This window comes from Malus domestica, chromosome 07 (genome assembly GCF_042453785.1).
Source record: "Malus domestica chromosome 07, GDT2T_hap1".
NCBI lineage: Eukaryota > Viridiplantae > Streptophyta > Magnoliopsida > Rosales > Rosaceae > Malus > Malus domestica.
This window is the reverse complement of record NC_091667.1, coordinates 29,085,236-29,155,044: the sequence shown is the minus strand read 5'-3', so window position 1 is coordinate 29,155,044 and position 69,809 is coordinate 29,085,236. Positions and strand designations below refer to the sequence as shown.

The window sequence follows — 69,809 nt, the reverse complement described above, 5'->3', positions numbered from 1 at the left end:
AAAAAAGATTTGGGATTGTGGGTCTTCTGTGGATTTGTTGATAAAGTTGCCAAATTCTGTAACTTTACTGTTTTACGTTATCTGGGTCAATGAATCACTGTGCTTTTACATTTCCTTTCTTCTACTTTCTCGGGAGCCAAACAGAAATTTTGATTGCCATTTCCTTTTGTTTAACTGTTCATTACAGGCGGGAGGTTGAGTGGTGGTGATCTTGGTTGAGAGAGAAGAGTCAGATCTAGAAGGAGAAAGAATTATGTCTTTCATTGGCACCCAGCAGAAATGCAAGGCTTGTGAAAAGACAGTTTACCCAGTGGAGGAGCTTTCTGCTGATGGGATTTCCTACCACAAGTCTTGCTTCAAATGCACCCACTGCAAAGGGACTTTGAAGGTACTAAACCAACCTTCAATTCTGCCTCATTTCATGCTTTGTTGTCGATTTTTGGTCATTTTTGTTTGATTCAAAGCAAATTATGAAGATTACTGCTTTATCGATACTTCAGACCAAATTAGATAAGGATTTCTGTTTTCTGTGAGGATTGTTAGTATCATGCCAATGGGTGTAATGACATAGAATATCTAATTTGTAATATTGTCGGCGTGTGAATGCATATGTTTGAAAGAGAACTCGAATAGTGAGATTTGTTCATGCCATTGACCCGAATTCTGTTCAACTAAGATATGTAACTTATGGAGTTGTTTATGGAAGTTTCTTCTTGTTTCTAAGGCTTTTGTGATATATATCTTTACAGCTGAGCAATTATTCCTCAATGGAAGGTGTCCTGTACTGTAAGCCTCACTTTGAGCAACTGTTCAAGGAGACTGGCAATTTCAACAAGAACTTTCAGTCGCGTATGTCTTTCTCTTTTTCCTGGTGAAACCGTTTTTGTTTTTATTGTTACCGTTTTAATCTTCTGTAAATTTAATTTGCAGCAGCTGCAAAGTCAGCTGAGAAGTTAACTCCAGAGCTGGTAAACTTTTCTACATCGCTGTTATAAACTCAGTTTTTGAGTGAACAAAGTACTCTTACTATCGGGTCGTGTTAACACTGATTCTCAAATGTTTGTGTTTGGTTCAGACTAGGTCACCTAGCAAAGCTGCTAGCATGTTTTCTGGAACACAAGACAAATGTGCTACTTGTGGTAAAACAGCTTACCCACTGGAGAAGGTAGGATCCCAAGATATGTCTTTTCTTGATAATTTTTCTTTCGACTATTCTCTTTTCCCCCTTTACCAAAAGAGAATTGGCTGGAACTGGGACTTCGTTGCATTGATATAAGTTGAGCACATGTTCTGTAATTTCCTAATTATAACCAGAGGTGTTCGAGGTTACATGAATTTCACATGACCTCTATAGAAACAAATGAGTTCCTCTGCAATGGTTATTTTAAGAAAATGAACATTTTTCGTATAATGCACAAAGATATGAATCACGGGTATCGCGTGCTTGTTCTTTGGCTAGATGTTCAGTATGTCCTGGAGTAGTATTCCATTTTAGAAGTCAATCTCCAATGCGAAAATTGGACAGTTGTGTAAATCATGTCTGCTCGCATTATAGTCTTTCCAACCTCCATTCACCCCAAATTTGAGAAATAAAAAATAAAAAATCCCACGAAACTAATTCGAGTTTATTGAACCAAAATTTTGCAGGTGACAGTGGAGAGCCAGGCTTACCACAAGTCGTGTTTCAAGTGTTCTCACGGCGGCTGTCCTATTACTCCCTCAAACTACGCTGCCCTGGAGGGCATTTTATACTGCAAGCACCATTTCTCCCAGCTTTTCAAGGAGAAGGGGAGCTACAACCATCTTATTAAGTCTGCATCAATCAAGCGCACAGCAGCTGCAGCAGCAGCGGCAGCAGCAACAGTAGCCTCCATTCCAGAAGCATAAATTCCGTATTTAAATGTTCGATTACATGGCTTTCGTTTGTTTAAGAGTGTTGCATCCCTCTTTAACCTCACGCTTTTCCATGGCGGAGTGAGAAAACTTGGTTCTTCTCTTTTGTATTCGGCTCATCAATCTTGGGCACATTGTTGTGTTTTGCTTCATGTATGTGATTCTGGGTCCGGCAGTTAGTAAAATGACCTTCTTCGGGACTTTGTGTGCAGTAAAGTTCATGTTGTCACCATTTTTATCGGCATTTTGCAAATATATGAAGATTCTATCATCTTCGTCTTATTTTCCCTCCCCAACCCCACAAAAGAAAGAAACTCTTGAGTGTGATGGTCTTATAACTCCGAGAGCTTGTTTAGAAATGCTTTTTCAAAAAGCACTCATGCTGAAAGCAATCGAAGCACATTGAAATTTTTAATAAAAAAATGCAAGTGATTCATAAAAACCACTTTTATTGAAAGCACATAGCAAGTGTGTCTTTCATAAAGCACTTAAAGTGCTTCTTTTAAACCCATAAACACTTTTAACTTTTTTTTTGCGAAACATTATGAGAAGAATTTTTTATTATTTTAAAAGCACTTTCAAAACAAGTCTCGAAAATGGTAATTATACAGTTATACTAATGACTCCAAACAGTTATTATTTGAGGACAGCCAAGTTGATAATAGTCAGTTGAAGCGGTTAGCGCTAGTTTGTTAAAGTTAGTTATAATTGGCGGGAAAGAAAAAATACAGAATAACCGCATTCAAGAAATTTCAGGGAGAAAAATTACAGGCATTCATTCAGATTCAGGCTTAAAGATTTTTCCGTCCAAGAACAGTAACAAATTTCTGATCTCTTCGGCGCAGAACAACTGCTTTCAATTCGCGCATTGCATTTTATTGGTATGTCTATGGAAACCTCAACTTATATATATTCTGCATTTTCTTTCAGTTTCTTGAATCGCTTTCCTTCTGTTTCTTTTCTTATTTTCTGGGATTTGCTGGTATCGTAATACAAACTCGGTTTTCGGGCAGGGCTGGTTCTCGGAGATTGGCTTAGTTTAGTTTGTGTGAAAGAATTGGACTTGATTTCTTTACGGAAAAGCAGAGGTGATGACACTTGCAATTCATTCCTTGCAACTCGGCTTGGTTCTTCTAAAAATTTGCTGATTTCTTGTTCAAAATTTACTGTCATGAAGATCAAGACGCGGGATACGAATTCCCGTTTCAAGATGAAGCTAACGCAGACTGTAGGCGAATATCTTGGGATTCCAGAAGAAGAGTACCACGCCACTGTCAGGATGCCGCCGGAGAGGCTTGCTACGATTTGCAAGGATCTTAGCAGCATTGGCGATACTGGTATTCTACTTTTTCACATACCAAAACGTTTACTGATTGAAAAATAATAATTACTTATGCAATGATGTGGTAAATAAATAAGTGCAGTTAAACTTAAGATATCTGTGAGCAATGAAGTTGTCAAGTTCTCCGCCGTAGCTGAATCGGGGACTGCTCAAATCACTTGCAGGCACAACATCCCCGTCGACAAGGTTCTTCTTTTTCTTCAGAAATATGATTTCTTCCGTAAAAATGTCAGATAAATGGTTAGTTTTTGTTTAGACGTGGGAGTTTTTACATCAGTTAATATGCTGCAATTATATGTTACATGCAGCCTGAAGATCAACCTGGCTCATTTCAGACGAGAGAGCGAGAGACTTCTACCGTGGTTTGGGAGAGAATAACTAGTCAGGTGTTTACCGTATAAATAGGTGGAGTCGGATTATTTAATCTGGTGACTGTTTAATACAAACGGACACGAAACATCCGGTTCTGTATATTCGGTGTTTTATACGGCGTGCCAAACGAGTCCGTGTCTCAAATGCAAGTCTGTAAATGATTTGTTTTTCATTGATTCAATATACGAAATGTTAATAACAGACTACAACCATTTTAATGAAAAGAATAAAATGATAAAAACATTGAATTTCTGCCGTAACCCCAAAATCTGGGAATAATAGAAGACCATAATACTAGTCACTTATTAAGTTTCCTACTGTTTCGACTTATCCTGCGTTGTTTGCTGATACAAATGGAAGCCACGCACGTACTCAGGCTTCCGGGGGGAAAATAGAATTTTGTAGAGGCGAGATCCCGGCACCAACTGGTAGGCATGTACCCCCCAACTTTGCCTCCAGGACAGCCGAAGCTGTTCTAGCAGTACAGAATATAAAACGTAGGACATTTCACTTGATGCTTTCCCGGAACTATGATTTGCTTCGTTTCTTGGCTTCACTGTATAGGATCACTCCAAAGACTGTAAGAGTGTAACCCATCATTCCTGTCACGGAAACTGGATTTCTAAAAATCAATATCGAGACCACCACAGCTACAGCTCCTTTAGCGTTCCCTAGCACCTGGATAACCAAAGGTTCCTTTAGTTACTTGCAACAAGACTAGGAAAAGAAACGTTAAACATAATGATGACAATGCACATACTACTCAACCTTTCACATTAAGGTGGAGGAAACCATGAAGTGATGTAGAAAAATATGGTAAACATAGGATTTAAGCATGATCCATTTCATTTTTATACGTATCAAACAAAGGCATAAGCCAACATAGACATGCGAACAGCATAGCTACAAATAATGTTCTTGCAGCCTCGACCAACATACTAATGGCCCACCTCTTGTCCTACTAGTGCCTTCAATCTTACGCATCATGATCCTAGATTATAAATTCAGCCATTCTATAAAATATGGCTATATTTGAGCAGGTTCTATCCTTCAATAGGCACCGATGAACCATTATTTCTCAACCCTATAAACAGAACTAGTCCCTAAAATATTAAGATTTTTTTTATGACAAATGAGATAGTGGATTAAATTGCTAGTTGTTGGGGGGGGAGGGGGATTGGTGGGGATTGAACCCGCACCAGGGTGCATAGGCACCATTGCTTTTCGCCGCTGCGGTAAACCGTCATCTACCCCTATAATATTAGGATGATTCATATCCTATTAGCAACAAAATCCACTAAATTTTCACCAACTTAAACCCTGACGACAGAACTCCTGCAATTTCAGTACCTCCCCAAACCGTAACTGTTATTCGTGAAATCTTCTAGATGCTAGAACCTAACAAGTGTTAACAGCATTTAAAGTACATATTGATTGACAACTATTAAGATGCCACATCAAGAAGGGAGACAAACCTGAAGAGTCAGAGCACTGGTGTGCTTTGTGACCAAAAAGTTGGTCAGATTTACAAAATATGCCAGCGCCGAATTGAATAGTAGGTACCATATGATCTTAACATCGTCTCTTGCAAGAGCTAGTGTTATACCGACAACATTTTCTTCCATGATAAGTGTTGCCGGAAGTAAGAAAACGACGGCTATCGGAGCCATATACAGAAGGAGGTTCATGGAATTCAGCTTCTCCCTGGAATATAACGGCAAGCCATTAAGTACCCATTTAACCAAAAAGAGAAGATAACCAGTGGCATCAGCTTCAACAAAATAAAGAATAGCAAATACATAATTCCTTACCCTTCAGAAGAAAGCAAAATCCCTTGTAGCACCGATTTAAGCGCCCTGGCAGCGGTTGCTGCTACGCATATTAAGAAACCAAATAAATGGAAACTTGGTTCACCCTGCGCCATGTAAAAAGAACAAACTATGAGATGCATTGGTCAAATCAAGTTGAAGGCCCCACATACGTCTGCACAATCTCACAACTTTACCGGCTATATCAACTAGGTAAATTGGAAAAAGCCACCCACTTTCATAAACCCAAAGTACTTTGCATTGACCCCAATTCAGCTAAACTCTTGTATTAAGCTCAGCTTAACAGGAGTTTATCAGATCTCAGGCCCTACCCTACTAAAATCTCTGGTTCAAAAATTTATCTTTCCTTTTTGTTTTCATAGATCTTCTCACAACTATCAGGTTTTACTTCCCATTGAACTATAGGGGATAACTGGAATTATATAACAAAAAACAACCGAATTGGCGAAAAATGCCACCAATTCATCCCAACCCATATCCCACAATTCAGACCTGTCTAAGTAAAGTTGCTCGATTCCTATCCCATCGCATTTCCAGAATTCACAGTAATTCTCAATAAACAGTTGAATTTGCATTAAACAAAACAAAATTTAACAGCAAAGGAAGAGAGCTCATACCCCACTTGCAATGATGACTCCTGTAACAACAGGAACGAGGGTGAGATACGTGAGCCAAGCCTCCCTTTTGAGAGTCATAAAGTAGGCGAAAACCGCAGTGAAGAATGGCGTGGTGGCGCCAATAGCCTGGTTAAACGACACCGGCAAATACCGCAGCGAAATGTTCCCAAACACGACGGAGACACAAAACACCAGGCTGAGCGCCGTGATCTTCAAGAATTGAACCCGGGATCGAATAGTCTGCATCGGAACCATCTTCATCCAAGCAATTGCGATGTAACTGAGCAGAGAGCAAGCCGTCATGTGGCACATGGTGAGGAAGATCGGGTATTTGAAGCCATAGTTGCTTAACAAGTACTTGTTCAGCAGCAAAACCCCAATGTTGGACGAGTACCAGGCGGTAACGAGCCCGATCGTGAACAAGCGGCTTTTCCCCTTCATCTTCTGAGGTGGGTCACGACCGGACGGCGGAGATTTGGGGAAAAAACCCAGAAGGCGTTAGATTTCAGGTGGGTGTGGGATCTTCTAGGGCAGGGGCATTGGTGAAAACCCAGGTGCAGAATGAAAAAATGGGTTATGTAGAAACATGGGTTGGCCTCCCATGGATCTGAGAATCGAGGTACATCGAAAAGACTGCGAATTTTTGGAGAAAATTTAAAACGAAAACAGCAAGAAAAATAGGGGTTGGTTTTAGATGGCGACGGAGATAGGGAGAGGGAGGGAGGTGGGGAATTAGGTCTGCGTTGGAATTTAGAGAGGGGCTGCGTCGTTGGGTCAGAGTTTTCAGGACGACCGACGCGGAATGTGCCTCTTCTGCAAATAGGGGAGGAGAGAGAAAGAGTGGTGTGAGAGAGAGAGTGTGTGTTTTAAAGCAGAGAGGAAAAACGCGTATTCATTTCGTTTCTTTTTCTCTCTTATTTATTAGTAGTTTAATTAGTTTTTTTTATTTTGTTTTAAATTTTTTTTCTATTTTTCTTTTGCTGTGAACTGTAAGGAAAGTGGACTTTGACTATATTAAGTTTTTAAATAATTGCATGGATTTAAATTTAATGTATCTTAGTAACGAATTGAACAATGATCCAACAAAAATACTAAAATTAACATTAAGCTGTAAAAGGGTAGTTCATGGAGAGTTCCTTTATCATATTTAATATTTCGAAAAACACATGTTTTTACATTTAGACAACAATTTCCACATGAAATTACACATTTTATGAGATGGTAAAAAGAAAATCAACTTTGTATACATATATTTTAAAAAGATATACTTCAAAAAAGTAAACTTTTTAAGTAATAACTCACCCAATCCAAATTTTTACCTTGAATGTGAGGTTTTTATTTTTATTTTTTTACAAACAATAATTTTTCATTAAATTAATAGAGAGGAATTGAACACAGGACTTCGAGTGCTAAACCTTTTTTTTTTCTTCAAAACAATAAAATTAACATATTTATATTGATTCTCAATTCTCTTTTTCCTTTTGGAATTGTAAATACCAAATATGAAATTTCTTTATTCACAGGTGGAACATAGTAAACTTGTAAATGGATCGGGTTTTGATCTGGATCCGATTCAAATCCAATGCAAATTAATAAAGGATGAATCTAGTGGCACAATCCGATCATCTGATTAAGATATGAATCCGTTATGTTGCAGGTCTAGACCCAAGCCAACCATTATTAATTTTTCAAATAATTAATTTTCATATAAGAAATGGAAGGTTTCACTTTCAAGCAAGTAGGCTAAAAGCGTTGTATATGGAAATATTGGATTAATACGTATAGATTTGGAAGTATCTGCCGTAAAAGCTGGCGCGCAAAAATGAGAAATTCTCAACGGCCGACACTTTTTCTTTTGTTTGGTTGAATACAAAATTGGAAGATTATGTAATTAGGCCGCATCGCAGAATCAAAATGCCGGTCCAAATGGGTATTAAATTAACTTTTTCAAGGTGCCCCATGCAAGCGATTAAGTAGTAGAACGTTATTATTTTCAGGACAGTGCAACCACGCACTCATTTTTATTCGCATATTTTTCTTAATTTTTGATTGTCGGATCGAATGAATTGAAGAATATTAATAGCTAAAAAGTAATAAGGTTGTGTGAGAGGTAAAATTAAGTATGAATAGCACTATCTTTATATCATTGGTTTAAGACCCTTCAAACCACTTGACTAGATCCTTAATCGAATTCCTGTTTGTATGTGTTGTTTTCTCGAATTGATTCTTTATTGTATCGTTTAAAAGGGTCACGTTTGCCGCTATAAGAAACTTTTTAATATACGAAAGATATATTTATAGCCAGTAGCCAATCCAGGATTTTAAGATCAGGGGTCCCAACATAAAAGTTCCAAAAAAAAAATTAGACTAATTTGGTTTCATATCACTATTTTCTATTGAATTTGGTTCATTGAATAAATCAAGATTAATCTCAAGGTAATAAAACTAACAAATTCTCCTCAACAACATAATACAATTAGTGACTCTACAAAGATAAAATTTGTTAATGTAACGTATGTATTATTACTTGGGAGTTGGGACTAGAGTCTAGGATTAAAAAAACTTATATGAATTTGGAAGAAATAAAATCAAGCAACTAAAGGCGGTGGAACGGCAAATGGTGGTGGAGAATAGGGTAATTTGGGTTTAAAGTTGGAAGGTTGCGACGATTGGGGCTGGGATTTCTTAAATATAATTTGGGGATACTGAAAAAGACTAAGGTTCTCGGACTCTCTAGAGAAAACAGAGATACTTTAGTTTTTAAATTTTTTATAATGACCTGGTTTAAAAATGCTGTCGTTTTGGCTAGGTCTTTTAAAACAAAAATTAAAAACCTCTTCTTCTTTGTTATAAGCATTGTTGCTTGCACATCCAAGGAGGCAACAAGCCTCTTCACCGCACCCACCCAAATTGTTGGAGGATCCTGAAGGTCGATCACAAGTGTTTCTTCGAGCTTCCGAAAGGTCCCAGGTCTCTATATGGATCCGTTAGTGTTTACAGCTAAGAGGGTGGGATATGCGAATTCCCCTTCACGAGATTCGAACTGAAGATTTCTCACTTACAAGTAAAAAGAAGAATATTACTAAACTGTAGTACTATGTGACAAGAAATATTTTTGTTTTAAGGTGTGTGAATTTTTTTTACGGATAATACTAGTGAGTGCCCAATTTATTGACCATCCTATGTGGACCACTAGATTTAAAACACCCATCAAGTGAAAACCTCACCCTAAACTCCTACTATCTTGCCAGCCAAACACACAAATTCTTCTCCTTACTAGGCCAAACATCCATCTTTTCTCCCACTAAAAACACTAACAACATATGAGACACACAGGTGGACCAGCCACCTCCATCCCTTTCATCCCGAAACGTCGATCCATGAGAGTTTGAATGAAGCTACACAAAACAAACGGAGAATTTGGGGAATGGGCTTAGATTGTACCTAGAAAACTCATTTTCTTTCTAAAATTTGGAGATGAATGAGGAAGAGGAGAGGCGGAGGCGGAGCGGCCATGGCTTCGGGGAGAAACAATAGGTGGCGGAGCTGCGATAGCTTCGTTAAGAGTGGGTGGTGGTTTTCATGGCTTTGGTGAGTAAGGGGAAAAGGCGGAGCTATCGTTGATTCGGGAGGAAGAGGATGGGGTAGAGCTGCCATGGCTTTAGGAGGAATTGGTGTCTTTGGTTTGCAAGACAATAAAAATTTGAGAGTGAGTGAGGATCCTCACCGGATCCTCTTTGTAAGGATTCCAGAGATTTTCAAATCATATTCATTCATCCTACATCGTGTGGTCAGAAATCATGGTAATTTTTTATATTTAAAATTAAATATAAGCAATACCTCATGAAAACTGACCCTACAATGCACGATGAACATATGTGATTTGAGAATTCTCGGGATTCTCACAAAGAGAATCATGTGAGAATCCAAGTGGTTTGGGAGCGGCTTTCATTTTATAGGTGTTTTAAATCTAGTGATCCACGTAAGATAGTAAGTAAATTTGGTACTCACTAGTACCCCAACTGTTTTTTTTTTTTTTAACTAGACTAATATAAATGCAAAGACGATACATTTATCACTTGAATAAATGATGTGTACCTTCATTCCTTCTTTTTTGTATTTTGATTTTTAATAGGTTTACATTGCTTCAGTGGAATGCATGTACCAAAATAGCAAACCCCATTTGTGTACAATTAGAATTTGAGCGTACAACTGAGATAAATACTCGTCTTTATGCTTAACACAAAAGATTATCGTTGTTAATTATGTATATTATTGACAAATTATCAACAATATACCATTAGTTTTATCAACACACTTCGTCAGCTAACGAAGAGTGAAAGTCATTTACAAAGTATAACTTGTGTTTAAATGGAAGGGATTGTTATGTATGATAAAAAGAGGCCATATTTGACTAATATGACGTGTTTAAGAATTTAATCATAGTTAAAGCATCACGCACAACGCAAGTGGTCCTTTAGAGCAACTCTACCTCATTGGGGTAGGCCGACACAAAGCCTAAAAAACAGCCCAGCCTGCCTAAAAAATGCTCCAGCCGATCCAAATAGGCTGACACCCAGCCCAAGCTAGCTTATAAGCCAACCCAAAACATGTTGGGCTATGTGACGTCACATGCCACTCCTGTTTTTTTTTTTTTTTTTGTGTCAGGCGCATGGGAAACACACACGAGTGGCCGCGCGTTCCTAACAGGAAAAATAGGGCGGGGCCCGCCTATGCAGAACCAACATAGGGGAGCATCGAGATGCCATGTGGCTCGTTCTAGGCCATTGGATTTCCAACGACTAGTTTTATGGACCGTTGGATGTCCAACAGTTAAAAAAATTTGAAAATCAAATCTAACGGCTAATGACGTGGCGCGTTCTGGGCCGTCCAATCTCGATATCAACGGTCCATAATTTTCACCCAAAAATGGGTCAGAATGATGACCGTTGGCCATGTGTCCACATTTGGGCTGTTGGATTTTAATCTTTTTCAAATCCAACGGTCCAGATTAATAAACTTAATAAAAATTATTAAAAATTGTTTAAAAATACAGAAAAAAATTAAAAAAAAAGTTTATTATTATTTTTTCTATAAATACCTAATCATCATCTTCCACCTTGCACTACATTTCAATATTTTCAACACTTTCAACCAAAACTTTCATATATTGTTTTGTAGGAAAAAAAATGGCAACGTGGAAGCTCATCAAAGATGTTACGTTGTGTCAATGCTATATTCAAATTACTCATGGCCCGATTATGGGTAATGAGATGGAGTTGCGAGAAATGTGGAGTATAATTACTACAATGTTTTGCGATAGACTTGGAAAAGACACAAGAAGTAGTCAAGGTCTTCAAGGTCGTTAGAAAAATTCAACAACTCACTTACTTGTTGGAAAAACACACTCTCTCATGCTTCCACTAATTTGAGTAGTGGGAGAAGTTTAGCGGATCATGTGACAATATTTTTATTTATTTATATGTATTCTACATGCATCAATATTTTAATTTATTTATTTGTGTTACACTCGCATTTTATAGTATTGTCTTATCGCATGTTTTATAGACACTACAAGCACAAGCATTCTACAATGCAAAGAACAACAACAAATCATTCACAAAATGGGAATGTTGGGAAGTTGTCAAAGATTGTCCTAGATACAAACTTGCGCCAATGGGTCCAGAAGTTGTCATGCACGGCATCCTTCTACACAGTTCGCCAGAAGCAGACCCGACCGAATAGGAAGATGACACATTTGAAGAGCGGGAAGGGATGCCTAAAGAAATTCCAGAGACCCAACCGACTCGTCGGTCTCTAAGGCCTCAAGGTAAAAAGGTAGCAAAGAAAAAAAAGGAGTTCTTCCAAGAATGACTACACAAAATATATGGATGAACTTGCTCGCTAAGGTGAACTGAACATGGCACATGAAACGGCTAGAGATGATGCAAAAGCTGTGACTATGGAAGCAATCTTAGCAGCTACTGAGAGACATGATGCGGCTGATAAGAGACAAAGAGAAATACTTAATCAAGAAAGTCAAATGCTTAGAAAAGAAAGGATGGCTCAAGCAGATCGTGACACTATGAACAAGCCTCTAGTAGGAATGTCTCCGAATTCTAAATATTTTTGGACATCGGAAAAAAGAAACGTGATGCGAATGAGGCGTGCAAGAGACGAGGAAACAAGCCGAGGGGTTCTAGCTACACAAATCCTAGCAATGAAGATCCTAGCACCACATATCCTAGCTCCTCAGACTTTGTATAATTTCTTATTTATTTCTAGTACTTTATTTAATTTTGTCTTTGTTTTTAGTACTTTATGTAATTTCTTATTTATTTTTAGTTCTTTATGTAATTTCTTATTTATTTGTAGTGCTTTATGTAGATTCTTATTTATTTGTAGTACTTTATTTAAACACACCAAATAAAATTACATATACTCACCAAATAAAATAAGAACTTTATTCTTCCACCACAAGCTCCTTTTAATTTTCTTCACCTTGTTGCAACCCCCACTGGTGCTCAATCAAGTCACTTTGATGGGATAAGTGCATGTATGGTCGTTGCATTGCAGTGTACCAATCAATGATTAATTGATTGTAACGTCCATTTCGTTCCAATGGCTTTGTGTTGCACCGGATCTTCGGTGCAGTCATGAGCATAATAGATACATGTTCTGGAGTTGCTCGTCGTGTCCGACTCGTATTCATTAATGGCATCATAATCATACTCATTTTCCACAATCATGTTGTGGAGAATGATACACATCAATATGATGGATCGAAGAGACTCGACATCAAATATTTTGGCAGCAACTCTGACAATCACCCAACTAGCTTGTAGGATACTAAAACAACGCTCCACATCCTTCCTACACCCATCTTGACATTTGGCAAATTGTTTTTCTTTTTCACTTTGTGGATGTTGTTTTGACAAACGTTGTCCACTTTGGGTAAATGTCATCTGCTAGGTAGTATGCTCCTTCGTATTTATGGCCATTGACCCAATATGTGACTCTCGGTGCTTTTCCTTGCAGCACCTCGTCGAACATTGGAGATGGAGTAAGGACATTGAGGTCATTTTGAGCTCATGGAACACCAAAAAAAACATGCCAAATCCATGTATCAAATGAAGCCATCGCTTCCAAAATGATATTTTTGGCTCATTTTCTGTCACCATAAGCTCGTTGCCACACACTTGGACAGTTTTTCCAGGTCCAGTGCATGCAATCGATGTTTCCAATCATGTCAGGAAAGCCTCGCATCTCACCCTTTTTCAGAAGCCTTCACATGTCCATTGGCTGGGTTTTCGGAGGTACTCATTGGTGTAGAGTGCTTTGATTGTAGAACAAAATTGCATCATGGACTCCAAAACAGTTGATTTTCCCATCCTCGCTATCTCATCCACTTAATCTGAGATGCTCCATATGCAAGCATCTGCAAGGCATCAATAATTTTTTGCTTTGAAAGAAGACCTAGAACATGAAAAACATCTTTTTTTTTGCACAAAGTATGGATCATGGTTGCAAATAGCAATCATGATTTTGTCAAACAAACTTGGTTGCATTCTAAAACAACGTCTAAAAATATGATCAGGGAATAAACTGTTGGGGATAAAATAATCTTCCAAGAGATCTTTACCTCGTCTTTCCCTCTTTCTATCCAAGTTTGTGGCACGTCTGGGTTTGGATATATGACCCACAACTTCCATGACACGACGGGAATGTGAGGCCCTCTGCCTTCTATGTTCATCATCCTCATCCTCTTCCATTGCGAAAGCCTCATCTCCACCTTATTTGAGATTGAACAATTCTTGTTGTTGTGCCAACAATTTTTTCTATTGCTCATCGATTTTATACAATCTCCTTGAAGAAGACATTGTAAGAACTCAAAGATTTAAAAACGATGAAGAAGGATTTTGAGCTAAAAAAGAAGGATTGAGTTTGGTGTATGAATTAGGATGGATGTAGGGTTTATATGGACAAAAAAAAAGGATGAGGTTCTGGACAATGCCACGTGGCATTACGTGATTGGTTGAAAATCGTATCGAAATCTTAGCTAAACTATTGTAAACAGATAGTGACAAGTGGCACGTCGGGATTGGTTAAAAAATTTATTAGAAATCTATTCACAAAATAATACGTTCGGATAATAACACGTGGCGTGACAAGATTGGTTGAAAATCTGATCGAAATCTTGGCTAAATTATTGTAAACAGATAATGACATGTGGGCGTTATGATTGATTGAAAATCTCATCGGAAATCTATCCACAAAATAATACGTTTGGATAATGACACGTGGTATGAGAAGATTGGTTAAAAATCCTATCATAAATTAAAACTATTTTTTTTAAATTTTATAAAAAAATTAATAATATTTAAATGGGCTGGGTGTCAACGCATTTTTTTAGGGTGGAGATGCATTTGTGCCAACGCATTTTTTAAGGATGAAAATACATTTCGCCAATTACCGTTCACTGGGGTCAATAACTATTCATTTGAGTGGATTAAATGGGCTAGATGCTAGCATATTTTTAGGAATGGACTTCGTCAGCTAACAAAGAGTGAAAGTCATTTACAAAGTATAACTTTTGTTTAAATCGAAGGGATTGTTATGTATGATGAAAAGATGCCATATTTGACTAATATGACATGTATAGAAATTTAATCACAGTCAAAGCATCACACACAACGCAAGTGACCATTTACTACAGTGGTAATAAGGTGTTGGGTCCTTGCATAATAATATGGATTCGAATCCCGTCGATAGCTAATCTAACATCTAATTTAACAAAATCTATAGTTCAACAAAAAACAAGCATCGCACACAACATATGCCAAAAGTTTATATAGAAAGGGAATTAGATAAATAGTTGAAACAATATACCGTAAACATAAAAGATATGTAAAAACTTGAATCGAATGGAAAAGTTAAGTATATGCAGTTTTTCTTGTCTACCTCTTTTTAACTAGTCTTGACTCTTAATATTTGTTTTTGCTTAAGTAAATTTTGTTTTGGTCTATTAAGCGAATTAAGTATTAGCTGCCTATCTTAATAAAAGCAAGAAGAGGTTAAGGAAGAGAATACCATAAATTTAAGCCATGTGAAAGTGCTGGAAAGACGGGTCTTATGGAGGGACAAAGCATTAAAAATCCGCCGCACGATCCAAAACCAGACACAAGTGATGCCAAGCTCAATTCAAAAGAGCGTTTTATCTTCGCAGCTCAAATATTTGCGTCTGAATCTTTCTCCATCAATATGCAAGAAATAAAAATTTGAACTAATAAAATATTGTCACATCATTTCTTGAAATCGATAGAGAAGAATAAACAAGGTCAAAAGTTTAAAGAGATGATCATCGTCGGATTCTTTTTGTGCTAAAAAATTATTCAATCACATTCGTTCATTATACATTATTCAATCAATTTTCGTCAGTTATTGTTTATATTCAATTTTAAATAAAAAATTTATAATAATATTTTGTTGTACGATATATAATAAACGAATATAATTTAAAAATCTTCAGAATCATCAGAATTCAGCGACGCCCCATTCAAGAGTTTAAATTAGATGTGGTTAGTCGTATTGGGATTGTGGGGGCCATTTCACTGAAAAACTGAGCAGGATTTTGGTGGCTTACCGAACTTTGAAATTTACTGTGCCCTAGCCTCTAGGCCTGCAGTTCATGTGGTAAACCATCTACCGAATGGAGGCAGATTGCCTCCCTACCGAATTGCCATTTGGTCTCAGCCTGCCCACTTCACATTCTTCCAAGAAAAATGGGATTAGCGTGTACCCAAATTATATGTTTTAGTCAAACTCAGTCATCAATCCACCCTTTTTGTCTGCTGACTTCGTCGAAGCCACGAGAACTTATGTCTAACCTATGGGGCCAACTAATTCAATTTTTCTTGGAGAACTTGTAGAATTAACTACACATATTTGATTGTTGAATAAAATTTGACAGTTATGTGAGCCAACTAATGCTTGTAAATATTGAAGTCTATTCAAATATGTACCTACACTTAGGGGCTATTTGTTGGGTTAAATAGGATTGAACCTTAGGGATGAGATTGGATTGGCAGAGATTTGTTAAGTTTTGTAAGACATGATTTGTAACACATTCATCCAGCTCATATTGTGACATAACAAACAATGAATTGGACTCAAGTTTATTTTAATTGGCCACGAACTATCACAACCATCCCATCAAACAGGCTCGACTGTCTATAGATACCTTAATCGCAACTTATTAGCATGTCAAAATCGTGAATACGTATGAGAGAGGGTAGTTTGATGGGTAACTTAAGACATGGATCACAAGCTAAAAAGTGAATGTGAAGACTTAAACCTTACAATTTGGATCATGTGGGTTGTGAATGTGAGAAGCATAATTCATGCATGTCCGTATCTTGTATTTTAAAACAACTTTTACATCACATGCCACTTACTTACAAACGAAAGCAAAGCAAATCTACACTTTTGACGTTTCGCATCCGCGAATGCCATGTTCACAACAGTTGGTTTGTAACTACAAAACCGAGGCAAATATAACCTCCATAGCAGGTTAAATCGCCACAACTTTTTTGCCTTTCCTTTCAAGGCGGACTTTTATCCTTCGAAAGTTTTTTTCATGAGAAAACTAATAAAAATAATTTGAAAACTTAGAATTTTAACGATAATGACAAAATAAAAAATAAAATGATTAGTACCAAAATTGACTTTTTAGTGTAAAAATATAATTTTTTGTTAAAATAAACAGTACCCGAAGCTTTTCATTAAAGTTCCATTTTTTCATTCGTTTGAGTAAATACGCACAAATAGAACAGATGGGATCTGACGACTCCCACCGGTACTGAAACAAACAAAACAACCAGAAAAAGCATATCAAAATTTCAACAAGAGCGACCAAAAACGAAGACTAGCTCACAACCAGTCTATAGACAAAGAATCATTTGTTACCTTTAACTTTAATATACCGATAAATATTCTTAACAGATGTAATTTGAGAAAAATAGCCAACAGGACTTCATTCAAAAGTAATTAGTAAAGCAGTATTAAACAATGTTCTACCATCCGAACAAACAAAACTGACTCGGCTTAAAACAAATACATCTAACTTCGCTCATAAAAACGTGAAAGGTCGGATCTCTATCATCTAGAAGTCCAGAGCAACTGCAAGGAAGAAATGGGCAAGAGATTAGAACCAGGGAAAGAAGAATATACTATAGAAGTAATAAGAACTGCAAAATAAATAAAAAATAGCTGAGCATAAATAGTCATATGAAGATCGATGTGAAATGCATCATGACCATGAGACGTTAAATCATTGAGCATTATGAACTTCAAAATGGAGCTAGACACAAAAAGGCGATGTACGTATTACTGCCAACTAAGCTTCTCAGACAGCCTCTAAAATTACAAACATTGAGCATTATGCAGTACCCTGCATAATTCTGATTACAAGGCAAAACTTTCATCGTGGACAAGAAATTGTGCAATCCCTATATAAGCTCATATGAGAATTTTATCCCATAGAGACAAGAAATACAGGATCATAAAAAAACATGACGTGAAAAGGCCCAACGGAAGAAACCCAAAAGATAACTGTAAGTTTAGAATCAACATTGCAATGCAACCAATCAAATCAGAATCAACTGAAATAACATACAAAGGGCGTACTTCCTGGGCCATGTAAAAATGAAGGTACCATGGCCGGAAATACATAAATAACAATTAAAACAGCCATTGAACAAAACTGTAAATCTATATTAACAATGCACTCACTACAGTACACCACGCAAGCTCATTAAACACGCCTGATTGTCTAACAAAAGTAAAAGGCACATGCAGAAGTTGCAATCGAATCACATTGTACAAGAAAAATCCACAACAAAAGATCACAACAAACTGAAACTTTTAAAGATAAAAATACATGTCATGAGCAACAAACACATACTCCATATGAATAACAGTGAAGCCAGACAATTAAGTAAAGAGAGCTCAAAAACATGTACCTTAAAAGGATTAGATATTGCTGGGGTACATGAACACCCTCACACGAGCACCCTGCAAAGAAACACCAACGAGCTCAATAAAAAACCGATTACAACAAAAAGCAAAATAGCATACGTTTAGCACACAATAAAACACAATACCATGGACTTGGGGGGCAAGTTGGAAGTGAACTTAGCACGAACGACGCCACTGTTACCATGAGGTCTGGAAACCTTGCCCCAAATGCAGCGGTAGTGGCTGCCATTGGTCTTCACCTTGGCCTTGTAAATGTAGGCCAACCGCTTCCCGGCATACCACGCCACCTCCTCTTTGGTGTTCACTCCCTCGATCTGAATCAGAGAGGTGTTCGGGTACTGGTTCGACTTAGACCTAACCCAATAACAATCAGAAACTCAAAACCCTAGCCTCCATTTAGCTCAAAACACCAAAAAAATGAACGAAAAAAAAAAATCCCCATTTCATATATTTTATCAGTAGAAGATTAATTACCTCTTGTATCCGAGAACGGTGGCCCTGACGTAGAGTCTGATGTATGAGAAATTACAGTGAGCAAAAGATTAGAAATCTGAAAACATGTAATCGCATTAACATTTTCAAAAATTAGGGTTTTGGGTTTGGGAAGAAATTGATCAGCTTACCTAATTCGCTCTCCTTGGCGTCCCTTTACCATTTTTGCGATTGGGGGTTTGTGTGCGTACAGCGAACAACCACAGAAGCCTGCGAAGAAGAAGCACTAAACCCTAATTTGGTTGGGGGAGAAGATTATCGTATTTATATAAATGGGTTTGAAGTTGTATGCGGGCCTAGTATAAATTATCAGAAGGCCCAAATCTAAAAGCCCTCTAACTTGTTGCTTGAGATTTGCCTTAATTTATGTTCATTTTTTTTGGAAGAGATATTTCTTTAACTTTTGCTCTTTAGCTTTTACTAATACTACAGTCTAGTAGTATTCATCTTTATATATATTTGAAAGGTTATTACGTGTGGCAGATTCAAAATCTAATTATGATTGGTTTATTATGTACCTCTCAGTATCATTGCATATATACAAAATTAAAAAGAGAGTTGTATGTGAGTGAACCATAGTTGATCACAATCAAGGATCTTCTTAGGTTTATGTTGACTGTTAAGTCTAGTATTCCTGTACAAAAGAAATCATTGGTGGCTACTGCTGCATTTTCATTATCCATTGCAAAACCTACAACCGGAGTAGCCTCCTCCTCATATTCAAAAGTGTCACAACTTCCTTTCCTAATTCCAATCACGCAAAAAAAAAGGGTCGGAAAAAAATAGAAATTTAGCATTGTCACATAAGCTTTCAAATTAATATTGGACATTTATATTTTGATATCTCCATTAGAGATGCTATTAGGGGTTGTTGGATATTCTTCTTGGATTCAATTTTAATTTAGCTACATTTATCATTTTTTAAAAACAAAATATAAGATTATGCCTTTAATCTCTTAATGTTTTGGTTTGCTTGTACAAAATGTGTGGTGCATCGCAAGCTTTTTTTTTTATTTATATCCTAGTCTCTTGCCACATGCTTACGCACGTGACAATTGACATTTATATGTAAAATTAAAAAAGTTATTTTATGTTAAACAAATGATTTAGGAAATTAAGTATATTTATTTATATATTTTTTATAAAAAAAATATTCAAAAAGAAAATTGAAGTCCATAAACCATTTTGATATTTATTTTCTAAAGTTATAAATTTAATGTGTTGAATTACTCACGCTTTCTAAATTAATTGTAATTTTTGGAATTCTTGAGGGACCATTTGTGGTATCTTTTTTTTTTTTTTTTTTTAATTTTAGAGTGCTCCCTTTATATATTGAGAAGATATTATTTAGTTTTACATTACCAACACGAATTAAAAATTAAAAATATATATCACAAACACAGAGCTTCCTCTGCCTTATAATTCGCTCCCACTTATATACCAACGGAATTAAAAATTTAAAAAAAAAAAAGCAATTAATCAAACATGGCCGGTATTTCCTCCCCTCAATCCAATCCCACCTCCTATTTCCTTCTCCTTCTTTACATTACTCTGCCTCCCTAATGTTTTTCCTCTGTTTCTCTCTTCCTATGTCAAAATCCACTAATGATCGCAACTCGTGCGCCAAGTCGAGGCGGCGACATTTCGACGGAGGAGCAACCGAACCATTCTGTCAAGCCCTACGACGCTAACGCTCACGCCGTGTTTATTCACCGCAGGGTGCGAAAGTTGTCTGAATTCTCAAGTTGGTGGTGGTGCAGATGGACTTCAATGGTTTTGATGGGTTTGGCCTTTCTGTCAATGCTGGCCAAGTTTGCCTTGCTAAACATGTTTCCAGAGTTAAGGGTGATAGAGAAAATAGGTTTGATTCGGCCTTTGCTGCTCGAAAAATTCAGGTCAGATTGTTATTTTTACTGCATTATATAATAAAATTGCAGGATTTATTCTCTCGCACCTGAAATTGTGATCCCATCTTGTATTTGATTTCTGCTAGTCAGACTCTTGATATTTGGACGCCACCAGAGAGTTATAATTACTACTAATGCATAAATCGAGCGAAGAAGGAACTTCGTACGTCCAGAAAGTTTTCTTCTCCAACAAGTTGCTAAGCATTACCATGAATGTATAATTTTGATCAAGTTACAAGTTTGGTTTCTTGTAGTGAACGAAACAACCACAAACGGCTATCTCTTAGTTCGTTCCAATGGCGGATTGAACCAAATGAAGCTCGGGGTATGCAACTAATTGAGCTAAGCTTCTATGTTTTTGGATTTGCCAATTGAGTGTATAGTTATTTTTGTTAGGGCTTCTTATGAACAATTGAAATTGTAGATAACTGATATGGTAGCAATAGCAAAACTTATGAATGCCACTCTTGTCCTCCCTTCTTTGGATCACAGATCCTTTTGGACCAACTCAAGGTTAGCGCCGTATTAACTTATTGAGTATTTCATTTTGTAACATCCCTCTTTCTCTTTTAAATTTGACCCTTTTTTTTCTCAGTGACTTTAAAGACATTTTCGATTGGAAGAACTTCATGGAAGTTTTGAGAGACGATATCATGATTGTAAAGTCTCTCCCACTGGAGTTTGCAGACGTGAAGCCTTGCCTTAAGAATCCGGTGTCTTGGTCAAAGGTACGATCAACATTGTTAGTACCCTTTTCGACAAATTCAATGGGATTTGAATCTAACAATGTGTAACAATTTGGGACCAGTCCAGTTACTATAGACTACAGATGGTAACATTGTTGAAGAAGCACAAGGTTGTCAAATTTACCCTCACAAATTCTAGACTTGCTAATAATGTTGGTAGCTCGATCCAGAGGCTCCGCTGCCGCGCCCTTTATAAGGCACTGAAATTCGCAACTGAAATCGAAGAGCTTGGGATGAATTTGGTTGACAGATTAAAGAACAATGGTAGCAAATACATTGCTCTACATCTAAGGTTTGTCTAATGAATTTTAAAAAATTTGATGTTTAACATATTCTTGCTGTCCAAGTAAGGTTTCTAATCAGAATGTTATAATTGCTCAGATATGAAAAGGACATGTTTTCTTTCAAAGGCTGCAGTCACAATCTCACCATACACGAAGATAAAGAAATCAAAGGGAAAAGAGGGTAGACACCGCATTGGAAAAACAAAAAGATCAATGGCATGGAGCAGAGACTATTAGGGCGATGCCCTATGACCCCAAGAGAGGTTACTCTTTTCCTTGAGGCAATAGGGTTTCCTTCGGATACGAAAATTTACATAGTTTCCGGTGAGATGTATGGGCAAGACGGGCTAACATCATTGCAAGCTAAGTATCCGAATCTATTTTTCCACTCAAATTTAGCATATGAAGATGAGTTACAACCTTACAAGGACAAGCTCAATCAGCTTGTTGCTTTGGACTATATTATAGCAGTTGAGAGTGATGTTTTCATCTACTCATATGAGGGAAACATGGCTTAAGCAGTCAAAGGCCATCGAATATTTAACGGGTTTAGAAAAACAATCAACCCTGACAAGTAAGCATGATTCTTTGCCGAATATTCTAAATTAACTCGAGCTCTATCTAACGCGAAAAACTTACCTGTCACATGTTACATACCCCCTCCAACTTCTCTCTCATCATATGGTGATGCGATGATAGAGAAAGAGAAGGAGGGGTATGTAACATGTTGTATTGGGAGTTTTGTATCTCACACATTGGATGTTACTTTGCCTTGCAAACAAAGAATTGTGAGATTGATTGACAAGTTGGACGAGGGGGCGATATCTTGGAAAACATTCTCGTTAAGGGTTAAGAGGTTACACGAAAATCGGATCGGAGCACCGTACCCCAGAGTGCCAAGAAGTTTGCCTAGACTGGAGGAGAACTTTTATGCAAATCCATATCCAGGTTGCATTTGTGAAAAGCCCAAAGAGCCAGCTTCATCACTAGCAAGGAGAAATATGTTAAAACGATTAGGGTTTTGAGAGTGGCTTTTAGCTGTAAATATTCATTCAAAATACATTTTTCTTTAGTTAATGTACATACAAAGTGTATCATGTTTGAAGACAATTGATTTTTTTTTAATTAATTTTTTTTAAAGGGGACAACTGGTGGCAAGCCACGATTATCCACCCCTTTTAGGAGCCTTGAAGACTCATAGAGGCATTTCAGTCTCCTTCTGGCCATAAGTTTGGCTTCCACACCAATAGTAGGTTTCAAACCCGAGACCTCTAGTTTTTAGTATTAAGGAAGAATTGTATGTTACACCCTTTGTCCAATTATTGTACGTTACACCTTGAGCAGTTCTGATTATAAACCTAGAATAGGCGATTTTTACACTCTCGTATTTTCCGTTTGCAGTTTTACTAGTTTCCTCTTCTTTGATTTTCATTTTATTCATTAAATCACCAAATCACAAAAATAAGTGCGAGAATTGCAACATTGGAAATGAGAGTTCAAAATCGGCACCATAATCTTTTATTAGAAGACAATATTCTTAGTTACCGTAAATTTTGAGATATTCAAACTTGGATGTGTAGGATGAACACAATTCAATTAGCGAACTGTCTTACATCCCTAAAACTTTACACACGGAAAACAAACGAAATGACAAATTACTACGGGGCCCACTATGATCTGGGCCCAAACATGGTGATCCAGCAAGAAGGCTCAACTAGCCCGAGATTAAATTAAACTTGCAACAAAATAATAAAATAAAATAAAAAAATTAAAGAAAAAGAGAAAAATGAAGGGCACTTTCCACTTTGTTCCTGGAGGCTTGGTTGTTGGAAGCCTTTCGCTTTAAGCCTTTCTCCACCTCCAATACCCTCTCTCTGAGATCAGGTACCCGCATTGAGGTTAGTAACAAGGGTTTTCAATCTTCTTCGTTAATCATTGAAATTAGCACTTGGGTTTTTTGATCAATTTCATCCTTTCGTGTTTTCCAAAGCTGGGGTTATTCTTGGAACTACTGATTCCATTGAAGCTTCCTGTTCCTGGGTTTAAGTTTATAAGTTTACAGCTTAAATCGCACATGGGTATTCTTTATTTTCACCTTTTATGCCTATATTTACATGTGTTTTGAGGTTTTACCTCACTATTTATGAGAGGATTCGATTTGCCAGGTTGCTTTTTTTTCTTTTTCTTTTTTTTGATGGGGGTTAAGGATTCTTTGGTTTTGCATATCCATTTCTGGAAGGGACGTGTTTGGTATTTTGGGGTTGTTTTACTTTGAGAAATTGTGTATAATTCTCTTTAGTTGCTGGTGTTGCTGCGTTAGAATGCCACAACTTTTCATTTTCTGCAAATGGGATTTGTTTTGTGGGTGATTAGGCTGGTTATTGGACCTTAAACTAGTTTTCACCTTAGGAACGAATATCAGTAGTGTAACCGATAACTGATTGATCTAAGATCTGGTTAGTGTCAGTGCAAAATAACCGATAACCGATTGATCTAAGTCCCAATCATTTCAAGAATTTCATGTATAGTTTAGGACACTCAGAAACCACATATTTAGTGCTCTGCTGATGCGTGATTCGCCTACACGATCTAGAACTAATGTCTTGGGGGTTGCATTGAAACAAATCACCCCAGGATACTGTCCTGCCTGTTTGTGCTGAAACCAGTTACCCAAAAGTGCAAATGAATGCGTCTTTGAGATTATGGCAACTTCATTATAAATGCGGAATTAATTTTTCAGAGAACATTCTTTTGAATTCGGGCGCAGTGGAGTTGCTGAACTGTTTTCCATTCTATCACTTACATATTAGCTCACATGACATGAATTCTTCACTTTTCAGATAAATGGGTTTGGGGACGCTACTTGAAGGCTTTCTGCTTCTTGCGAATGCATTAGCAATATTAAATGAAGACCGTTTCCTTGTGCCTAGGGGATGGAGCCTCTCAGAATTCTCAGTGGGCAGGACAAAATCAGTGAAGGGACAGATTATAGGTCTCATTTACGCAACACAGTACTTGAGAGTTCCTCTCGTACTACTCAATACTGTCTGCATCGTTCTAAAATTGATATCTGGATGATGCCAAATGAGGTAAGATATAGATCTATGCCTAAGGGATAATATCTTTTTTTTCTTGTTTGAGTTTGTTTGTGAAATATTGTAAGATAATTACGGAGTTCCTACCTTGTTCTTTTGTTTTCTTCTTCTGTTTTTCCTTGTATCACTTTGTCCAAACAAACTTACTCTTGAGCTTTCACTCTGGTTTGACTGCTCTCTATAGGAGAGTTGCTTCATTTAATTTTTGTTTTGGTGTGCTACATCTCCTTTGCATCTATGAGTGAAGGGTGGAGCTGTTTGATTTGCCCGATCTACTTCACTTGGTGTTTTGGGATCGTGGCGGTGATTAGATGATACGATTAGACCCATAGGCATCGTACTCCCCGTCCCAATATATGATGAGTTTTTTGTTCTCACACGAGGTTTAATTGTTTTATTGATCTTTGTTATCTTGCGGTTCTCGATGAGCTCGGACGAGTGCTTGATGTCTACTTATTGCTTTGCGATTGTTGATGCTTTATTGTAATTAATCTATATCTAGTTTGCCGAGTTCTTCATGATATGTATAAATAATGTCTATTTTTTCAATTAAAAAAAAAAGTTTAGTAGCGAAGTAATTTAACGTTGAGACCTGAGCTTGACTCGATTCTTTTATGTGCTTGATATAGAAACTGCTAATGTTCATGGTTTCATCCATTCTGAAACTTTTTTTTGCTGATTTTGGACGGTTTCAGGTTAATTGATCCGAAGATTCATCGAATTGATATCGGGAATCTGCAAAATCGACTCTCGTTTCTTGGAGGGTTGAAGTATTAGGTTGATGGATATTGTTTCAACATTGTATTTTGAAATAGTTCATGTTCCTTGTTGTTCAGAATCTATTTGATTTTAGATAGTAATTGTTTGCCAACATATCCGTTGTGCGCATTTTAAGGTCACTCAGGATCGCTCTCTGCCGTTGTGCGTATGATACTGGAAACATATATTTATTAATGCCAAATTGCACTAAAATTTCCTATTGTTTACTCAATCTTTCACTTCCGTCCCCATAATATTTTTTGTTACATTTTTGTTCATATAAATTTCGTTTTGTTTTTGTTTTAGTCACATCTATCAGCTAGTTGATTTCCATTCACTTTTTTGCACATCTCGTTTGGAAACCCAGGACGGACAAAAGTGAAAATTTAAGTAAACTACGTAGACTATTAGTGTAAATCAGCCAACAAATTAAGTATGCTTAGGCCTTGAAGAACAAAAGGCATCTAAATGCCAAGAGCAAATTTAATACAATTGAAGGATCGAATGGCAAAAAAAATGTAAAAAAAAATGGGGAAGAAAATTAATCATAGATCAGCAAATACATGGTAAGTTTTGGAATCTACGGCTATGAGCCTCAAGGACGAAACCAAAGCTGCGACGGCCAAAAGGGCAAAGAAGCCAACATTCAGCCAATGCCAGCACTTCTGTGCAGAAGTCAGCTTCTCCTTCTTTGCCACCAAATACATGTGATTTGCAAGGATAAATGTGAGGGGGAATGTGCTGATGGCTCCTGTGAGGCTCATGAAATCTCCGAGGAATGGCAGCAGAGCCGAAACCAGCGTGTTAATCGCTAGGTAGCCGCCTCGAACGGTGATTCTGAATGTCAAGTTCTGAATTTTCAGTGGACTTCCTTTGATGCCGAACTTTGTATCCAGATATTCATACATTGGACTTGCAAATATCTGCAAATGCAGAAGCATAAAAGCTTGTTGGGTTAGTGCAGTTTGAGAGTGTGAAAGAGAGGGGTACAAAGGAAGAGGATTTACATGCAGGGCAATGACTGTTTGCAGGAAGGCAGCAACATTGGCCATCGCCTTCACCCAGACTGGTCCGTTGACGTTGTTGAGCAGATAAGATGATGTGTTATTTCCATATGCCCAATACCCTATAAAACAGACGGCATACAACGGCAGAACACCAGCGGTGAACTGAAAGTACAGAGCTTTCATCATGTTGTCAACCACTGGCTTCCTCACTGTAGCCTGTCACAAAATCACAGCCTACAAACGTGAGTGTGGAAAGCCTTACATTGAGGGACAATTGTGGTTTTCATGTCAGCATTCTTGCGAAAACTTGAACGATTGAAGCATTTGTTACCTGTATCTCTGGTAGCATTCCCGTGTTGAATGCAAAAACAAGGCTAGCAGCCGCTCCGATTGTAGTAAATATTCTGCTTATTGGTGTCCCTGGGATGTCATAACTCCTGGCCGGTGCTTGAAGTCCTAGAACAACATAGCTGTTAACGCAAATCCAACAGTTCAAAGTTCTTAAAAATTCCAAAAAAGAATGTGAGATGATCCTTACCGTCTTTAAGTGACAGGACGAATGCTATAACAATATACATCAAGCTGAAGACTGTTGAAAACCCCAGCCAAATCCTCAGAGCTGACAAGTGCGGTATCCCTATTGCGAATATGGCGCACACAAAGCCGGAAATGGCAATGAAATGTGGTAGTTTCATGGTGTGGTCATCCCTAAACAGAACATATGCAGCCTGCACGCATAATGAAAGACTACAAGTTTTAGGAAAATTAGACATTAATCTGTTCATATATGCACATAGATGATCCGATTGGAGTTAAATTGCAAAGTGCTCTCACCTTGAGTGCCTGACCGGCCAAAATGATATATCCAGTGTTAATCATGAAAAGATTGACATATTGCAATCCCCATGTCAGAGAGTAAGCTTTCTTGCCTGCAACCAAATAGCCCCATCAGGGATCAACACAGCCATGAAAGAAGACATCAGAAAGGTAAAATCAATAAACGAAAGGTGATCAATTCTTCGATATTGGCATCCTTTTCACACGTACCGTATATAAATCCAGCAAGATCTCTGTATCTGATGTGCCTAACCCCTCCATACTCATGGAGCTTGGCAATGAGAGCATTTGCATAGAGTGATATTGCAGTGGCTAGAATTAAACCGATCACACCGCCGGTCCAACCAAGAGGAATCATGACATTTCCGGAGTATCCCAGCACATACGCACTGTTGATACCGGTGGTGAGGACGAATCCCACTTGAAACCATGAATCTGTGGAAACCAAAGATGTTATATGAGCTCAATGAGAGCAATTTCAACCTCAATTTCAATACCAATAACACAATTCACAATGCTATTCGAAATCATTCCGAATTCATTCATTACACATTCCGAAAACTATAACTTCATGAATTGCAATCTGGAACCAAAAATTGAAACTTTTTAGGAATCACATGAACAAAATTAGAAGAAAAAACGATTCATTTCCTGAGTTCCTGAGGAAACATTGCATGAAACCAATTCTGAATTCAAAAACATTCTTGGGTTTTGGAAAACGATTGAAAAAGCAATCATTTCGTTCATCCAATGAACGAATTGTGGTAACAGAACAATCAAAATTACAGAAAAAAACAAACCCAGATAAAATAACATAAATTAAAATATATATGAACAATTAAAATTAAGAAAAAAGAAAATGAAAGAACCTGTGCTAATCTGATGAGCGGTTTCTGGGATTTCGGTACTTTCTTCATCAAAAACCTTCTTAGAACCAGAATAAGCTTCACTGGTAGCATCCATAGTCGACTCTCGATGATGTCCTTGCCCCGCCAGGAGCCACTCGGTTGTGGTTATCTGCTCTTCCCCTTCCCCTTCCCCTGCCTCCGCCGCCTCCTCTGCTTCCGAGATGCAAGTAACAGCCAGCGTACCCCTACCCTTCACTTCCTCTCCCCTTTTTATAGCTGCCTCAGCTTAATTCAAGCGTTCAATTCCATTTCAGCCAGCAAAAAGACTCACCCAATTTAGAAAATTAATTAAATTTTTAATCTTTTCAACGAATTATTCTTTTCGAAAATTTAATTAAATTCGAAATATTTTTGTGTAATTTCGCTTTCTTCATCTCCCTCCGGAATTCTTCGCCGCTCGTATCGATCTGGGCCGCTGCTTTGTTGGAGGCGCGCGCGCGGGGTCAGATCCGTTGAGCATCCCAAAGGTGTCTTATAAATGCTCGCCGCGTGGGGATTCGTTAAGATTTCGTTTCCCACCTGCTTCCTCTGCGGAGAAATTTTTAGTTTTAGACGGAAACCAAGTACATCACGTGATTTAATAGGAATCGTGAGAAATTTTATTTTTTAAATTATTAACTTTTTAGCATACATATCTCATCATTTGTTTAGTGATACATGGTGTACTATCCATGTATCGGTCACATTGAAAAATCTCTCTCCTCTGTGGGGATAAATTTTTAATTGTGACGGGAACACAAGTGGTATACCACATGTTTTAATAGAAGTTGTGAGTTTTATTTTCTAAGTTATTAACTTTTTAGCACACATATCCCATTATTTTTATAATGACACATGATGTACTACCTCGTGTACTGATCACATTGAAAAACCTCTGTGGGAGTGTGTGACTGTTTTGACCATTTACAGGAGAAATTTTTAGTTGTGATGGGAACACAAGTGGTACACCACGTGCTTTAATAGGAGTGGTTGGAAGTTTTATTTTTTAAGTTATTAACTTTTTAGCACACATATCTCACTATTTATATAGTAACATGTAGTGTACCATCCCGTGTACCGGTCACATTGAGAAATCTCTCCATTTACAGTGCACAGAGTGTCATTCTGGTTTGTCTCGATTTTGGGATCGCACACACGAGAAAGTGCCACGTAAGTCATGGACTCTTGGAGCCGTTAGATTTCGTTGATGTTTTGGTGTAAATAATCGTATTTACTTTAATAATTGTGGGTTAATGCTAAGAAAACTATTTAACTTAAAATATATTCTCGATGGTTATGTTACGGAAACCAATTCTTTAAATCAAATTATGGGCATTTTCATTTGTAGGTTAGTTGTAGGAAATCATTTTATAATAGCAAATTATATAAAATGCGTTTTACCGTTATATAGCGTTTTCATCAAATAACATAATGACATGTTAAGATTAATAGATACATAACATTATATTATTATCCTGAGACATCATGATGGTGAACTCCTTCAACGATGGAGACATAACTTTATTACTATATCTGACACATTACATTTCTTAAGATGGTAGAGACATACCTTTATTACTAAAATTGACACATTAACACATTACAATGGGGGAGGTAAGCCTTGACCCTATTGTTTGAATCAAACCTGCGCATAACCGTGGACGGTGGCGATACCCATTGAAAAAATAAAGGAAAACTAATGAAAATGGCTTGAAAACTTTGAGTTTTAATGATAAGGACAAAATAAAGGGTAAAGTGAATAGTACTATGATTGACTTTTTAGTGTAAAAATATGGTTTTTCGTTAAAATGAACAGTACCGGATACTTTTCGTTAAAGTTCTCTTGAAATAACCCATGAGCGCCGGACATGGGGTGAATGGGGTTATTTGGTTGTTGGGGTTGGGGGGGGGGGGGGGAAGGGGGGTGTTGCGTGTGATTGAATTCATGATGGGCATTGGGTTCCCTATATAACTTATGGAGGGAGAATCAAACAATAGGTGTAGACAACGACGTGTATGAGAGAGATGAGCTTATGCTAGCCGTGTATGAGAATATTAGATCAATAGAGATGTATCATATTATTTGATCCTTAGAGAAAATACCCAAGGTAGGGTTGATTTGATCATTTGAGAGTTACCGTACAGAGAGAAATTCTTATTAAATTAGTAGAAAATTTAGGGTAAGAATCCAACCATATAAGATTATGATTACGTTACTTAATTCATAGATATCTTAATTTGACTGCATCAAAATGATAGTTATAATAGCATTACATGTCCATTAAATACTTACGACGTGTTCAAAAAGTACGCTACCGAATTTACGATCATTATAAGTTGTAACTCATTATTATTATTATTATTATTTATTTATTTATATTGAAAAGAGACGATAGCGGTTTTATTCATAACTTAACGAAGCATACGATCATGAATAAGGGCATCCCGTATATACTCTGGGGGCACATCAAACCAACAACTAGTAAAATTGGAACTAAGGGCCAACTTGACAAATTTATGCGCCATAAAATTGGTGGATCTAAGGACACGAGTGACTCTAGTAAAAGCAAATTCCCGGAGCCTGGTCTTGATGTCCTCAATCAGTAAGCCGGGATAAGAGGGATCACTGTTGAGGCTTCCAATTGCTTGCACCACCTGCGGTGCATCACATTCCAAAATCATTTGCAACTCATTATTACGACTACGAACAGATTTGCGATACATTGTAAGACATGGCCATATACATTTATTTATACAGTCCAATAATTTGAGGTCCCTTTAGGAAGAATCTCTCTCAGATTTTTATATTTCTTTTCGTTTATCCTAACATTTCTTAAATGGAGATGGATTGTCTGCCCTCCTTTCTCCATACCCTCCTCATACCCTCCTGTTTTGTGCGATTACGGTTAAGCCACGTCAACATTTGCTTTTTGTATTATTATTTTTATATAAAAATTAATATAAAATGTTAACGTGGCTTAACCGTGACCGCACAAAACAGGAAGGCATGGGAAGAGTATGGAAAGAGGAGGGCAGACAATCCTTCTCCTTCTTAAATTGATGGGACACCAACCCAACCATCTTTTTTGACATGTTGACAAGTTTAATATGATATTTCAATTTGTTCACGTAAGAACTGATTGGAAATCGTTTTCATTCAACTGTTTAGCTGTGGAAGTTGCCAAATGTTTTGAACCAGTACAAAAGAGTAGAATTCACTCTCCTCCTCCTACTCGTAATTCCCTCTCCTTCCTTCCCTCCTTTTTCTCTCTCTCTTATGTATTTCTTTCTTTATAAAAAATTTAAATAAAATATTAACGTGATTTAATTGTGACTGTTCAAATAGGAAGAGAATTTGAAGAAGATAAAATCATACTCCCATTATAAAATATGAAAGTACGGTGAGTAAGGAATGCTCTAACATTATCGGTAGGCAAAACAAAAGTATGAAATGAAGAAACGACTACAAAAATCACAACCATTTCTCTTCATGCACTCCTTAATTTGTTTTCTTCTAAATTTTGAGTTTTAATAAATTAAAGTAGAAGTAAAGGACAAAAATAAAAGGAGGTGTATAAAATAAGACAAAGAGAGTACGGAAATCATCTATATATATATATATATTTTTTTTTTTTTATCAGACATCTCTATGTATTTTATCTCTTTTTCTTTCTGCTTTATTGGGTAAAGTCTCCACTTCATATTCCCTATAATTAATGATATATTCGACAAAACAAAATATTTGTTTCTTTTTACTAAATGATACAATGTTTTTTAGTAAAGCGATAGGGAGATTAAACTCACACCAAGTTCCATAGACATGATTGTTTTTTGTCATTTCAATATGTATCATTTGATGATCATAACAAATGATTTGTTTAGGAAGTGTTTTTAATGACTGAAAGCGTTTTTAAAAAAAAATATTTTTGAGTTTCAAAAGCATTTGAAGTGCTTCCTGAACTTCCTACAAGAAGCACCGGTTATATGTTTCTCGTTGAAAGCATTTTAAGTACTTTTTCAAAATTAACTTGCATTTTTACTAGGGAATTTTAACGAAAAGCTCTTGGTACAATTCACTTTAATGAAAAACCATATTTTTACACTAAAAAGTCAATCATGATACTATTCACTTTATCTTTTATTTTGTCATTTTCATTAAAACTCAAAGTTTTCAAGTCATTTTCATTAATTTTCCTTTTTTACTAAAGACTAATTCCAAATTTTTTTTTTTCTTCTAAATGCTCTTTTAGATGTTTAAAAACACTTTCCAAACGAGTTCATTGACATGTATAATTAATGATTGCATGGATAAGAGCATCCCCAATGGGTGCTTTATCCTCCATGAGGCTACCACATTTCTAGCCTTAGAGAAAAATTTCATCCCCAATGAGCCGAAAAATGAGACTATATCCACCACTAGGGCTAGTAACTTCCTTTCTTGGGTAGCATAAAACCGGGTTATATCTAACCCCAAAAAACAGTGGGTCCCACAAAAAAGTAGCAACCCATGTGAGCAAAATTATATCACTCTCCCTCCATTTGCGAATACACTTATACTCTCCTTTTATTATTTTTAAAATTATTTTTCTTACTTATTCTTGCAATTTGGCTAATTAATGATTGTTTTAAATTTCATAAGAATTAATATTTCAAATTGATTTAACGTTCATAGGCATTGATGGGTGAAAATTTTAAATAATTTTTTTTTCAAAAATGTATGATACTAATTTACCAATTGGTGCTAGGTAAATTGTTCTGTTATATGTGAAAATCAAATTATTTCAAAGGGCGAAGTGGGGGTTTGTTTCTTTCCACGGATGAGATTGAGATAAGGGAATCAAATCCAACGAACGATTCATAAGTGATGAAATCTAACCTTGTCACAATTTGAACTTTTTAGCTTAAAGGGTTCAAAAAAAAAAAATTAAGATATCACGTTCAAAAATCAACTTAAGAAAAGCTACAAAAAAAAAATCATCGCTTAATCAAATTACAACATAAATAAATATAGAGATAGTTTAGTTGTGGTCCCTGATCCCTAACTATAAGATCCCACATCGCCCAGGGATGAGGATCATGTAAGCTTTATATGTATATTCTCATCTCTACCTAGTACGAGACCTTTTAGGAGATCACTAGCTTCGGGTTTCATACGAACTCCGAAGTTAAGCGAGTTCGCACGAGAGCAATCACATGATGGGTGATCCACTGGGAAGTTCTCGTGTGAGTTCCTAGAAACAAAACCGTGAGGGCGTGGTCGGGGCCCAAAGCAGACTATATCGTGCTACGGCGGAGTCGAGCTCAGGATGTGCTAGGGGCCCGGGCCGGGATGCGACAATTTGGTATCAGAGCCACTCCCTGGTCGGAAGTGTGCCGACGAGGACGTCGGGCCCCTAAGAGAGGTGGATTGTAAGATCCCACATCACCCAAAGGTGAGAATCCTGTAAGCCATATATATATATATATATATATTCTCATCTCTACCTAGCACGAAGTTTTTTAGGAGCTCATTGACTTCGGGTTCCATAGGAACTCCGAAGTTAAGCGGGTTCGTGCAAGAGCAATCTCATGATGGGTGACCCATTGGGAAGTTCTCGTGTGAGTTCCCAGAAACAAAACCGTGAGAGGGTGGTCGGGGCCCAAAGTGGACAATATTGTGCTACGACGGAGTCAAGCTCGAGCCGGGATGTGACACTAACTGTTATAAACTCAAACCTTATGCATTTTAGATTTTTGATTGAAGTCCATCTCCTGCTACATAAATGACATAATAATAAAAGATATGCAATAATACCAATAAAGACTCCACCCTTTTTTTTGCTTTCATTTACACTACCAATTTAATTATTCAAAATTGCTTATGGGGTTTTGATAAAAAATAATAATAATTATGGGTGCATTCTAGATTATAAAAAAAATGAGATTTTATTTTATTTTTTTAAAATGAGTACATTTATATAACAAAATTTGGCTACATTTTATATATAAAAAATTGGTACATTTACATAAAAATGTGGGTACATTTTATATAGAAAACAATGGGTACATTTTATATTAAAAAAAACAATGGTACATTTTAGATTAAAAAATAAATAAGTTTTGCATTAAAAAATAGGTACATTTTACATAAAAAATGGTACTTACAAGAAAAATTGGGATACATTTTACATATAACAAAGTGGTACATTCGTAAAAAAAAAAAGGGTACGTTATAACTAAATTATGGGTACAAATAAAGGGTTAAAAAATTATGAGTACAAATAAAAGTTTAAAAAATAAGGGACAAAAAGAAATTAATATATGGGTACAAATTAAAATTTAAAAGAAAATTGGTACAATTTAAAAAATGATTGCAAATTAAAAATGGGCACAAACTAGAAATTGAAATATATGATAAAAAGTTTAGCCATAAATATAATTTATCAAATGTAACGTTTCTAACACTAAATGAATATATTTAAAAATAAAACTTAATTATCTTGACATGTAAATATTTTATTTTTGAATAATTAATGGTGCTTATTAAAACCGAAGGATCTTGATCAAAATTTAAAAAAGAACAAGGTTTTAATCAATGAAGTAGAAAAAATAAAGATGAAAACCTAATTTCTCCATAAATATTTATAGCCCCATATAGAGCCCGAAAGATATAGCCCCTTATTGGGAGAGATTATTTTATAGGGATGTGCTATCCACACATCCCATTTTACTTCTCACACACCCTTTGTTAATTTCTGTTCGTTGATGTTCTTCAATTCATCCGATCCGACGATCAAAAATTAGAGGGATGTGTGAGAAGTAAAAAATGATGTGTGGATATCACACCCCATTTTATAAAGTCTCAAAAATTTCTCGAAGCTCCAAAATAGGCTATATCCATCACTTTTCCAACCAGATATAGAACGATGCTCTAAGTTGGTCACAACTCCCAAAGCAAGAATAATTGTGGGCTTTTCTTTCTTAAAACCACTCTCTTTTTGACTGAAAGTTGCAGATCAAAAATCATGGATTCTCAGAAGTTGCAAAACATTGGACAGCAGAAAGAAAAGAGGTATCGTACTCAGAAACCCAGTATGAGTGTTGCTTAACGTAAAGAATAAAATAAAATAGGGCATCAGTGTTTGTCTTTACGTGCTTTCCACTAAAAATTTGGATGGTTTGAGGTTCAAGTTGTCGTCTGAAATCTCGTACGACACTACCACTGTTCGATAGATGCCGGTCCTCCTTTCCATTTTAAACGAAGTGGTGATTGTGTCGAGAGCCTAAACGTGACTGTTTATCCGAATCACTAGACGAAAAGAGATTCAAAAAATTCAAAATCCTGGGTGAGAGAAAATGAGCGAAATCGGAATCGATGTCAAAGCGATTAATCTGTCGTCGAGGACGCCTTCGCGCGAGAAAAAGGGAGTGACAACCGAGAAGACTCCCCAGAATGGCCCGTCGTCTTCTTCCGCGGAGGACGAGGACGGGAGTCCAATCAGGCACATTGTCTGTGTCAAAAACAAGGTCGATGTCAAACGCTTTGAGGACGTCGAGGACTGCTTCATCTTGGATTTCGACCCTTTTGAGCCGGTGCAATCCAAGTTGTCCGTGTTGGATAATGGTGGTGGTGGTCACGCTGGTTCTCCCGATATCACTATTGTTGCTGAGAAAGGACAGGTTTTGATTTTTACCAGTGACCCTTTTGATTTTTTGTGTTAATTTTCTTTCTTCTGTTTGGTTGCTGGGAAAATGCAGGTGAAGAATTGAATTTGAAATCATAACCCCATTTTACATATGACCCTTGTAGGGTTTTGCATAAGGAAATTTTTAATCAATTTTCTTTCTTTGTCATGTTTGGTTGCTGGGAAAATGCAGGTGAACAAATGAATTAGAAATTGTAACCCCATTGTGACATTTTGCCTATGAACCTTCAGGTGTTTGACCTCAAAAGATTTAAAATTTATAGGAAAGTTTCCAACTTTTCTGCTTATCTGTTCATATTCCAATTTTTGTAAATTTATGAGCTAATTTGGTGAATGTCTGATGCCTCGTGTGGATTTGAATTGATGCTGCGTAGGTTGCTTGTAGAGACTATCCACATTCAAGACACCTCTGCCTGAAATTTCCTTTCGAGACGACACCCCATGAGAGCTACTGTGAGCTGGTAACAGAGTTTTACAACTTCAAATATTTGCATCTTGTGAATGTATCCCCGATTCCCTCTCTATATTGTTTAACTTGGCATCTCAAAAGTGAATTCACTGATTGTATGTAGTGCTACTGCTATGTTTGCGATTCTGCCGCTCCATGCATGTTGTGGAAACTATCACATTGCCACGCCGCTGCGCACATTGGTGACTGGAAGTGCAAAAGGATGTTGATGAAGCAGCAAGCCGCGGTGAAGAAATGAACAAATCTCCCGTTGTTTAGCCGTATTGCGGATAACGATGTGTGAGAAATGCCAGAAAAGTGAACTATTGTTTACTAGTAGGCGGTCAAGTTCATGTAATTTTGTTCATAGGGAGGGTACTTGAAATGGCTTTTGTTCTGACTCGAAGAGATGTAGTTACTAATGAACTTACGATGTTGGTAGAAATGGAATCAAATTTGATTAGTTCAATTCAATTTGCTTTCTTGTTAGAATTTGCAGGATGATTAGCTAACTAAATACAAGTGGAACTTGTCCAATTCTAGCAAGTTCATCGGTCAATTATATTTGCTTCTCAATAAATACGTCATACTCTCTTTAAAAAATAATTACGTCATACAAGTTTTACAATTGACTCATAAAACTCTTAATATTACGAATCAGTGAATGTAGACGCCATGATAGTTACGTAGGTTGAGAATTAGAGTTCGAAAAGGATGTTGTATAGGAAAATTTCTGGCTATTTTTATGATAAGTTATTGTTTTTTAATGAACTTATGGTTACTAAAATTAAGTTATCATTATCTCTATCGTAAATTATTATGGTCATTTTGTGAAAATTTTATGTTAATTTGAGGGTATTTTTGTCAAATCAATATCACCACTTGAAGTGGTGGTTTTTTCAATTTAACAAAGATCTTTCACTGAAGAACCAAAATAATAGACGATGGATAATTTTAGAGACCACTTCTTTTTATTCTAAATCTTAGGACTGAAGTGAGTAGTTATGCCAATCCGATGGATCATTTTGGCTAAAAAGCCTTTATAAAAATAATAAGTTGTCATGTCAATTGGTCACTAAAACTTGGCTTGATAAGTTAGTGTCTTTAACAAACGATATTATCTACACTAAAGAAGTGAGGGAATATGCTAAGTCTCACAATGGGTTAGTGTCTTTAAAATTATCTATACCTTAAAATGATTGCAACATGTAAACATTTAGGCCGGTCGGCAATGTTAGTGTGCCAATGCCAAATATCTTGCACCCGAGTTTGAATTCTCCTAGTACAAGCCTTCAACTGAGCAGCGTATGACGGATCTAAACTGGGGTCCTGATTTGTTGTTGCGTTAAAATTGTACAACCTGTTGCTGAAAGAAGTGCATTGAGAGCGGCCAATGGAGTGGGCTCCTGTAGAAACAAATTGTCTGATATACAAGCAGCTTTGTTTGTTGCTTAATGGTATAATTTTCACAAGAAAAATATTCAACGTACCAGAAAGAGTAACCATTTCTTCTTGTGTGTAACCCTTGTTTGCGAAAAGTTGAGTGAGGTTGTCGACATTGGATGTCGGGGGATGGTTGCGAAAGATTTAAGACAAACATAAAGATGTAGGGGGTTAAAACCAAATTAAAAGTTCGGAGAGCAGAGCTGAACAAAGTTTAGTGTTCAAGGGGCATTGCTAAAAATTGTGTAAAAAAACACTACTAGAAACTTATTGACCGCCTAAAAACTCTTTTAGCCATTTCAAAAGAAGCGTAGATGTTTCTTTTGGGTTGATGATGCCCATTAAGCTCATAAGTCTTCCTTCAAAATCTCTAATTAACTACATTGTTTAGAGATAACTCAACTTCCCAATCCAATTTAACATATAAGAGACTCATAACAACTTCTTCCCCAAGGTTCAATAATCCAAATACTCCAATGTCTTCACCAACAACGAGAGACATCGACGGACAATAATCGACAATCTCTTCGATATTGAACCTTGGGTGGAGCAAAGCTCATGTCATTCAAATTTGTCAACAGTATATACTTTCAAACTGGTAATGGAAATATGAAACTTTACGTACGTGCTATATTTCACAAAATCGTGCTACATATGGTGAATGAACAAAACAGAGCCACATATATACACAACATATGTGATCATCTGACCTAATTGCATTACAATTTGCTATCAGAATTCACACCAGAACAACAGCATTCATCACGTTTGTTCAGGCTAGAAATTCCAATCAACATTTCCGACATAGATTCACAGCGAAAAAAAGGTCACACCTTTTAATGCTTTATGCTCTACTTCTTAACACCATCAGCATCTTTCTCTACGACTACATTGATCTTCTCATACTTGAGATCCACAGCCCTTGCAGGAAACACAGCAAGGTACACCAGAACAACAGAATTCATCACATTTTCGGGTTAGAGATCACAAACAAGATTTGCAACATACATTCACAGAAAAAAAAAATAAAGCCACGCCCTTAAAGACCTTACAGACCTTACGCTCTACTTCTTAACACCATTGGCATCTTTCTCTACAACTACATCGATCTTCTCATACCTAAAATCCACAGGCTTTGCAGGCAACTCAGCAGGGAACTCCGTGTGCCTACTGATGATAATAGCCGACAAAAACAGCACCACAAATGCCACCAGTGCTCCACACCCAGTCACGAAGATCATCCCAGCAAGAACTGTCAAAGGGCAAACCCCTCGTTTATCCATGCTCAAACTCTTACCGTGACCATCCAAATACACCCTCGGATTCACCGGCAGAGAATGCATGGACTTGGGAACATTTCTAAGCCTAAAATTCCATGAATACACACTGCTAATCTGCGACGAATTGCCATTCGAATTTGACGAGCTAATACCTACGTACACATCCTCATCTCTCCACATTCCCGACAAATCTATCCCATACGCTGTAATCGGATTATAAGGCCTCGATTCATCCACCTTGCCTAGCCTAATCTCCAATCGTTTCGAACTAGCATCATAATCAATCCAACATTTCAACTTTTCTCCACTATTTAGCACCAAATTCAATTCAGAAACATTACCAACAGCTAGAGATACAAAGCTACCAACATCTACCCCTATGTGATTAGCATTCAAATCATTCATATCTCCATTCATTTCAGTATCAAATTCAATACCCAGAAACCGATCCTCACCGTTAATTCCAAACGGGCCCTTACCAGACAATCTGGACCCCAAATCTCCAGGAGCAAAGACGAGCAAGAGGCCGTCACCGCCGCCAGGCGTCATCGAGAATGCGAACTCGGTGGAAAACGACGCCGGGCTGCTGAGATTCCCGTAGATAAATTTAAAGGGTTTTCTGCGGAGGAGAAGACCGGAGCTTGAGACCGACGGCCGCGTAATGTTGACATAAGATCCACCGCCTGCTAGCGCGGCGTCGCCAAGGAGGAAAATTTCGGAATCGAAGTTGGGGTTGGGGTTGCCGCTGCTGTTGTTTAGGGGTTTGGGCTCGGAAGAAGAAATGGGTTCCGCAGCTAGGGTTAGGGTTAGGAAGTAGGAGGAGGAGAGGAGGAAAATGAAGGGGAAATTGCAGAGGGAAATGGTGAAGTTCGCCATTGTTGTTTGCACAAACCAGAGTCGTCTTCGCGCACTTCCCAAATCAGACCGAATTCAACGATTTTCTATTTATCTCCCATCAGAAAATTGGATTTTCCATATTTGGTAAAAGCAGTTTTGCAGTTTTTTTTTTTGTCCAAAGAACTCGCAACATATATAGGCTAAACGACGTCGTATAGACTTCAGCACCGACACCCTGATATTTTAGGAAGCAGAGGACGACCTGAGTCAAAAGTAATTTCCTTGGTCAATTTTTATCCACATTTTTCTTTCTTTTTTAGTAGTTTCCGTTAATTGAGGTGACTTAGGGTTAAGGTAGAAGTTTTAGATTTGATTCTCATTAAAAGATAAATTTGAGTTATATTACTAGCGGTTTATTGTGAAGTTAAATACACATCCTTCTTATTTAGTATAAATAATATTATTTGTTAAAAAAATAATAATTTTGTTAGTTGAGGGCTTAGCCCAAAAGCCCAAACAAACCTAAACAGAAACAAATCTAAAGGCCCATTTAACATATAATTATCCAAATCTAGTTATGCCCTCCACATCAAAATTAGAGTAGCTAAGGTCATCTCCAATGAAGAGGGTTAAAGATCCAAAAGCTAAAAATAACGTGATTTTATGGAGCCCACCAGACTATAATTGGTCAAAAGGGCACCAGGTTAGCCAAATGTAATCCCCTCTTAGCCCTTTCTTTGGGGACAACTCCTCAATTGTAATAATTGATTCAAACTCAACAATTAGATTTGAAAACACTAACGGTAGTTTAACTAAATTAACTAATAAATTTAAAGTATAAACTTGAAACTAATAAATTATTGAAGATGCTATGTTTAGCCTATTCGGTTGTAGATAATATATGAGTATGACTTGACACCGTTCATTAAAAATAATTTTTTGCAGGACTATAATTCTGAAAAAGGACTATATTTACCTTTTAGTTAGAGATGACCTAACTGGCAACCCAAGGAATCAAAAAATTAGAAGGGCATTCTTTTCTTTTTTTTCTTTTTTTTTTAATTTTAATCAGGGAAGGGCATTCTATGGTGCCCAGATTATGAATTGCAGAGTTGATAATTGAAAAAAATATATATATAAAAAATTTGGACTGATCCTGGGATTTCAAGCACTAACTTTGTTGACTCTACTTGTGTTACTACTACTACAACAACAACAACAACAAAGCCTTTTCCCACTAAGTGGGGTCGGCTATATGAATCCTAGAACGCCATTGCGCTCGGTTTTGTGTCATGTCCTCCGTTAGATCCAAGTACTCTAAGTCTTTTCTTAGAGTCTCTTCCAAAGTTTTCCTAGGTCTTCCTCTACCCCTTTGGCCCTGAACCTCTGTCCCGTAGTCACATCTTCGAACCGGAGCGTCAGTCGGCCTTCTTTGCACATGTCCAAATCATCGGAGCCGATTTTCTCTCATCTTTCCTACAATTTCGGCTACTCCTACTTTACCTCGGATATCCTCATTCCCAATCTTATCATTTCTCGTGTGCCCACACATCCCACGAAGCATCCTCATCTCCGCTACACCCATTTTGTGTACGTGTTGATGCTTCACCGCCCAACATTCTGTGCCATACAACATCGCTGGCCTTATTGCCGTCCTATAAAATTTTCCCTTGAGCTTCAGTGGCCTACGACGGTCACACAACACGCCGGATGCACTCTTACACTTCATCCATCCAGCTCGTATTCTATGGTTGAGATCTCCATCTAATTCTCCGTTCTCTTGCAAGATAGATCCTAGGTAGCGAAAACGGTCGCTTTTTGTGATCTTCGCTAGATTGCTCCGGTCATTAGTGTGGATAAGTATATAAATGGATAGAGATAGGAAAGCAAACACAAGATGTACGTGGTTCACCCAGATTGGCTACGTCCACGGAATAGAAGAGTTCTCATTAATTGTGAAGGGTTTACACAAGTACATAGGTTCAAGCTCTCCTTTAGTGAGTACAAGTGAATGATTTAGTACAAATGACATTAGGAAATATTGTGGGAGAATGATCTCGTAATCACGAAACTTCTAAGTATCGGAGTGTGGTGTCGTCTTGACTTGCCTTATCTGTCTCATAGGTAGATGTGGCATCTTCTCTGGAAGTACTCTTCCTCCATCCAGGGGTGGTATCTTTAACTGGTGGAGATGCACAAGGTAATGTATCAATTTCACTTCAGCTTACTTGTAGTCTCAGGCTTGGTCAAGCGCGATACAAACCATGTAGTAGGAGTCCCCCAAGTCGCCGAGCTAGGGGGTCTGCTGAAAGAGGTGACAGACAAGGTAAGCAATCAGAGCTCCGACTGATTGTTCACCTTCTCCCCATCTTGCAGCAGCATGAAGGATAAAGAGAAGAAAAATGAGAAGAGATGATATGAGATACTTTTGCTTTTGAAGAAGTAACTTTCCACAGGCTTATTCTTGAACTGAGCTGGAGGGTTTTCTGGTTTCCTCCAGAGTATAAGGCCGACTGAAGAATTTGAGGGTCAAAACAAGTCCATCAAATCTAGAGTACGTTCCACCCTGCTGATATGGGATACTTTTGCTTTTGACAGAGTAATGGGTGTATCGGCACGTGTGCTGTTATGCTTGTCTCCACATGCTTCCTTGTATCCTTCGCACTTGCCCTATCTGTTCCTCAAGCAGATGCGGAATCTTCCCTGGAAACATAAGATGTTGAAGATGAGTACTCGAGAGCAATGCCAGGTAAGTAATCAGGTAAGGGGTTCCAGGCAGTCAGTTCCTGGCTGGAAGCTTGATCCAAGTGCTGACTGATTGCTCTCTTTCTCCTTGTCTTGCAGGTAAAAACAAGGCCAAAGGAAAAGACAGGGAAAAAGCATGATATGGGATACTCTTGCTTTTAACCCTGATGATATGAGATATTCTTGCTCTAGTATAGCTTGTTTGCAGAGGTATTATCGGGGGGAAAGAAAGCTGAATATTTCGAAAGGCTTCGTTGGGAGTGCCCTCTCAGATATGATGAAAGGTTGAGCATTTTTGCAGGTCTGCCTGTCCGTTGGGGATGGAGGTCGACATATATAGGAGTCTCCCTAACAACAAGTAGTAATGCTATTCCTTTACCCTGCTTGGTCATAGCACGGTAGTGGGAGCTGCCAGTTTCACATGTTTTAACTCTGTCAGAGCACTTTGAAAAAGTGGTCTGTGGTATCTGGCTCTCGAGATTCGGAGAACGATGCCTTTTCGATTTTTGAGAAAGCAATCATGCTGGGGGTCTGGCTCTCGAGATTCGTAGAGCAGTGTCTCTTCGATTTTTGAGGAAGTAATCATGTTGGGAGTCTGGCTCTCGAGATTCGGAGGGCGGTGCCTCTTCGATTTTGGAGCAAGCAATCCTGTTGGGAGTGTTGTCTCGAATGTGAGTAAAGGTTGGGCATGTTTGCTAGTCTACCTTGCCACGAAGCACAAAGGTTGACACACAGAGACTTTCCAATTATCCAGCAATGGTACTGTTCCTTTACCCTCTCTTCGCTTTTGAGAAAGTAGTCATGTTGGGAGTCTGGCTCTCGAGATTCGGAGGACGGTGCCTCTTCGATTTTGGAGCAAGCAATCTTGTTGGGAGTGTTTTCTCGAAAGTGAGTAAAGGTTGGGCATGTTTGCAAGTCTACCTTGCCACGAAGCACAGAGGTTGACACACAGGGACTTTCCAATTATCCAGCAGTGGTACTGTTCCTTTACCCTTGTGGGTAATAATATGGTAGCTAGACCTTCAAAATTTATGTGTCTAAACTTTGTTAGTGCTGTTTCTTTGCTATTCTTTTACCTTTCTTGGTCAGAGCGATGTAGTGGGAGCTGCAAGCTTCACGTGCTCAACTTTGGCAGAGAACTTTGGCAAAGTTATCTGTGGTACCCATGAGCTATTGTTGCGTGTGGGAAGTGGGTGATTGAACAGTAAGATTCATGTGCTTTCTACTTCACCAGAAGTCTTCGACAGAATGCCCATAATTTCTGCAAAGCTGAGTGTGCGTGTGACAGGTGCTGACAAGGCTAGAAAAGTAGGTGCCTCTTCGATTTCTGAGATCGGCCCTCGTGGTCTCTGAGCAGCCCAGCTTTTGAGAAAGCGAGCGCCTCTTCGATTGATTCGGAGAACGATGCCTCATCGATTTTTGAGAAAGCAATCATGCTGGGGGTCTGGCTCTCGAGGATTCGGGGAGCAGTGTCTCTTCGATTTTTGAGAAAGTAATCACGTTGGGAGTCTGGCTCTCGAGATTCGGAGGGCGGTGCCTCTTCGATTTTGGAGCAAGCAATCTTGTTGGAAGTGTTTTCTCGAATGTGAGTAAAGGTTGGGCATGTTTGCTAGTCTACCTTGCCACGAAGCACAGAGGTTGACACACAGGGACTTTCCAATTATCCAGCAATGGTACTGTTCCTTTACCCTCTCTTCGATTTTTAAGAAAGTAGTCATGTTGGGAGTCTGGCTCTCGAGATTCGGAGGACGGTGCCTCTTCGATTTTGGAGCAAGCAATCTTATTGGGAGTGTTTTCTCGAATGTGAGTAAAGGTTGGGCATGTTTGCTAGTCTACCTTGCCACGAAGCACAGAGGTTGACACACAGGGACTTTCCAATTATCCAGCAATAGTACTGTTCTTTTACCCTTGTGGGTAATAATATGGTAGCTAGACCTTCAAAATTTATGGGTCTAAACTTTGTTAGTGCTGTTTCTTTGCTATTCTTTTACCCTTCTTGGTCAGAGCGATGTAGTGGGAGCTGCAAGCTTCACGTGCTCAACTTTGGCAGAGAACTTTGGCAAAGTTATATGTGGTACCCATGAGCTATTGTTGCGTGTGGGAAGTGGGTGATTGAACAGTAAGATTCATGTGTTTTCTACTTCCCCAGAAGTCTTCGACAGAATGCCCATAATTTCTGCAAAGCTGAGTGTGCGTGTGACGGGTGCTGACAAGGCTGGAAAAGTAGGTGCCTCTTCGATTTCTGAGATCGGCCCTCGTGGTCTCTGGGGAGCCCAGCTTTTGAGAAAGCGAGCGCCTCTTCGATTTCTGAGATCGGCCTTCGTGGTCTTTGAGAAGCCCAACTTTTGAGAAAGCAAACGCCTCTTCGATTTCTGAGATCAACCCTCGTGATCTCTAAGCAGCCCAGCTTTTGAGAAAGCAAACGCCTCTTCGATTTCTGAGCAGGCGCCTCTTCGATTTCCGAAGCTCCGTCGAGTGCAGATTTTTATAGAGGCTGACATTAAGTTCCAAAGCACACTTGAATCTCCACCAGTAGAAGCTTCATTCTTGCACTTCTAAGATCTTGATTTGTCCGACCTCTTCTCTCTTCAACACCTTTGAAAATGTCTGGCCCCTCCGACCGTCGTTTTGACTTGAACCTTGTTGAAGAGGCAGCCCCGCCTTCTCCAGACAACATATGGCGCCCATCCTTCGTCTCCCCTACTGGTCCTCTTACCGTTGGGGATTCCGTGATGAAGAATGATATGACCGCTGCGGTGGTGGCCAGGAACCTTCTCACTCCCAAAGATAACAGACTACTTTCCAAACGGTCTGATGAGTTAGCTGTTAAGGATTCGTTGGCTCTCAGTGTTCAGTGTGCAGGTTCTGTGTCTAATATGGCCCAACGCCTATTTGCTCGAACCCGCCAAGTTGAATCCTTGGCGGCTGAAGTGATGAGTCTCAAACAGGAGATTAGAGGGCTCAAGCATGAGAATAAACAGTTGCACCGGCTCGCACATGACTATGCTACAAACATGAAGAGGAAGCTTGACCAGATGAAGGAAACTGATGGTCAGGTTTTACTTGATCATCAGAGATTTGTGGGTTTGTTCCAAAGGCATTTATTGCCTTCGTCTTCTGGGGCTGTACCGCGTAATGAAGCTCCGAATGATCAACCTCTGATGCCTCCTCCTTCTAGGGTTCTGTCCAGTACTGAGGCTCCAAATGATCCCCCTCCGGTGCCTTCTCTTTCTGGGGCTCTACCGACTGCTGAGACTTCTCCTAAGCAACCTTTGTGAAGGCTCCGTCTTGTGTGTTTATTTTGACTCATGTATATGTACATATTTGTAGCTGATCGGGGATATCAATAAATAAGCTTTCCTTCATTTCAACGTATTGTGTTAAATACACCAAAGCCTTCTTCGCTAAGTTCTTTGAATTTTCTTTTGTTGAAGCTTGTATGTTGAAGCTTTCTGAGTGGAGCATGTAGGTTGGGGTAGTGTTCCCTTAATTTCCCGAGTGAGGAAAACTTCTCGATTGGAGACTTGGAAAATCCAAGTCACTGAGTGGGATCGGCTATATGAATCTTAGAACGCCATTGTGCTCGATCCTGTGTCATGTCCTCCGTTAGATCCAAGTACTCTAAGTCTTTTCTTAGAGTCTCTTCCAAAGTTTTCCTAGGTCTTCCTCTACCCCTTCGGCCCTGAACCTCTGTCCCATAGTCGCATCTTCTAATCGGAGCGTCAGTAGGCCTTCTTTGCACATGTCCAAACCACCGTAACCGATTTTCTCTCATCTTTCCTTCAATTTCGGCTACTCCTACTTTACCCCGGATATCCTCATTCCTAATCTTATCCTTTTTCGTGTGCCCACACATCCAACGAAGCATCCTCATCTCCGCTACACCCATTTTGTGTACGTGTTGATGTTTCACCGCCCAACATTATGTGCCATACAGCATCGCCGGCCTTATTGCCGTCCTATAAAATTTTCCCTTGAGCTTCAATGGCATACGGCGGTCACACAACACACCGGATGCACTCTTCCACTTCATCCATCCAGCTTGTATTCTATGGTTGAGATCTCCATCTAATTCTCCGTTCTTTTGCAAGATAGATCCTAGGTAACGAAAACGGTCGCTTTTTGGTATTTCTTGATCTCCGATCCTCACCCCTAACTCGTTTTGGCCTCCATTTGCACTGAACTTGCACTCCATATATTCTGTCTTTGATCGGCTTAGGCGAAGACCTTTAGATTCCAACACTTCTCTCCAAAGGTTAAGCTTTGCATTTACCCCTTCCTGAGTTTCATCTATCAACACTATATCGTCTGCGAAAAGCATACACCAAGGAATATCATCTTGAATATGTCCTGTTAACTCATCCATTACCAACGCAAAAAGGTAAGGACTTAAGGATGAGCCTTGATGTAATCCTACAGTTATGGGGAAGCTTTCGGTTTGTCCTTCATGAGTTCTTACGGCAGTCTTTGCTCCTTCATACATATCCTTTATAGCTTGGATATATGCTACTCGTACTCCTTTCTTCTCTAAAATCCTCCAAAGAATGTCTCTTGGGACCCTATCATACGCTTTTTCCAAATCTATAAAGACCATGTGTAAATCCTTTTTCCCATCTCTATATCTTTCCATCAATCTTCGTAAGAGATAGATTGCCTCCATGGTTGAGCGCCCTGGCATGAACCCGAATTGGTTGTCCGAAACCCGTGTCTCTTGCCTCAATCTATGCTCAATGACTCTCTCCCAGAGCTTCATTGTATGACTCATTAGCTTAATACCCCTATAGTTCATGCAATTTTGTACGTCGCCCTTGTTCTTGTAGATAGGCACCAAAGTGCTCGTTCGCCACTCATTTGGCATCTTCTTCGTTTTCAAAATCCTATTGAAAAGGTCAGTGAGCCATGTTATACCTGTCTCTCCCAAAAGTTTCCACACTTCGATTGGTATATTGTCTGGGCCTATTGCTTTTTTATGCTTCATCTTCTTCAAAGCTACAACCACTTCTTCCTTCCGGATTCGACGATAAAAAGAGTAGTTTCTACACTCTTCTGAGTTACTCAACTCCCCTAAAGAATCGCTCATTTCATGTCCTTCATTGAAAAGATTATGAAAATAACCTCTCCATCTGTCTTTAACCGCGTTCTCTGTAGCAAGAACCTTTCCATCCTCATCCTTGATGCACCTCACTTGGTTTAGATCCCTTGTCTTCTTTTCCCTTGCTCTAGATAGTTTATAGATATCCAACTCTCCTTCTTTGGTATCTAGTCGTTTATACATATCGTCGTAGGCCGCTAACTTAGCTTCTCTGACAGCTTTTTTCGCCTCTTGCTTCGCTTTTCTATACTTTTCACCATTTTCATCGGTCCTCTCCTTGTATAAGGCTTTACAACATTCCTTCTTAGCCTTCACCTTTGTTTGTACCTCCTCATTCCACCACCAAGATTCCTTTTGGTGTGGGGCAAAGCCCTTGGACTCTCCTAATACCTCTTTTGCTACTTTTCGGATACAACTAGCCATGGAATCCCACATTTGGCTAGCTTCCCCCTCTCTATCCCACACACATTGGGTGATTACATTCTCTTTGAAAATGACTTGTTTTTCTTCTTTTAGATTCCACCATCTAGTCCTTGGGCACTTCCAAGTCTTGTTCTTTTGTCTTACTCTTTTGATATGTACATCCATCACCAACAAGCGATGTTGATTAGCCACGCTCTCTCCTGGTATAACTTTGCAATCCTTACAAGTTATACGATCCCCTTTCCTCATTAGAAGAAAATCTATTTGTGTTTTTGACGACCCACTCTTGTAGGTGATCACATGTTCTTCTCTCTTCTTAAAGAAGGTGTTGGCTAAGAAGAGATCATATGCCATTGCAAAATCCAAGATAGCTTCCCCATCCTCGTTTCTCTCCCCAAAACCATGGCCACCATGAAAACCTCCATAGTTGCCTGTCTCCCTGCCCACGTGTCCATTTAAATCTCCTCCTATAAATAACTTCTCCGTCTGAGCAATTCCTTGCACCAAGTCTCCAAGATCTTCCCAAAATTTCTCCTTCGAACTCGTATCCAACCCTACTTGAGGTGCGTACGCACTAATCACATTGATAAGTTCTTGTCCTATTACAATCTTGATTGCCATGATTCTATCTCCTACCCTCTTGACATCTACAACATCTTGTACCAAGGTCTTGTCCACGATGATGCCAACACCGTTTCTCGTTCTATTTGTGCCCGAATACCAAAGTTTAAACCCTGAGTTTTCTAGATCCTTTGCCTTACTACCAACCCACTTAGTTTCTTGTAGGCACATAATATTTATCCTTCTCCTCACCATAACTTCCACTATTTCCATAGATTTTCCCGTTAAGGTTCCTATATTCCACGTTCCTAAACGCATTTTGCTCTCTTGAACTCTACCCTTCTGTCCTAGCTTCTTCACCCTCCCCCGTCTAATAGGATTTTCACCAATACTGGTATATTAAACACTTATTACTATTGATGAGATTTAACAGTCAAAGTCATATGTGGTTTTACGTGCCAATATACAATTGATTTGGGATATTGTGCTACGCACTGTTATAAAGTCATCTCTAGCCAAAATGCTTTAGGCCACATTTAGCCTTAAAATTGGTAAAATTAGTTTCCAACCAAAGGGTTAAAGGGAATCGGCTAAAAGAATTAGGCTAAGTTTGGCCTCAAAGCAGACAACATGTAACCCCACGACAAGTTAAGTTTAGCCCCAAAAATTAATAAAATAGGAAGAAAAATATATAGCTTACATGATTTGAGATGAAAAGATTTAGTGCTAAAGTAGTCCTTAAAATATTAATTTTGAGAGCTAAAACATAGTCAAGGGCTACGTTTAGCCCTCCATGGAGATGACCTAAGAGCTTTTTGACTCGAGTCATTTAACATACGAGTATGATATGTGCTAGATCATAGGTGATCAATAATGCACCAAACATGAAAGATAATAATGTGTGGACTCGACTAGTACAATTAGGAGGGACATATCCTACTGTGATATAAATTTCTAAGTTATTTGATAGGATAATTAGTTCTTTTCGACGATGGATTGAAAACCTAATCTAGCACCTATAGCATCCTGTTATATGGATGTTTTTCTCCATTTCGAAAAATCTGTAGCTCTTGTGACTAACCATTTGTCCACGCACTCGAGCTCAACTTGTTCATTTTCTGCCCTAGATTTTCATGCAGTTTTGAATTCCTTCTCCCTGCCTAAAGTGTGAAGAGCACTTATTATTCTGAATAATTCCTTGTCGTGCAATTTGAATTTCATCTCTCTGTAATTCCAAATACAAAATAATACTTCCATTCTTTTTTCATATAGAAAATGGGGTAGCTTTGATAACAACTTAAGGTTAGTGTTCAACTTTATAAACACATCTCAATCAAATCCCCCAAATATTGAGGCACAAAGAAGAAAAAAATCCTCGAGATCCCCAATACATGGCTGAAAATCGAGTCCCACAAAGTGTAAATATTAAAAGGAGGAAAGTTGAGAAGAAATAGGAGTGGAGGGGTTTGAATTTGGAGGCAAGTCAAGGGTTTCTGGGTCCCTTTGGTAGTTGCCACAGCAAAGCAACATCCAATTCCTTCCGATGGATTGAAAAATCTTCAAGTGTGTGGGGGTTTTGTTTTGGCACTTTGTGTGTCCTTGATAAAGCTTTGTGTAGTGCAAGAGGGAGACAATTGGGGTACATATCTTACAACTCAAGATAATTTGTAAACACACGACACTCACGCACACTCTTTGGTGCCCCCAAACAAATTCTTCTTCTCCCACTTTGGACCCCATCTCCATCTGCCATTTGAATTAGATATGGTAAAGATTTAGATGATGATGATGGTGATGATTACTATTAATTACTATGATGATAAACAATGATGATAATTAGACCACGCAACATATTCTACTTGAGAATTCCCCAAACTAGATTTAGGAAGCTTCTGTAATCAAGGAAATTCTTTAGGGTTTCTTCATTATTGACAAATTCAAAGTGAAAGATCATCATTTAATTGTTTAATAGGGCAAGCTAGCCTCCTCAACACTACAAAATATGTAGTAAAAGTAACATTTTCTTTTGTGGAGCTCATTCTCTTTCACATGTGTGTTATACTGCATAATTAATTGTGTATTCTACGAATCTACATCTCTTTTAAAAAGAAACAAAATATACATAAACCGACTTCAAGGATGGTTGACGCATGCTTGAGTCCAACCCACATTATAGCTCTAACCCACCCCTTTCCTATTCCCCTCCCCACACCCCAATTTTGGGGGCTGAAACCATACCTAAAGGTATATAATCAACGTGTACAAGACAGTTTTCAATAGACAATGTTGTGATTTAAGTTTATCTATTAAGTTAATAACAAGGAAAATAATAATTAAGATGGTGCAAGGTTTGGGGTCAGGTGACAAAATAAATCAAGTACGTCAGAGTATACTAGAATTTACACATGTGCCGTATGAGTGTACCAAAATCGACCCTTTATTTTAAAATGAGAGAATTGGTTAAAAGGACTTCTATACACTAAGGTCTCGTCTCATCACATGTGTATGATGCCTTTGCCTTTGCCTTTGGTGCACTCAATGTGAGGCCCAAAAGTGGGGAAAAAAGGAAGTCGTTAAGTTTATAAATCATTTCTCCACTGCCTTGGATTCTAATTAAAGTCCTTAAAAGCATGTGATTTGGAGTGTTTGAGGTGGTGGAAATTGCAGAAAATAGTTAAAGTCAGCAATACTTACAGTAATGGGTTTCTCACAATTTGTCAATTTGATCATCAAAATAAAGTTACCTTTACAAAAAGGTGAAGTCAAATGTTGGAAGTAGCTACTGCAACGATCAAAAGTTTCAGAGATTAGGGTAAATTGTAACCCAAGACATCACCTCGATAGCTTCCACTTTTATGCTAATCATGATTCATGAACAGAAGAATCAAAACTTACTACCAGTTTCTTAATCCAGAAACTTATGTCTCACTGCAAAGCAAGAAATTTCGCCGGGATGAGCGAAATTTTATTAAAAAATATTCACCATAGATATGTAATCTAAGATTATAACTACATAAAAAATTAATCGGTTTTAACCTATCTTTGTTCTAATGTAAATGAGATTAATTAACATCAAAGACACCTGTAAACAACGAGAGTAAGATAATCAATTGATCGTCTTCCAGAGTTGATTTCAGCTGGGTTTTAGCGTCGAGCTGTATCCCTAGAAAATCAGATCGAAAGTGTTCATATGGGATTTCGGGTTTGGTTGATTTATAGCTTTCCTTAATATTCTATATGTAACACAACAAATAATTACATAATTTACAAGATATTTTGGAAGCTATATATGCAGAAAATTATCCTCAAATTATAATTGAAGAAACAACACAGATTAATATATAAAAATCTAAAATTTTGACCAAGTTAATTTCATGAATAATTTGGATAGAGGAGAGGTCATAATTAATCGTCTATACCATAAAATAGATTTTTGACATAATTGAAAGACATATGTATGGTAGAATCATAAGTATAGAATGCAAAACCCTAATCGGAATTCATAATTTGTGTCAAACTATGAGGATGTGCATGTTTTTGTTCCAAATCAATGAAAACATTCAGATGTTGGCTGCTGAAAACAAGATTTTGGAAGCTCCATCTGTGAGAGAGAGAGAGAGAGAGAGAGAGAGAGAGAGAGAGAGAGAGAGAGAGAGAGAGAATAAGAGAAGATATATAAAAGTCTGAATTACCTCAAGGCAAGAAATTGTCTAGTTTGGCTGAACTCCTTGAACCTGTAAATAGTCATTGATGCATGCTATATAGATATAAGTTTGAAGCTTCCAAAGGAGAAATCCAAAGGGATAGCATGATCCAAACCAAACGATGGAAAGAAATAGCTAGCTGGGATCAATGCGATCCCTTTGGATGCCTCCTCTAGTTGCAATATACGAAACCAACCCAGCGCTTTGCTTCCTTCGAAACTCTCTTCCTCCCTCTCTCTTCTGCTGATGAAAATGGAATTTGAGAACGCCTTTGATATAAAAGAGGGAGTGAGTGTTATAATAACCTCTTCATCTTCCATGTTACTATTCATATATCGGTGAGTGAACTGTTATTAACATTCCAAAAATCTTATTTGACACTCCAAACTTTCTATAATTAGAAAGAAAAATACACTTATGAGAAGTGTAGAATGAGATTTTTAGAGTGCTAATAACAGTTCTTTATCGGTAATACTAGGTATCGCTAGTATTCTCTACACACTTTTTAATTTGGCCAAATAAAAAGATGTCACATGTTTCTGGTTTTTACTAAGTTCAAGAAAAATTAAATAACATGTCCGTTATTTTTTAAATAATAAAACATGTGTTAAAATATCAGTGGCCAAATCAAAAGATGAATACTCACTAATGAGTACTTGAATATTATCCTAAATATATTATTTTTGTAATCAAAATAAGCAAATAATCAGAAAAGAAAAGATACTTACTACTACAATTTAATGATAATTTCACTATTTGTATTTGAAATTGGAAAGTTTTAGATTTGACTCTTAAAAAGTGAAATTGATACTAACTTATTATGTGGTTTAACTCAAGTTTAAATTATTTGATTAAAAAAAAAACTCAAGTTTAAATTCCATATAAATAAGTGTTATTTTCAAATTTTTATAAGTAAGAGTTTAAGAATAACAAATTTTGTATTCAAATTTCATTGTTATTTTTGGTTAACCAAACAAAAAAAATTAACAAATTCTAGAAAATAAATTTTCGTCATTAATCTATTTTTTTTTCATCTAAACAAAATGGAAAGATTTTTTTTTTTAGTACATCGATATTTTTACACTAAGTGGAAGAGGAGTTCGGCTAAGCCACATAACGGATAGCCTAATTTGATATTGAATTCGCCATCTATGAGATTCGAATCTAAAACCTCTCACTTTCAAGTAAAGATTTAATTTCAAGAATATTTATTTATTTGAAGAACTCATATTCTCAAACAAACCAGACATATGGAAAAGGTTTATATACGTTGTGTGTCCGCCATCCCACATTAGAAGTCCCCCAACAAGTTGGTACAATCGTATTTATTTATGGTTTAATTTCTCATATATTCCCTCATCTAAATCAAGGTCTGTGGTCCAACCATGTTCCCCTCACACACCTACTCTTTTTCTATGCCTTCGCATAGTATTAAACATTCATTTTTCTAATTGTGGTATTTAAATTATTATATTCCAAATATCAGTCAATGATATGACCCTATGATTGATTCTGAAATTAAAATGGGAAAAGAATAATCTCCAGATCACTTCCTTCTAATTCATCTAGTTCGGAGATTCGGACAATTGAAATTTGATTCAACGGCTACAAATAGAGGCTCATTTTAAAAGTTATAATAACATTAGTTGTTAGATCAAATTTTAATTGTCCAGATCCCCATACTTCGTAGATTAGTTGGAACTTGGAAGGGATCCGGAAAGGATCCCCTTCCATTCAAATGTATTAGCTAGTGGGATCCACGAAGTGTGTGATTTAGTCAATCAAGGCACCAGTTTTCCTCTGAGACAATCAAGAATCACATCTTTGTATTATTGTCAAATATAATTCTGTAAAATCATTTAAAATATGTGGTGCCATAGATCATTTAAGATTATAAAAGTAGAGAGATTGAGTGATCTAATATAGAAAAAAGGGTTTATTTTTTGAGATTGAGATAAATTTTTACTTTAGTCTCTAACAATAAAAATCAGTAGAAATTGTTTATGAGTTTATCTATCGTAAATTATTTTGGTCATTCCGTGAAAATTTTGTCAAATTCCTTATTAAATTATCATGTGAGAGACCACATGACCACCTTTTTAAGTATATTTTTGTCACGTAAGAGACCAAGTGATCAAAATGATTTACAATAAACAAACTCAAGAACTTCTGCCTATTTTCATTTAGAGTGATGACTTATGCCAATCTTAATACCATTTTAGCTAAAAAAAAGCCACACAAAAAATGTTAAAGTAAATTTTAGTGCAAAACTTCAAAATATCCTCACTCTTTAAGAATTATGGTTGAAATGTTGGAAACCTTAGTGTTAGTCTAATGAAGTTCTTCCGTTTAGTACCAATAAAAGGAACATTTACCAAACCAAAAGGAAACGAGATAATAAAAGACACAAACGATGATTTATTCAGTTTTATTATCTTTTCTTCAGACACCAAAGTGCGTGCAGGACCATTACTACGCAGGCCTATAAATGGTGCACATGGATAGGCACCACAAAATATGGTCTCAATCTCACTCACAATATTGATTATTTTCTTAGCCGTCCACTCACCATAAATATATAGATAATGTTAAAGAGACCAAATTTGAAAATTAAATTTGCAAACTAAATGATGTGTCATCAATAATAATAAGCACGTTTATCAACGTGTAAGTAATAAACCAATCAACTTCCATGTTCTTTAGTTTTCAAAACTTTGTCTACAAATTTAGTCTTTCTAGCATTATTCTAAATATGCATGTATACCTATATGAGCTCCTCCTTAAAAGAGATTCCACTCCACTATTCACGAAGTGAATTTGATAGTATTCTTGTATTGCATGGATGGTGACTATGTACTGTCTACATATATATACAACACCCCTTATACTACAGAGCTAAAAATAACAAAAACAACGAGCTATAGACAATCATTATCTCGTCAATACTTCGTTGCTATACGAGCAAAGCAACAGTACTATGATATTCGATTGTGTAAATAGTAAAGTAGGAGTCATGCTGAGAAGCTGGTTCTATACATTTATACTTTGCAAGTTGTATATGATAAGAAATGAAGTCGGACTATTGAATTTTACATGTTATATATGTTACAACATAAACTTAACTTCCAATCTTGGTGTATTGCTAATGCAAACATAGCCACCCACCGCATGATTTTTTTGCAAGATTGATTTATGGATGGGGTCCTCTAACCATTATCGATCTTCAGTTTGTAAAATGACTATGCATATATATATGGTCTATAAGTGTGTTATATTGGTGGATTTTCACCTTTTTCCTCAATCAGGCAGCCCTTCCAAAACTTCTCACTTCTTAGTTGTTAGTTCCTAACTAGAAAGTAAGAAAAACTTGTAGTACCAGTGACTTGTCATCCTCCACAAATGGCAACTATAGTGCAAAAACTAAAAGGCCAAAACACCATATTCTAGTGGTTGGCTAAACACGAATCCTGCTGCTACAGAAGTCATCTCGGCCGTTCAAAATGCAGGGGCTGCATCAAGATTGCTCAGTTGACCACTCCAGATCATGGTGGATGGTGCTAGATCTTGTCCATGCTAGTGAAGCAAATAGATGGACCATAGCCACAGAGCAGGTTTGTCGATGGTGCTATAGCGGCTCCACCATGCATGCATATATATTTTACCTTCCCACGCATAATGTGAAAGTGGGGTAATTTGTGGTTGGCTTATACTGTCTGATGTGATTTGGAAATAGGGTTTTGGTTCACCATATGTCTCTTTTTTGTAGGACACAAGAATTATTATCTCTCAGGCCATGTAACCCATCCGCTGGATCACCACGGGAACTTGAACGAACCTGCCAATTGGCTATTGCTGCTGCCCTATATATTTCAGATCTTCATCTCTCCCATCCCATGCATGCGGTATTATTCATCGTCCTTGGGCCAACAGCTTCCACTCACACACCTTTTTCTTTTGTTGAATTCACCACATGGAATTTTAAATGAGAAATATAATCTGAAAAACGATTTTGCATATACTAGTTCTCTTATTTAGTATATTCACAACAGGGATGTCTAGCAGTAGAAAAAGTGAGTAAAAAACTTCTCGATAATCTTGTATAAGGACTTTAAATGGGATCATTTAAAATCATACATTTGGAGGTCCTACAAAGACTACCCTCTTGGCCCTCATCTACAATTCCTTTAATTGTTGGATGTGGAGGGTTTGGACCACAGCCATTAGCACCATTATGAATACACAAGATGAGAAGGTTTCTATTTTCCATCCATCAAATTGTACTAATGCGTATGGACATGAAGAAAACATCGATCAAAATATGTATGTGGTGTGCGTATAGAGAAGGTGCGTGATTTTTTCTTGGAGAAATTAGGTTCTTATTCTTCTTTTTTCTACTCCATTTATTAAAACATTATTCCTTTTCAAATTTTGATCAAGGTCTTTTGGTTTTAATAAACGCCATTAATTATTCAAAAACAAAATATTTACATGTAAAGATAATTAAGTTTTATTTTTAAATATATTCATTTAGTGTTAGAAACGTTACATTTGATATATTATATTTATGGCTAAACTTTTTATCATATATTTCTATTTCTAGTTTGTACCCATTTTTAATTTGCAATCATTTTTTAAATTGTACCAATTTTCTTTTAAATTTTAATTTGTACCATATATTAATTTTCTTTTGTTCCTTATTTTTTTAACTTTTATTTGTACTCATAATTTTTTTTAACCTTTTATTTGTACCCATAATTTATTTACAATGTACCCATTTTTATTTTTATTTTTACAAATGTACCACTTTGTTATATGTAAAATGTATTTCTATTTTTTTTTGTAAGTACCATTTTTATGTAAAATGTACCCGTTTTTTAATGTAAAATCTATTTATTTTTTAATCTAAAATGTACCGTGATTTTTTTAATATAAAATGTACCCACGTTTTTATGCAAATGTACCAATTTTTTATATATAAAATGTAGCCAAATTTTATAATATAAATGTACTCATTTTATAAAAATAAAAAAAATCAAATCAAATCCCATTTTTTTATAATCTAGAATGCGCACCTATAAGCAATTATTATTTTATCAAAACCCATAAGCAATTTTAAATAATTAAATTGGTAGTGTAAATGAAAGAAAAAAAAACGGTTGAGTCTTTATTGGTATTTTTGCATCTCTTTTATTATTATGTCATTTATGTAGCAAGAGAGGGGTTTCAATAAAAAATCTAAAATGCATAAGGTTTGAGTCTATAATAGTTAGGAACCAGGGACCGCAACTAAACTATCCCTTTTTTCTCTATCCTTTTTTTTTTATAAAGTAAAATTAAGTAATATTCTATAATCTACGGAAAAAAAAAATTTAAACTCAGATACAAGGAAAACGCGTACACTACGTACCCTAATAACCAACCGATGTAAAGCACATATGTGGCAAAAGTATTACTAATCATCCGGGCCTAAGGTCAATTATTAATTGTCTTAGCGGTAAAAGTTTGTAGTGTATTAGATTTAGACAGCTAGAAGAATTGGCACTGCATGTGGCTAAAGTTGGTGTAACAATCAATCTAGCATTTTCAACAATGTATAATTTAATGCAGTGTCAATTGCTATAACCTAAATCGTACAAACACGACATGATCGAAGGAGTGGTAGACCCAGAAAAAGTTGTATTCAGATTGTGTTCATCTGAAGGCCGGCCTGTGGGAGAAACTATATATATGTGTGTGTGTGTGTGTAACAGTGTATGTACATATAGCTAGCTAGGGTTCTGCAGAACTCGGGGATTTGAATTTCAAATTACTTAAGTATTTTCATTGTCATGTTACAGCTAGCTAGCTTGGTAGACCCATTCAAGGACGTTTAAACAGGTTTGCACTGAAAATGGAGAAGAGATCCTCTCCATATCTCTTCTACCAAGACTACTGGATCAAGTGATCCGGATTTTTGAAATTTAATCAAACGGAAAAATTATTATAGCTTTTAAAAAGTTAAAACATGTGGACCATTAAATGAAATTTCAAATACCCGGATCATTTGATTCGATGGTCTTAATGAAAAAGATCAGAAGATGATCTCTTCTCCTGAAAATGTAAAAACATCGACAATAGCTAGGGTTTAATATTTTCAGATAAAATACGTCCGCACCTGTTTGTTTCTCACTGGAGCTAGAGCTAGGGTTAGTATGGACATGAATTTTCATTGTCACGTGGATTCAATTAGTCGGTCTTGAAACATAAAGGACAAATCAATTAGTAGTGCTTAGGACACCCTTCCTGTCCTACACCCCTCACTAACCTGACCCAGCTTTTTTGGCATCAAAGTCAATGGCGCTTTCAATCTGGTTTCATGTTAGAAGTGGGACAGACTCTGCTATATAAGGAATTAGGGTTTTGGACCCTCACATGCAAACGATAATTGTGAGAATGTGATAACAAAGTCTCAATCGGTGAGATACTAAATTATACAAGAACTTATAAGAAGTTGAGCTATTTCTTATATTATCAATTGATTTTGTGGTGAAACCTCAATTTTCTTTAATAATATGGGTATTCATATGATTTTGGATCTTTGAAAAAAAATTACAGAATGAAAATTTTAAGAAAGTATGCCAAAATGCGTGTTAAAAATTGTGCCCTCAATCCTAACCATATTGGACAAACTTTCTTAAGGCACACCCCATAATGTATTTCAATGATCAAACTGTTTATTTTTTAGGTTTTCCATAAAAAATCATTTCTACCAAAAATCACCCAAATGCGAAATTATATGAACCTTGGATTAACTGGTAGTCATTATAGTGTTTATTTGTAGATGTGTATTTGTCTATTTTCTTCATTACAAATAAATGTCTTAATAATTTGGATTTCTTTAATTTTTGTAATGATGATCTAATGCGTGATGAATTGAAATATAGACGGCTGGGGATTCTTGAAAAAAAATACAAAATGGGAACCACAAAAAAAGTGTGCCAAAATATGAGGTGTGGTTTCAATGCTATGCATCATTGAATGTTACGGGTATTTTAACCGTTAGATTTAATTTTCACAACTATATAGATTTTTATTTTCAATCTCAGTCATTTATTTCTAGTAGCATTCAATGCTACATATTATTATATAGGAAATGAGAAATTAGGTTCACATCCTTCTTTTTGCTACTTCATTGATTAAAATCCTCTTCATTTTCAATTTTTGATCAAGGTTATTGGATATTAATAACATCATTAATTATTTGAATAATAAAATATATTTATTTTTAAATATATTCCCTTAGTGTTAAAAATGTTCAATTAGTATATTTATATTTATGGCTAAATTTTTTATCATATATTTTTATTTTTAGTTTGTACCTATTTTTAATTTGTACCAATTTTTTTTTTCATTTTTAATATGTACCCATATATTAGTTTCTTTTTGTGCCCATATTTTTCAAAGTTTTATTTGTGTTTGTACCTATGTGTATACTGTCACATGACATTGTATATTTAATCAATGATAAAAAAATTACATATGGTATATTTATGTTTTATGCCTAAACTTTGTATCATATATTTATATTTTTAGTTTGTACCCACTTTTAATTTGCAACATTTTTTTAAAAAAATTTGTAGTATTTTCTTTTTAGTTTTATTTTGTACCCATGTATTAATTTCTTTTAGCACCTATATTTAAAAAAAATTCATTTGTACTCATAATTTTTTTAATCTTTTATCTGTATCCTAATTTATTTATAATGTACCCATTCTTCTTTATTAATGTACCACTTTGTTATATGTGAAATGTACCAATTTTTTTTAACACTATGGATACATTCTTTTGCCATTATTTCTTATTTTTACATAGTTTTTATTCATTTATTCAATCAAAATGTTTGAATTTTTTTTATTGTAACCGTTTCTAATAGTATTATAATGAGGGATTTTAAATTTATAGGATTATAAATCTCATAAAATATCAAACAATTAATGTCAAAACTATAAAAATATAAATATTAATTGTAATATAATGAGGTGTACAAATCAAGGGACTTTGATCAAACTTTGAATATCATTAAGGTTTTAGTCAAAGAATGTTAAGGATTAGAGACCGCATTCAAAATATCCATTTTTAACCAATGAAAAGGGCTTGAAAATTTTGAGTTTTAATGATAAGGACAAAATAAAAGGTAAAGTGAATAGTACCATGATTGATTTTTTAGTGTAAAAATGTGATTTTTCATTAAAATGAATAGTACTGGGAGCTTTTCGTTAAAGTTCCTTTAAAATATTTTCCAAAAGGCGTGTTAGGAACTGTGTGCCCCAAACACACACACACACACACACACACACATATATATATATATATATATATATATATTTCTTTTTTAATTTTTTTTTAGTTCGAAACTTTTACAATAATTTGAGGGAGGGGGAGTTCCGAACCCGGAACGCATGAATAGAAACCTAACACCTTTTCGACCAGGATATTGGACCACATGCACACACATGTATATTGATATTAGGGTTATATATATATATATATATTATGGTTCGGCATTACTTATTATAATTGCTTTTGTGGGGACGTGAGTTATATGTTAACTTTGTGGGTAATATCTAGCTGGCTGTCACATTGGATCCTTTTGCTCACCTCATTGTGTTTGGCATGGCCTGATTTCTGCAACTTGTTCTTCTCAATTAAAAATGTGAACCTGTACAACTCTATGGTGTTTGTTGTGTATAGTCCTTATCTGCAATTAGCAGGTAGCAGGCGACCAATTTGCAGCAAAATATTTTATGCGTCTATTTAGTTGCTTTGGTAGTTACGTGTGTGTGCGTCTGCATGTATGATTTCTTTTGTCCCCTTAATTATCATTCAAAGATTTGACCTGATCTTGATGTAAAACAAGGTTATAAGATGTGGAATGCATTAATTTAATGTGAACAATCTTTGTGAAGAACTCTAGCTAATGTTAATTCTCTAACAACAGTCACATCAGCAACTGGGTTTAGAGATGATTAATCTGAGAAGGAAAGGCCTGAACTCGAAGTAAAGCATGTTCCATAAAAGGAAGCAAAAAGACAGAAGATAATAAGGACGCTCAACTCAACATATAAAAAGACTTCAAAGCTCTACAGCCTACATTTTTCTTTGTATTTCACTTTAAAACTCTGCTACATTGCTTGTAGTACCAATTTTTTGTATTAAAACTTTGTTTCAAAACACTTCAGTTATTAGCAAGATCTTGCTCGACTAGAAATTGAACTTGCCCGAATAAGTTTAATCTTTGCCTGATTGCTTGTATTTTGCACTTCCTGTCAAGTTCTTACTTTGTTTTTCAAGTTATTACTTCTTTGTTCAATAATTGATAAGCATTTAACTTCACTTCCTTCTTGTCTTTTCCTTTCTTTTCCCGTTTTAATGTAACTTGTCTTACATTCTGTTCTTACATTTATATGATAATTACAAAATGAGTTGAACCAAGATTCGAACTGTTTGTAACAAAAAGAAATATTTAAAGTTCTTGGCTTAACAAGGCATAAAAAGAACTTAACATAGATTTAACTCCTCTATGACACAATTTCTTGATTAAAAGTTCAGTTTACTTCATGCAAATTTACGGCCTAAGAATAACATCATACAATCTTTTTGTTGGTCTAAGACAACACGGGCACACCTGACACTAACAAATAGCTCTTTTAAAAGAGTCTAAGGCCTGCTCAAGGCTCCAAAAGGCATTTTTAAACTGACAAAGGGTTCCAACGCTCGCATGGGAAATTTTGCATGCCAACACCCTCTCTCTAGCTCTCTCTGTCTGGTGTCCGGCACCAATTGATGTTCGTTGTCTGATTGATTTTGTCCGCTACGATTTTAAAGTTGCGATTTGAGGTTGCGATTCGAGCCCTAGAAACTTAATCTATAAGTCACAAATCTAATTTCTCTCACTCTCTCCTTTCTCTCTCCCAAATTTTTGCATGGCATGCATAGAACCCTAGAAACCCTCGAATTGCCTCATTTTCAATTGGGACACTTTGGATGTTGTCCTTAATTATCAATGTTCTTTGACTAAAACCTTTGTGATTTTTAGTTTTTGATCGAAGTGACACACCCCGACCTGAAAAGGTCGAAGCATGCTGACCATCACCGTGAGGTGACGTAACCATAAGGGTAAGTGATGCAAAAAGTGAATAAAATTAAAACTAATTATACTAAATGAAAAAAGGGAAAGAATGCGCATTTGTGGGATGAACCCACTACAATAATTCAGAGCGTAATAGACAGTGAGACTACATAATAGTAGTCAAAGTAGTTACAGTACACTTATTACACAACAGTGATAAGTTCGTACGTCTAAACAGAAGAGAAAGTCAGAACCGTCGGGATTCCTACAGCTATCTAGGTCTTGGAGGGGCGAAAAACAAAGTTGAGTGGGTCAGCAAAACAATGCTTATACGAAATCCTTTATTTTCGAATATACTAACCCCTCGCCATAAAACAAGTATAGTTTCCTTGAAACGTACTACGTAGGTGTATAACCAATAAATCGACAGCATTATAGAAGTATAATAATTAGAATTATGCCAAATCATGATGTATCAAATGTGATAGGAACATATTTATGCAACTTAGTTAGTTTGTTTCTTGGCATTTACTTAGTTTAATTCTAGTTATTTTAGTACTTTAAGCTATTTTTGTGTGTTTGTAGGTTCAAATAACAAAGTTAGCAACAAAGTGCTATTTGGAGCATTTTGGAGCATTTTTGGGCCAAGATTGGATAGTGCAAGCGTGGAGACATGATGATGGACGTTTTTGAAGATTTGAAGGCTAGAAATCAGCATGTTTGTGTGCAAGTGTGTTGACCTACAATTACCAAACATCCATCCACTACACCCATTACATCCACTCATTACCAAACACTCACCCACTACACCCAATACATCCACTCATTACCAAACACTCACCCACTACACCCATTACATACACTCACCCACTACACCCATTACATCCACTCATTACCACAACATACACCACTACCACCTTAATTAGATGGTAGTCATCTCCCTAGCCTATAAATACATCCACCCTTCACCATAACAAAGGGGAGGAGAAAAGATCCATCAAAAGACACTACATTCACATCTCACAACTCCATACACTAACACTTTCATTCCTTGGCCGGGAGAACACAATCCACCCATCCACCCTTCACCATAACTCACCTATATCCATCCACCACCATAATTTACCACTCATTCATCAAACCACACCTTGTGCCGCAACAAAGAGAAGAAGGAGGACCCTTGGACGTGCTTGCCATTCAAGTTGGATTGTTGGAGCGTTTTTAGGTGTTTTCATTCTTTTGTTTTCAATGTCTAAATTTGTTTATCTTTGCTTTGTGAGTATGAGGAACTAAACCCCCCTTAGCTAGGGGGAATTCGAAACCATGTTCATGCTTGCAATATGATTTGATTACCTTCAGTTGTGAATTCAATTTGTTTAAATGCTTGATTGATAACTTATTCGTGTATGTTTATTAAGAGTGCACACTTAGTTTGCATGCATGAATATGATGCTAGAGTATAAGGGAGTTTCACCTAATAGTTACAAACTTATATTCACAAGTAGTGGAGGTCGCTTATAAACAATCGCGTTAAAGAAATTCTTGGCAAGAGTTTCATGCTCATCATAGTAACGAATGCCTCGTCAATACTTATAGTTTTCATAATGCTTAATGATCTTTGATTGTATCTTTATTGTGTTGTTCACGTAAAGAACTTTTGAAGAATGCTTGAATTGTTGTATGCACTTTCCCATCCAATTCAATAACTTAATGAGAACTTGAAGGTTAATTTAAGCGGACTTAATTAACCTGGGGTGTTGAGTTTCATGATTGATCGAAAGAACAACTAAAAATTGGTTTATGTGAAAGTATGTCATGTGTGGAAAAGAACCTCCTAGCTAGCCTTCCATCCATTCAATTTACTCAAATTCGTGCAGATTTCATTAGTTCTTTAATTTACTTGTTTTGTTTTCAAATTCGTCAAAACCAAAACCCCTTTTACTTTAAAGTGTTTTATTAGTCAAAATCTGTTTTGATTTATGTTTTTAGGTGTCCCAAAAGTGTGTTAGAGTCTAAATCTGCCCAGTTTGTGTTTTTAGGCAGATTTAAGCGTTTTTAGCTTGTTTTTAGTCCTTTGAGTTTGTTTTAAGTTCTTTGAGTCTAGTTTAGTGTTTTTAACTTTGTTTATATGTTTTTAAGTCAGTTTAGAGGTTTTAGCAAGCCCTCATAATCCCCAGTTTAGAACGATCCCTATTTGCATTTATACTACAATTTGACAACAAGAGAGTTTAATTTGTGTGTTAAGTTAATTTTCGCATCAAAATGCCACAATAATATAATCATGTGATAATCATGTATAGCTAAGTGCTCATCCATCTAAGCTGACATACAAGTTCGAACATATAATTTCTGACACGAACAAGACTGGGTGTAATCAATATGCTCTAGTACTATGATCACATGAAGGTTGGTGCAGAAGCACGGTCACATACAAGTCGGATTGTCTAATGCAATCTACCCGATAGGACTGGCACCTAACTTGGATCCAAGACGAGCGAACGGTGCGATGTGAACATACACGTGAAGGACTGGCTCTAGCCCTAGGGCAAGTACTAACACCAGTGCAGCAAGATGAGCATGTACAATTATGTATAAATGCCATGACAATAATATCTCAACCATAAAGCAGCAATTATCACAATTATATAGCAGTTATTAATTATTTGGCAATATATATATATATATATATATACACGCAAAGTGAAGTAAATACGCATTTATAGAAACTATAAATATGTATAGGTATAAAACAACTGCCCACTCACAAGTACGTCGCTGGGTCGTAACCCCCGAGCCTAGCTTGGCCTCGAACGTCCTCGGGATAGGTTTCCCCTATATGTGAAATAACTAAAATATAATTAATTAAAGCACATATACGGAAACTTAAATAAAACACCCATAATTTGCTCAAACCTAGGGTTTAAATATACCATCGTGACCTACTCGATGTCACGAACATCCCTAAATTTTTAGAAAATTTTTTGGACGACTCACGCTCCCTCACGCGTCGTCAAGAATATTCCACGAAATATTTCGTTAAAAGCTAACAGACGTTAACGGCGTTACCTGATATCATCACGAATATTCCGTCACCTTCTCCGATCGCCTTAGCCATCGCCGCCGCCCGTCGCCGTCTGCAACTCGATTTTTCGCCGGATTTCTAGAAAGTTTTCAAATTCACTATTCTTCTTCATTGCTCAACCATTTTCGACGCACTATATATGGATTTGAAGCTAGTGAAGTGAAGGATCGTGTTATACCTGTTTGGAGTCCAAAAAGTGGACGGAGGTCGTCGGAAAAAGCCTCGAAAAGTTTTGGCCAAAAGTGAACTCTTCGAAACTCGGTCGTTTCACGTCGACCTTCTTCCAAAACAAGCCTAGGACCTTCAAAAAGTTGTGTAGAAGCCTTCCCAAGCTTCAAATCATCCTAACTAGTTCAAAAATACGTCAAACTCAGTGTGCCCGAGTTTGGACCTCACGAGTTAACAAGTCAAAACTCGTCTAAACTAGGTTTCAAGAACATGGTTGAGTTCGTGAAGAGGAGGGGAGTACAATGGTGTGGTTTTTGGGTTCGATCCATGAGCTTAATAGCTCGTTTGAGGGTTTTGCAAAGAAGAGAGCATACGGGAGAGAGAGGGAAAAGAGAGAGTGTGAACACGAAAATTTCCTGAAACGAAAGCGACAAGAACAACGTGCACAAACAAATATTTGTATTTGATGATTTTGGGTTACAATCTCTCTTTAATTTGATCCTCTGATTCGATCTCCGTAAGGTGTTGATTTGTGGATGTTTCGTTGATCCAAGGGCCGTCGGGGCTTGATCTTGGATGAACTGTTGGAAGTTTCTTCAAAGGGCCGTGGGCTTGATCTTTGAAGGTGGATTTGAGCGGATCTTCAAGGAGCCGTTGGGGCTTGATCTTGAGTAACGGTGATGAACGGATGTTCAAGGGCTTTTGGGCTTGATCTTGAAGAAACAGTGATGAACAGATCTTCAAGGACTTTTGGGCTTAATCTTGAAGAACGGTTGGATGTGTGTGGATTTGTCGACGTTGTTGATCCAAAGGGCCGTTGGGGCTTGATCTTGGATGAACGGATGATGAACGATGATGCTTTCTTCAAGGGCCGTCGGGGCTTGATCTTGGAAGAACGATGAACGAAGAACGAAGAACACTTTCTTCAAGGGCCGTCGGGGCTTGATCTTGAATTGGTGGATGATTGTTGATCCAAGGGCCGTCGAGGCTTGATCTTGGAAGAACGATGAACGAAGAACGAATAACACTTTCTTGATTCTTCGGGAACCTGGATGCTTGAGAGCTTCGGAGTTTCAGAGCTTCAGAGCTTCAAGGTGTAATATGAATTGGTTCCCCTTAAATGAATGAAATGGGCTTGTATTTATAGAATTTTCCAAGGCCTAATTTTGAATATAATATCCCAGATGAAATAAGTCGTTTCTGCCAGGTGTTGACACGTGTCCTATTTGATGACTTTTCCAACTCATTTCAATTTTCGTTGAGTCACACGCTACGTGTAAAATTTATGTAATACATGAGCGTTGACACTTTGATTTATCGGTCAACATTTATTTACCGAAATTTCGATGTCTACAGAGAGAAAGTTCCTTTTTCTCTTTTCTGATTGGGGGACAGAAATGAGGGAGAGATGAGATTGGTGAAAGAGAGAAATGATGGAGGAGGGTGCACGGGATGGGCTAAGGAAAAGCTAGGGCTAGGGTTTTAGATTTTCTACTGAAAATAGTATTGAAAATCTATCCAGGATAATGTTTTCATACTGATAAAAATTTACGTACACCCGTAACGACGTGTACAATTTAAATGCGATAGCGAGAAATAAAATGAAAGCGATAAGAATACGTCCACGCCACTTGCCAATAAGGGCATAAACGTCTATACGCATACTCGGGGAGAAATTACATAGGGCAATTAGGGACGGGTCGTCACAGAAGTCTCTGACATTAGTGTAATAATGTATTTCTATGTAGGTTATTTTATTTTTAAACTAAAAATAAAATTTTTAGTTATTTATATTAACGAGATTCTAAATAAAAACTCATAATTTATGGGATTAAAAATATTAAAGATAAATTATATTCTCCAATATATTATGTGTATATATGGGTATGATCATAAAAAAACTAACCAAAACACGGGTACATTTTTCAAAAACACAAAAAAAAAAAAAGGATATTAGGCTTAATAATTATTCAACATTTCTTATATTAAACTTGACATGGATACATTCTTAAATCAACGAAATAGAATATACCCATATAAATTTAAAAAATGGATTAGAGAAAAGATTGAATGAATTTTATATGAAAAATGGATACATTTTATATTAAAAAAGGGTACATTTTTCATATAACAAATTGGTACATTTAAGAACAAGTACATATCATTCTTTTATAAAAATTTAATGGGTACACACTTATTCTAATTTTATTTTTTATATTTTGGAAATGTTTGAATTGAAATTAATAGGAGTTTAATAAGGGTGTGAGTATTAAAACTCTAAACCAATTACTAATTTTTATTATAAAAATTATGTAACTTACATGTAATTCATTAATATATATTAATGCTAGAGACTTTGATCAAAATCTAAAATCTAATAAGGTCTTAGTCAATGAACATTAGAAACTAAGGACCGGATACTAATTATTTTTCATTTTCAATTTTTTTTTTCAATTTTAATTCGTTTCAAATTCCCTCGTTTTTTATTTGTGGTTGTGACCGTAACAAAATTTACCGCCGCAATTCCTCTTAACAATTAATTAAGTTTCATTTTTGCTTCATCCGTAGTATCTATTTATTGCTATTATTTTCATCGTATCATTTTCAATACTTAATGCATGCCTGGTCAGTAAGACGTAACCTATTTAGCATGTGTTTGGATTAAAAGTTAACTTTGGGCTCAAGAAATGAGCTGGCCCAAAAGGAGGCCCGAAAGGGAAGACAGCCGAAGCCCAGTCAAAGCCCAGAAGGCAGAAATGGCCTTTTCTGACTTGGTGCAGCTCATGAAGACCACTTGCTGACCTACCCAAGGGCCAAGTGGTATAGACTGATCAGCTACACAGCCCATAAAGTACTTTATGATGGCAGTACATGTAAGAAAGCTGATGAGTCATCACCCTCAAACCGCATTTGAGCAAGGCTGCTGCTACAGAAGGCCAAGCCGAGTTATCTATATAAGAAGAAAGAAAAACCAAGAATAAGGATACTCAATCAAACAAACAAATGCAAGCACAAACTCTGCTCAAAGCCAGATTTGCCTTCAAAACAAAGCTGTAGTCAGCCTTCATCCCTCTCGGGATAACCCTCCCTTCAAACCTTTGTAATAGCTCTGCTACCTTGTTCAACCTTGTTGTAGTATCGATTCATCTTTTGTAATCTCTCTTTCTATCCCTTTAAGCTTTCAGACCTTTGACAAAACTACAAAGATAGGAACCTACAAGACGAGCAACCTTACCTGATAAGGTTCATCCTTACCCGACCTTCTTTGTCTTGTTTTTATCTTTTCAATATGTTGTATACTTCCAGTTATATGCAAGTTATTTCTAGCAATATGACTATTAAAAGGCTTTCTCAGTACTTGAATCCGATTTGAATATATCGTCAGTGTTCAAACCAGATCCAAGTCCTAAGCCCTCGGGCATGTAAATCTGATCAGTTAAAAGTCCTTGGCCTCAAGGCATAAAAAAGAAATTTATGTGGACTTAACCCATCCACGACAGTCCTTGATAAACGAGAAGTCCGAAGTTACTTGGGGCGCAAGTAATCGACCTATCCTCTAGTTTTATTTCTATTATATTATGATTACCATAGAACGCTTGAGCATGGAATGGATTCTGATGGAAAGCCTCAAGGCCTACACCTAAGGCCCCACAAAGGCGTCCATTTGGATTCATTCCGTTCTGCGATCTAAAGAGTCTAAGTATAAGAATGAACTCTGATGGGAAGCCTCAAGGCCTACATCTAAGGCCCCACGAAGGCACCTATTGGGGTTCATTCTACTTCTTGGACTCGGGTAATCAGAAGTATAATAGTTAGAAAACTCCGGCAATCACGAGAACAAATGTGATGTGTTCGAGCACTGGTTTAGTTATTGACGGGAAGCCTCAAGGCCTACACCTAAGGCCCCACAAAGGCACCTGTTATAACTAACACGGTTTCTCGGATATATACATATATACAACTAAAACGAGACATCCATTTTACATCTGCCATGCTAAAGATGGCAGTGGCACGCCTGAGCACCTAAATGTTAACCTTGATTGTGAGCCTCAAGGCCTATACCTAAGGCCCCACAAAGGCACCTCTCAAAGTTAACGTTGTCCTTCTCTTTCAGCCTTGCCCGAAGAGTC

General features: G+C 37.0%; 8 protein-coding genes and 1 long non-coding RNA gene across 15 annotated transcripts in view; 4 read left to right on the top strand and 5 right to left on the bottom strand.

The window, feature by feature from the left end:
• LOC103455087 (LIM domain-containing protein WLIM2b) overlaps positions 1-2,093 on the top strand; it is a 2,786-nt gene extending 693 nt beyond the window's left edge. For 3 of the 6 annotated variants that reach the window (XM_070824882.1, XM_008394680.4, XM_008394681.4), the window contains exons 2-6: positions 188-388; positions 750-849; positions 931-968; positions 1,076-1,165; positions 1,648-2,093. In XM_070824882.1, the coding sequence (XP_070680983.1) occupies positions 254-388; positions 750-849; positions 931-968; positions 1,076-1,165; positions 1,648-1,887 (603 nt within the window). In that variant the 5' untranslated portion in view covers positions 188-253 and the 3' untranslated portion in view covers positions 1,888-2,093. The remainder of the gene's footprint in view (positions 1-187; positions 389-749; positions 850-930; positions 969-1,075; positions 1,166-1,647) is intronic. The other 3 variants (XM_070824885.1, XM_008394682.4, XM_070824884.1) reach the window with 1 other exon arrangement.
• A 1,664-nt stretch (positions 2,094-3,757) lies between these two features.
• LOC103424474 (probable sugar phosphate/phosphate translocator At3g11320) lies at positions 3,758-6,949 on the bottom strand. The gene is made up of 4 exons (XM_008362557.4): positions 6,054-6,949; positions 5,419-5,522; positions 5,083-5,311; positions 3,758-4,285 (listed from the first exon to the last, which is right to left on the bottom strand). Exons 1-4 carry the CDS (start codon positions 6,492-6,494, stop codon positions 4,136-4,138), a joined length of 924 nt encoding a protein of 307 aa, XP_008360779.1. The 5' UTR covers positions 6,495-6,949; the 3' UTR covers positions 3,758-4,135.
• A 10,058-nt stretch (positions 6,950-17,007) lies between these two features.
• On the bottom strand, positions 17,008-18,850 carry LOC103455085 (large ribosomal subunit protein eL33w). Its single transcript, XM_008394678.4, has 5 exons — positions 18,713-18,850; positions 18,564-18,599; positions 18,215-18,443; positions 18,074-18,125; positions 17,008-17,231 (listed from the first exon to the last, which is right to left on the bottom strand). Exons 1-4 carry the CDS (start codon positions 18,742-18,744, stop codon positions 18,084-18,086), a joined length of 339 nt encoding a protein of 112 aa, XP_008392900.1. The 5' UTR covers positions 18,745-18,850; the 3' UTR covers positions 17,008-17,231; positions 18,074-18,083.
• A 1,816-nt stretch (positions 18,851-20,666) lies between these two features.
• LOC103455168 (O-fucosyltransferase 28-like) lies at positions 20,667-21,919 on the top strand. The gene is made up of 5 exons (XM_070824881.1): positions 20,667-20,813; positions 20,913-21,001; positions 21,084-21,216; positions 21,297-21,526; positions 21,616-21,919. The coding sequence occupies exons 1-5, from the start codon at positions 20,802-20,804 to the stop codon at positions 21,701-21,703; spliced, it is 552 nt and encodes a 183-aa protein (XP_070680982.1). The 5' UTR covers positions 20,667-20,801; the 3' UTR covers positions 21,704-21,919.
• Positions 21,920-23,275: 1,356 nt separating this feature from the next.
• Positions 23,276-25,599, top strand: LOC103455083 (uncharacterized). Of its 2 annotated transcripts, none has more exons than XM_008394675.4 (3): positions 23,276-23,416; positions 24,359-24,607; positions 25,309-25,599. In XM_008394675.4, the coding sequence occupies exon 2, from the start codon at positions 24,363-24,365 to the stop codon at positions 24,594-24,596; it is 234 nt and encodes a 77-aa protein (XP_008392897.1). In that variant the 5' UTR covers positions 23,276-23,416; positions 24,359-24,362; the 3' UTR covers positions 24,597-24,607; positions 25,309-25,599. The 2 variants fall into 2 exon arrangements, with proteins under 2 accessions (XP_008392897.1, XP_028961753.1); XM_029105920.2 differs by having other exon boundaries at positions 23,294-23,402.
• Positions 25,600-25,757: 158 nt separating this feature from the next.
• Positions 25,758-28,703, bottom strand: LOC103455084 (proline transporter 1). Its single transcript, XM_008394677.4, has 7 exons — positions 28,086-28,703; positions 27,427-27,651; positions 27,214-27,308; positions 26,918-27,107; positions 26,711-26,835; positions 26,380-26,595; positions 25,758-26,295 (listed from the first exon to the last, which is right to left on the bottom strand). The coding sequence occupies exons 1-7, from the start codon at positions 28,177-28,179 to the stop codon at positions 25,918-25,920; spliced, it is 1,323 nt and encodes a 440-aa protein (XP_008392899.1). The 5' UTR covers positions 28,180-28,703; the 3' UTR covers positions 25,758-25,917.
• A 6,508-nt stretch (positions 28,704-35,211) lies between these two features.
• On the top strand, positions 35,212-36,710 carry LOC103431127 (RPM1 interacting protein 13-like). The gene is made up of 3 exons (XM_008369274.4): positions 35,212-35,762; positions 36,163-36,249; positions 36,361-36,710. The coding sequence occupies exons 1-3, from the start codon at positions 35,439-35,441 to the stop codon at positions 36,493-36,495; spliced, it is 546 nt and encodes a 181-aa protein (XP_008367496.1). The 5' UTR covers positions 35,212-35,438; the 3' UTR covers positions 36,496-36,710.
• A 2,033-nt stretch (positions 36,711-38,743) lies between these two features.
• On the bottom strand, positions 38,744-39,835 carry LOC103431146 (lectin-like protein LEC). Its single transcript, XM_008369290.2, has one exon. It carries the CDS (start codon positions 39,833-39,835, stop codon positions 38,744-38,746), a length of 1,092 nt encoding a protein of 363 aa, XP_008367512.1.
• Positions 39,836-49,801: 9,966 nt separating this feature from the next.
• Positions 49,802-52,569, bottom strand: LOC139197878 (uncharacterized). Its single transcript, XR_011583253.1, has 3 exons — positions 52,310-52,569; positions 51,362-51,545; positions 49,802-50,363 (listed from the first exon to the last, which is right to left on the bottom strand). It is a non-coding gene; the product is annotated as an uncharacterized lncRNA (long non-coding RNA).
• Positions 52,570-69,809: the final 17,240 nt, after the last annotated feature.

What these genes read in the sequence shown, in the direction of transcription:
- LOC103455084 (XM_008394677.4), bottom strand. Translation starts at nt 28,179, where the DNA reads ATGGATGCTACCAGTGAAGCTTATTCTGGTTCTAAGAAGGTTTTTGAT. An exon ending in CGCTCATCAGATTAGCACAG is followed by an intron (nt 27,652 to 28,085) that starts GTTCTTTCATTT and finishes TGGTTTCCACAG; the next exon opens with ATTCATGGTTTCAAGTGGGA. An exon ending in TGGCCGGTCAGGCACTCAAG is followed by an intron (nt 27,108 to 27,213) that starts GTGAGAGCACTT and finishes TTATGCGTGCAG; the next exon opens with GCTGCATATGTTCTGTTTAG.
- LOC103455168 (XM_070824881.1), top strand. An exon ending in TCCTTTTGGACCAACTCAAG is followed by an intron (nt 21,002 to 21,083) that starts GTTAGCGCCGTA and finishes TTTTTTTCTCAG; the next exon opens with TGACTTTAAAGACATTTTCG. An exon ending in ATCCGGTGTCTTGGTCAAAG is followed by an intron (nt 21,217 to 21,296) that starts GTACGATCAACA and finishes ATTTGGGACCAG; the next exon opens with TCCAGTTACTATAGACTACA.
- LOC103455083 (XM_008394675.4), top strand. Translation starts at nt 24,363, where the DNA reads ATGGGTTTGGGGACGCTACTTGAAGGCTTTCTGCTTCTTGCGAATGCA.
- LOC103431127 (XM_008369274.4), top strand. Translation starts at nt 35,439, where the DNA reads ATGAGCGAAATCGGAATCGATGTCAAAGCGATTAATCTGTCGTCGAGG. An exon ending in TTGTTGCTGAGAAAGGACAG is followed by an intron (nt 35,763 to 36,162) that starts GTTTTGATTTTT and finishes GATGCTGCGTAG; the next exon opens with GTTGCTTGTAGAGACTATCC. An exon ending in ATGAGAGCTACTGTGAGCTG is followed by an intron (nt 36,250 to 36,360) that starts GTAACAGAGTTT and finishes GATTGTATGTAG; the next exon opens with TGCTACTGCTATGTTTGCGA.
- LOC103431146 (XM_008369290.2), bottom strand. Translation starts at nt 39,835, where the DNA reads ATGGCGAACTTCACCATTTCCCTCTGCAATTTCCCCTTCATTTTCCTC.
- LOC103424474 (XM_008362557.4), bottom strand. Translation starts at nt 6,494, where the DNA reads ATGAAGGGGAAAAGCCGCTTGTTCACGATCGGGCTCGTTACCGCCTGG. An exon ending in ATTTTGCTTTCTTCTGAAGG is followed by an intron (nt 5,312 to 5,418) that starts GTAAGGAATTAT and finishes GTTATATTCCAG; the next exon opens with GGAGAAGCTGAATTCCATGA. An exon ending in CCAGTGCTCTGACTCTTCAG is followed by an intron (nt 4,286 to 5,082) that starts GTTTGTCTCCCT and finishes TTGGTTATCCAG; the next exon opens with GTGCTAGGGAACGCTAAAGG.
- LOC103455085 (XM_008394678.4), bottom strand. Translation starts at nt 18,744, where the DNA reads ATGGTAAAGGGACGCCAAGGAGAGCGAATTAG. An exon ending in CGCCAAGGAGAGCGAATTAG is followed by an intron (nt 18,600 to 18,712) that starts GTAAGCTGATCA and finishes CTCATACATCAG; the next exon opens with ACTCTACGTCAGGGCCACCG. An exon ending in ACTTGCCCCCCAAGTCCATG is followed by an intron (nt 18,126 to 18,214) that starts GTATTGTGTTTT and finishes GTTTCTTTGCAG; the next exon opens with GGTGCTCGTGTGAGGGTGTT.